Source organism: Hypanus sabinus, chromosome 12 (genome assembly GCF_030144855.1).
Source record: "Hypanus sabinus isolate sHypSab1 chromosome 12, sHypSab1.hap1, whole genome shotgun sequence".
Lineage (NCBI taxonomy): Eukaryota > Metazoa > Chordata > Chondrichthyes > Myliobatiformes > Dasyatidae > Hypanus > Hypanus sabinus.
Window position 1 is genome coordinate 77,407,529 of NC_082717.1, and position 72,089 is coordinate 77,479,617.

Below are 72,089 nucleotides of genomic sequence, written 5' to 3' on the forward strand. Positions count from 1 at the left end.
GGACTGGGTCATATCCACTAATTTTTGTAGGATTTTTCGTTCAAGGGCATTGGCGTTTCCATACCAGCCATAATGCAACCAGTCAATAAACTTTCCACCACACATCTATAGAGGTTTGTCAAAGTTTTAGATGTCATGCCAAAACTTTGCAAACTTCTAAGGAAGTGGACGTGCTGCCTTGCTTCCTTTGTAATTGCAGTTACGTGCTGGGCCCAGGAAAGGTCCTCTGAAATGATAACAGTAATGAATCTAAAGTCACTGACCCTCTGCATCTCTGTTCCCCAGTGAGAACATGGACCTCTGGTTTCCTGTTCCTGAAGTTCCTTGGTCTTGCTGACTTTGAGGTTATTGTTGTGGCACCACTCATCCAGATTTTCAATCTCCTTCCCATATGCTGATTTATCCCCACCTTTGATTCGGCCTATGACAGTGGAGTCATCAGCAGCCTTAAATATGGTATCAGAGCTCTGCTTAACCACAAAAGTCAGAAGCGTAAAACAAACCAAGCAGCGGGCTAAGCACACAGTCTTATAGTGCAATTGTGCTGATAGAGATTGTGGAGGAGATGTTGTTGCCAATCTGAACTGCCTGGGGTCTGCAAGTGAGGAAATCAAGGATCCAGTTGTACGAGGAGGTACTGAGGACAGGGTCTTGAAGCGTTTTGATTAGTTTTGAAGAAAGCACACCAAAAAAGGGTTGAACTTCAATTTCTAGGCAACTGCACCCTAACATGGGGGATTTGCATCCCTCCTACTTCACCCTTCTGAAGTCAATGAAATGAATCTCAGAGGAAGAGTACAGTGTGGTGATGAACTTTATACAGTCTCTTTGGAATGTAAAGCTGAATAGTTCAGACAAGTAGAAGCCTTGCCTTTTGAATCCATGTTTATTTTAAATTCTCTAGGTTAATTAGATTCATCCTCCATATTCAATTCCCAAACTTCACCCAGTGTTGCTGTGAAGCGTTTGGATATATGGATTTTGCACTCATATCCTGTTTCCATATTTCTAAAACTCACTGTGTTCATTGACTGACTCATGCTGGCTGACAAAGCTCATCCCTTTCTCCATTAGTTTTACAGCTTTTGTGCCCAAGGAGGCATTTTAAACTCTCTAGGACCTCCCATATTTCAAATTGAAGATAGTCAAATTTTATATCAGGAAGAATGCGGGCAAGTGGGTGTGGTTGTGTGGGATGGGTGGGGGGGGGGCAACTGATTAGGTTGATTTTCTCCTACCATAGGATTAGCTACCATGTTGATGAGTGAACTTATCCAGAAAGGTTTACGCTCAGCAGTGTACTGAAGTATTATTAAAATAAACCAGGAAACACTGTTATACCAGAGAACTACAATAAACTGTTAGTGTCAATAGAGTAGTTAATCAATGCTGTAAATCAATAAAAAAAAATTAGTTGATCTGATCTGACTTCATTTGTGGTGGATGTTGCTTGATTATTTATACTCATTTATAATTGTTTCAGATCTTCTGATAACAAAATTTTAAAACAGACTTTAACCTACAATAGTTGTAAACTGTTAAAATAATGCTTCTAAGAACTTTACATGAGCAACGACCAGAGCCTTGCCAAATGAAACCTATTCTATGAAATAATACAATGTCAGAAAACTCCAGAATTATTTGAATTGAAACCATTATGTTATGACAAAAACCCTGAACACCTCAGATCTAATTGACAAATCTTGAATAAGAAAACAAGGCAATAAATATTTAATTTACACATTGAGAAAGGTTGGAATTAGAAAAAATATGACTAATTTCTGCTGAAGGCTGATGAGTTAACTTATTTTGATGCCACTGGAAAGGGCAAGTCCAACCTCCCCAATTGCATCACAGCGAGTTTGGATCTTCAGCAAAGAAGTGACATCTCACAGCTTCAAGAAAACAAGATCAAAGGATATTTACAGTATATGAAAAGCGTTTGCTTTGCTTGGATGAAACATAATAGCGTTGATAAAACTTGCCTTGACTTCGTAAATTCTATTACACAAGACATCTATCTTGAATTTGTGGTTAATGCACAAAATAGATGTAACAAACATGCAGATCAGTTCTCAACTAATGCATTGACATGAAGTTTTTCCTTTGTGTTTATTAGCTGTTCATTTTAAGTGCTAGAAAAACATAACAGCAACATAAATTCATGATGGATAGGTTTAGAAGGGAATGGCACTAAATCTGTTACCACACCTATTTGGATTGCTGTCTTTAAAGACTAAATACAGCTAGTTGAATGCAGTCATAAATTACTGGATCTATAATTTAACTCTTCTAACCATTGCACGGAAAGAAAATAGCCTAAGCAGCAGCACATGCAGGGATTTTATACAATAGATATACAGAGATTAAACAGTGCAACGTTGCTTTTAATAAGCTAACCACAAGTCACTTAACATAGCTTGAAATATAAGTCAAAAGTCACATATACAACTTATGAGCTCTATGGCTTCAAAAACCCGCCAAATTACCATTTATATCAGACAGGTCCCTTATGAGAAGTATACAGGAAACAGGACTTGGGTAGTAGATGTTACACGCATACATGTGGTGGTGTCACGGTAGCATGGCGGTTAGAATGATTATATTACAGCATGGGGGCAATAGAGTTTAGAGTTCAATATTGCCACCATTTGTAAGGAGTTTATACATTCTTCCCATGAGTGCAAGTGTTTCCTGTGCATGCTCCGGTTTTCTCCCACAGTCCAAATACGTATGATTAGTAGGTTAATTGGTCATTTTAAGTTGTTGTGATTAGGATAGGGTTAACTGAGTGAGCTGCTGTGCAGTGCGGCTCGTTGGGCTGGAAGAGTCTCTTCCACACTGTACTACTAAATAAAATAAACATATGAAATATTCCTTGCAGCCCAGTGATGTAAGAGGAAGATCTAAAGCCTTGGCATTTCACATTCGTGTACAAGAAATCTTGTGAAGACTTAACGTGTTCACTGCTCATGCATCTGGAGGGATTGAGAAATAAAGGCAGAGGGGTTGTCCATTCTGCTCCTGGAAACCTATTCTGTCTGGGTCCTTGAGATCCTGCTCAACAGACTGCCATCACACCTCTACCATGATTATTCTAAACACTAGTGCTATATAAGGTTGTGTTCTTAACCCGCTGCACTCATGACTGTGTGGCCAGATTCTGCTTTAACCCATCTACAAGTTTGCAGATGATATCACCACAGTGGATTGTATCTCAACTAACAATGAGTCAGAGTACAGAAGGGAGATAGAGAACTTAGCAGCATGGTGTCATGACGACACCTTTTCCCACAATGTCAACAAAAGAGCCGGTCAATAACTTTTGGAAGGGAGGTGGTGAACTTGCTCCCGTCCATATCCACAGTGTTGAGGTTGATACCTTCAATTCCTCGGAGTGAACCTCACGAATAGCCTGTCCGGGTCCAACCATGTAGCCGTCACAGCTGAGAAAGATGACTAACGCCTCTACTTCCCTCTTCCATTGGGCAGAAGATACAAAAGCTTGAAAACAAATACCACCAGGCTCAAGGCAGTTTCTGCCCTGCTGTTATAAGACTACTAAATGATTTTACAATATGTTGCATTGGATTCCTGATCTCACAATCTAGCTTATTATAAGCTTACGCACAGGGCTGGGGTGGAAATGGCAAGCAGCACTCCAAAGCCTGTTCTGCTTTCCTACACATCTTCCAAACTTTGCGCTGGCTTTCACGTGTGCTCTGAGCTTGTCAAAAAAATCTAACTTGCCTTCTGTTAAAGCTTGTCCCATATTGGCATGGAATACCTGTGGTTCCACAGCAGTTCAAAATGAAATACCAACCCTGCCCTTTCAATCAGAGGGAGGGGGATTGCCAGGATTAGGAAAGAGCAAAGTAGGAAAACAAACATATGGGAACATGAAACAATGACAATAAAGTTGGATTAAATGGAAGTAAGCGTTTTCATCTGGGCATTCCTCTTAAATTCATTTGAAAACGAACCTTGTTAAATTTTAACATGGAAAAAGAATTGCTAACATTGTGTTCACATGGTTAATGTACCACATAAAGTGCATTTTCAAATTATAGGTTGTCAGCATCTGGTAGTTTGTCTTGCATATTTTAAGTCAATTCAAGGGATTAGACACACATGTGCTTTGTAAATCTAAAACAGTGAAGTGAAATAGAATAGAGAAAAAACATCACAACCACAAAACCCATTAACAAACTGAAAGCTTTTTAAATAAAGAGAATCTGATATTTATTTTGTTGCGTTTAGTTAAATTTACAATATCCTTTTGGAATAAATCTGAAATGTTCTTTCTGGAAACACACAAAGATATTTGACAAACAATTTCAAGTGAGTTGAAAGCTTTATGGTATCTTGAATAAATTTCACCTGTCTCTAGCGTAAAGTATATTTCATCTTGGTATTGTATTTAATTTTGCCTTGCGTGTCACTTTTTTGAAGTTAGGTGTCTCCTGGGATGAAATATATATTTTAAAAGTTCAATATGAAAATCTGAATTGTTCTCCAGGTATCTTACCTCTTTATGGTATGACTCTTAAATTATCCTGGAGGTATTTTCAAATTTTTGATTTTTCACTGCAATGCAGCAATAAACTTTGTGGCCTTCTAGTGATAACAAGATAAAAGGAGGATTTGCATCGATAAAGCACCTTTCAAGCATCAGGACTTTGCAGAACTCTTCTCTATAAATGAAATATTCAGTTTGTAATTACTAATTTCACGTAAAACAGTGTTTCACAGATGTAGCCTCATCCAAGGTGAATGTTGTCAATAGCCTTGTCATGAAGCATACTGCATCATCCGAGTCAGAAATCCAAAATGCTGGTCTTTTTTCCCTCTAAATTATTTGAAATGTAATAGAGTTGATAATCCATGTAAGCTATTAAAGTTAAGGGACCTGGTTGTGCCTCATCTAAACCACTCCTTGTGCTTGTACCTAGCTACATTCCATTTCTTCACCACTTTTATTGATCCGAACCTCTAGCCGTCAGGCAGCATAGTGACGCTGCAAGTAGAGTTGCTGCCTCACAGTGCCAGTGATCTAGGTTCAATCCTGATCTCAGGTGCTGTCCGTGTGCAGTTTACACGTTCTCCCTATGATCACATGAGATTCCTCTGAGTGCTCTGGCTCCGACGCGTTCTTATGTCAGGGCTTGAATATGACGTATCTTGCCTCATGTCCGAAGATTAATTTTGACTTTGTATATATATATTTTTTAATCAACATAAACTTATGCTCTTTTTATCTGCTCCAATAGCAGCTTCACTGAAGATGTATTTACATGGTAGATTAATTGGTCATTGTAATTGCACCTAGTATCCAGCCAAACATAACAAAGAGTGATAGAAGTTCGGGGGTGAGGAGGTGGGTTGAGTGAACATCGGAAGAATGCGATTAATTTCAGATTAATGTTATTGTGTATTCAGTAGGCCAAAGGACTTGTTCTTTGCTCTACCTCCCTCTAAATCTATGACTCTTTCACTTTGTTGCTACAGCTCTCTCACAGATCCTGAAGATCCTAGAAGGTGTTTTGACGGCTAGTTGATAATCAAGTACATTTACAAAGAGAATTAAATTCAATTTTTTTTACCGTTAAAAGGAAGTAAAATTCAAAATAGTAAATTTATTTCAGAATATACTTAAGTTATAGTAAATAATTCAAATAGTGAGAAAATGCAAAAATGCCATCCATTTACCCGCAATCAGTCCATTTTTGATGAGGCTGTTTGGGTGAATCCAGTTACACTACAGACACCAGCTTTCAAAGGTAAAAAGCTAATGGGGACAGATATAAGGTGTTTATATCCCTTCAGTTTAGCACAGCAGATCTCTATTCCTGGACCTATTAATGTACCTGATATCCAATGGCTGAAATAGATATCAGATGTACCACCATCTGACTTCCTGTGTGTTTCTGATTATTGATTAGCACTGCAGTTTTTACTCGAATGTTTCTCCACTTTGTAATAAATGCAACTCTGCTGATGCCTCTTTAATTCATTATGTTTTGGTTTTGCCCTAAAATTGAAAAGTTTTGGTGGGAAGTATTCCATACCTTCTCTCACCATTTTAGGGTCCAATTTAACCCAAATCCCCTTACTGCTTTGTTTGGTATTATTGCAAATGAAGATATAACTTTAAATACTCCTAACCTACAGGTTTTAGTTTTTACCTCTCTTTTAGCAAGAAGACCAATCTTGTTTAAATGGAAGAGGTCTACCCCTCCTACACATCTTCAATGGCTATGTGATATTATGTCTTATTTAAATTTAGAAAAGATCCGCTGCTCAGTCTTAAATTCAAAACAATCTTTTTATGATATTTGGGGACCTTTCCTAAATTACTTTCCCAATTTATAAAGTTTAACAGTGCACAGACTTTTATGTATATTTTTATTTTCTCCTCTTAAGTGAATATGTTTTTTTTTAATTATCCATTGTCATCCATCAGCTTTTTTCTTTGGTAGTTGGTAGGGGGTTGACTTTTTTATATAAAAAATTTCCTTTATGATGTATGACTTATCTTTAAATTTTTGATTACAGAGTGGTATACCTTTATGTGTTATGCTATAACATTTTGATCAATTTTATTACAATATATGAACGTATACAAGTTATGTTGGGATATATCTATGTGTTGCACTCTGTAAATCTTTTCTTCTGAATAAAAATATTGTAAAAAGAAAGATTAGCACTGCACAGGTATAGAAAATGAGAGCAAATATTCTCCATATATTATGGCTGGATTGTATTTCTCTTCTGAACTGCTGACTGAGAAGCAGGATTGTCTGGCCTAATACCACACTCTTTCCATTATTGCTTCTGCATGGCTGCTTCATGTTCTAACCCACTTTTGCAAAGAGTCTCTTCTAAATGCTATCCTTTGTCATTTTAATGATGATCTTAACTTTGCACCCACTCTATCATGAAATTGCAAGCAATCAATAATTAGAATGGGATTTAATTTCCACCACTGCATGTGAAGAGTTTGTACATTCTCCCAGTGGCCACTTGGACTTTTTCCGTGTGCTCCAGTTTCTTCCCACTTTCCGAAGATGTATGGGTTAAGGTTAGTAAACCCTATTCCATATAGGCTAGGTTGGTGCCAGCAGCATGGCAACACGTCGACTTCCCGCAGCATGTACAACTGACACATTTCTCTGTACGCTTTGAAGTTTCAATGTATATGTGACAAGTAAAGCTAACTTTTAACTATTTTTACCTCATAAAAAGTTCTCATAGATTTTTAACACTTCATAAGTTTTGTTCTACTGAAATGCAATACAGGTTCCACAAATTATCCTCAGAACTAATGCTCTTCACCTCTTCACTTACTTACATTTCTCCATGGCATTTATATCCTTCATAAAATAGTGTGTCCTAAACTGGCAGCATGTAGACCAAATTGATATTTATCTCAGTTTTATAGTTTTCTTTTCATTCCTGTTCCACATGGTATAGATCATGCTTCTCTGTGCTTTATAAACTTTAGAAAACTTACCCTTCTATTTCTAGGATTTCCCATAGCTAATGGCTCTAAGCTTGTCAATTATAACCCTTTTAATATTTTACTGACTTTTACTATTAAGGTTTTTGCATTTTGCTTAATATTATGGCACAGAAAGAATTTATCCCATACATGGAACTTCTCCCATCCCTTTTAACTGAAACCAAAGAACAAATGCTTCCATTTCCTTCTTCCTCCCAATCTCTCCTGAAAAGCATCTCTGTTGTTTCACTCCACTTCTACTATAATGATTGAGAATTCCAAAACCCAATCAGTCTGGTTGGGGAGGTTTCACTTTCATTAACTATTTGAAAAAGAATACTTGGAGAATCTTCTGAAGAGGGGCAATTTGGTGTGGAACCTTAACCTGGTGTGCAACCAAAACCTTTAGTTGTTCAAAAGGATAATCAGGATATAAAGCTGGTGGATTTATTAAAGATTGCAAAGTTCTGCAGGTACTGAAGTTGGGAATAAAAACAGAAAATGCTGAAAGCACTCACAGCTCTGACAGCATCTGTGGAGAGGGAAGAGATTAATGTTTTATAATTTGCAATTCCAATAAAAGGCCTCTGGTTGATGGAGACTTGACAGGGGCATGCTGTGGGATGTCTCTCCTGGTAGAGTTATGCAGAAGTCAGAAGCACAGCTTCAGAATAACATGAGATGGAATTTCTTCTCTGTGAGGGTCATACCTCTTTAAAATGTTCTACCCTGGAAACTAAACAGAGTCATTGAATATATTCAGGGTGAAAACTGACCAACAGTTGAACAGAACTTAAGTGAAACTGTGAGGGGAGAGAGCAGGGAGGTAGCTTTGAGGTCACAACTGCTTGAACAATGTTGCCATTGAACGACAGAGTAGACTAATGTGGCCAGCTTGCTCTTCTCTCTTATGCTCTGAAATATTTCTTACCATCTTGGTTCTTGTATATTTCATTGTCTGTTAATGTAATCATACTTCAGAAGTGTTGATTGTGTTGCATCGGGAGTTCATGATATTTTGTAAAAGGTTAATTATAAGAATACCAGTCCACAATACTAGTTTTGACGTTAAAGAATACTGAGGAACACTGCATGAGTTTGCATCTCCTACAATGTGTGAACAATTAATAAGTGAATTTATACAGTTGAATGTGAATATTAAATGCAAAATAAATGTAATGATTATTGAGTGTCTATGTTGCGTCATGAAAACAAGGCACTGTGTAAAGGGGGATAGTAAGTTATGACATGGGTGCAAACCATCTGAAAAGAAGCTTGGAGAAGTTAAGCTAGTGGCAAGCAAATGACAGGTGCAGTATACTATGAGAAATATGAAGTTACTGCAGAAGTTACACGAGAAAGTCTGTAGATGCTGGAAATCCAAAGCAACACACATAAAATGCTAGAGGAACTCAGCAGGTCAGGCAGCATCTACGGAAATGAATAAACAGTTGACGTTTCAGTCCAAGAACCTTCTTCAGAACTGAGAAGGATAGGGAAAATGCTCAATAAAAAGAGGTGGGGGGGGGGGGGAGGAGAAAGAGGTTTGCTGGAATGTGAAGGTGAACCCGGATGTGAAACGTGAAGGACATGCATTAGTAGGATTTCTGGGTTGAGGCAGCTGCCTATAAGAAGCAATTGAAATTGTCCCATATTTAGAGGAGTTTTCAAAATAGTTGAGCGGAGAACACTGTGAGATACCTAACTGTGAGACGGATTGACCGGGAAAGCCTATTTCCTATAGCTGGAGTCAACATACTGTGACCACGTTCATGTGATAAGTTGTTATCACTCAGAAATGAGTTGAAGATAGCTTCCATTATGTATGAGGGTCGTATCTCCTGATGATTTGGGTGCTTATTGATGAATACAGTCAGTACTAAGATTGCTACATTTTAGAACACTGAGTTAATCAGAGAATACAGGAATCAGGTGGAATGTGGACATGATCCATGATCTTGATGAACAGAGGAGCCTGCCTAAAGAGGCATTTTCAAATTTCTGCTTCTATTTGTTGTTAAATATAATCTGAGAATGTCCAAATTGCATCAAACACTGTTCCTTCTTTTACATTGTGGTGTCTGTGGCAAGTTTTTAACTCTGTGCTTGTGCAAGGATATTCAGTGTCATCTAAAAAAACAACAGATGTTTTATGCAGGTCAGAGCCATACCAAATGTAACCAAAATATTTTCCAAAGCCCTTTCCCATTATATCTAAACATCCATCACTATTAAAACTCTTGCTGATATACTGCTAGGTTGACACTTTAAATAGGGAGGTTGTCACAGCTTTCCTGCATGTCTGGGAAGGAAAAAGAAGAAAAGTACGGGAGGATCTTTACTGCTGAAATTCAATGGGTCCAACTTGGGAGAAACACTATATGTATATATTTTTAATAATACACGTTCAGTTTGATTTCATGCTACTCTGAAGGTGAAATTATTCTGCAAAAACATTATAACTAACTGTGATCAAAGGGTTCAAAGGACTTCACTGTCATTGGATAGCAAACACATCATTAGATGGAAATTGGGGGAGAGAGTTGCCTATTAATAATGGGAAAGAGGTTTGGAGAATGCTTTTTCTTGCACCCGGTATGCACCTGACCTGTGGGAACATCCCGTGGTTTTTAAATGCCGCTAAACACACTTGTACAAAGGAACACGTAAAAACATGTCAAAAACACCACAATGTAAAATACAGAGATTCTGCAGATGTTGGAAATCTAGAGTATCCCACACGAAATGCTGAAGGAATGCAGGAGGTCAGGCAGCATCTATGGAGGGCCTTCATCAGAGCTGGAATGGAAGGTGGAAGGAGCCAATATAAAAAGATGGGGAAAAGGGAAAGGAGGGTGAGCCAGTAGGTAACAGGTGATGGGCAATGTAAAAGGCAGGTTAAGCAAGTCTGATGAAACTTGTTCTTTATGCTCTCTTAAAAAAATCGGCATTGACTCTGCTTGCAGAGTAAGTGCAATGTATAATTCTGACCACCGATCTGCTTTTAGCCTTACTTTAATAAGACTTAGTTGCTCAAAAAAAGTATGTGTTCCTTGACTCTGTGCAACATTTACATTCTTTTATGTATTATACATTTAATGCATTCTCTCCATCTCAAGCTAAGGCGAAAACTGATTAGACACATTTTTTTGAATTGTAATATCTCTTAATTCCTAAAAATGAGCATTGAAATAATGACATAAATATTCTTCCAAGGGTTTAGTACTTGCTTGATTTTCACTCTACATAATTCAAGCTGCTAAAGTATCATGTTGCCTATAACTTATGCCAATAATAATTTGCAAGGTATCAGATTAAACCTTTTTAAAAAAAAATATTAATTTATTTCAGACATCAACTATTGACACCAGGACCTGAATAAAGATTAAAGTAACTGCTAATATATAGGCTGGAAGGCAAATGGACTTGGACTGAACCAAATTAATTTATTGCTAATGTAAGAAAATAACTGCACCTCAAATATGTTGGATCAAATACAATTAATTTATTGATTGGTTTAGAACTCCAACACAAAGACATTAAGGACAATGATAGAAGGAATGAACGGAAGGAATAATAGAAGAGCATGTTATTATTTAAATGGTGAAAGATTGCAGCATGCTGTTGTGCAAAGGGACTTGGGAGTACTTGTGCATGGATCACAAAAAGTTGGCTTGAAGGTACAACAGGTTATTAAGAAGGCAAACAGAATATTGGCCATTGTGAGAGGGATTGAATTCAAGGACAGGGAGGTTATGCTACAACTATACACGGTATTGGTGAGGCTGCACCTGGAGTACTGTGTGCAGTTCTGGTCTCCATACTTGAGGAAGGATATACTGGTTTTGGAGGCAGTGTAGAGGAGGTTCACCAGGTTGATTCCAGAGATGAAGGGGTTAACCTGTGAGGAGAGATTGAGGGACTATACTCTCTGGAATTCAAAAGAATGAGCAGGGATCTTATAGAAATATACAAAATTTTGAAAGGGATAGATAAGATAGAAGTAGAAAAGTCGTTTCCATTGGTAGGTGAGACTACAACTATGGGACATTGCCTCAGGATTCAGGGGAGAAGATTTAAGATGGAGATGAGGAGAAACTGTTTTTCCCAGAGCATGGTAAATCTGTGGAATTTTCTGCCCAGGGAAGTGGTTGAGGCTTCTTCACTAAATATATTTAAGATATTGTTAGATAGATTTTTACATAGTAGGGGAATTAAGAGTTATGGGGAAAAGGGGGGTAGATGGCGTTGAGTTTACTGTCAGATCAGCTTTGATCTTGTTAAATGGCAGGGCAGACTTGATGGGTCAGATGGTCAACTCCTGTTCCTATTTCTTATGTTCTTATAATAATCCAATATTAAGGTTAAACTGGAGTAAGGCAGACATGACAGAAATACTCAACAGGTCAGTCAGCATCTGTGAAAGAGGAATGGAGTTCATGTTTCAGGTCTGAGACACTTCATTGGAACTTGCAAAGAGAGAATAACAGTTGGTTTCCAGTAGCAGAAGTGGTGGGGAGGATTTAGGAGGCTAAAGGGACATCTCTGACAGAATGAAACCAATTAGTTGATGTGGTGGAAGTGAGCCAAAAATTACAGATAGATGACTGACAGAAATGGCCAATGTTGATGCAGAAAGAGTGGGGTTTCCTAAAGGTGACGAATGCAGTACTGAGTCTGGAAGGTTCCAAAGTGCCCAGATGGAAGATAAAGTGGAGCATGAAGTTTGCCTTGGAAGCTGCGGTAACAGCACTGAAGGCCACTGAGTAACAGGTTGGAATAGGACTAGGATGGTGAAGCAAAGTGCAAGACAAGACAGAAGACAGGTGGAATGCAGATGCTTCACAAAGCCATCACTAATCTATGTTTGGTTTCCCCAATGCAGGGGAGGCCATGTTGTGATCATCCAATGCAGTACACAGATCATTAAAAGTGCATCTGGATCACTTGCTCATTCTGAAAAGCTACTAAGTCCTGATATGGTTGGAAGGAAAGGAGTGCAGGTGTATGGGTGGCAGACAGGATTGAGGCGTGCCCTAAGTCAAGGAGTGGTTGATGGGGATGGTAAAGCAGAGTAGGGAGTCAGAAGAAAACAATCCCTTTAAAATGCCTTAAAATAGGATTGTGTGTTGTGGGGGGTAATGGGGTAAAATGTGCTTGATTATGGAATCTTGTTGGAATTGATGGAAATTGTAAAGGATTACAGAGGCTGGTGGGCTGGAAAGTGAGGATTTCTGATGGGAGAGGGGAGGCAAGAGGTGTGGGAGATAGATGAGAAGTGGTCAAGGCACAGCAGTGGGAAGCCACAGATCAAAGAAAAGATGCTCCTGTGTGCAACACCTCATCACAAGGGCAAAGGTGGTGGAGGCAGAGGAACAGGGAGAATGGAGTCCTCAACTGGAGACAGGGTGGGTGGAATGTTAGCCAAGTTAGCTGCAGGAGCCTGTGAGCTTGTAATGGTTGTTTGTGGGGAGCCTATCTCCTGAAATGGTGACACAGAGATAAAAAAAAAGGGAGGGAGGAGTCAGGGTCAGACTGTGTTCACATGAGGGCAGTGTAGAAATTGACAGCAAAAATAATGAGATTTTCAAGTTCTACGGTATGTGAGAGGAAAACAGTACCAGAAAAAGTAGTTGAGGACTGAGACAAATAGTATTCCACTTAGCACACAAAAATAGCGGCTCTTAACATTCAACGCTAGTTGAGGAAGAAAAATATCCGTTAAAGAGATGCCATGGCGGTGCACATCAGGAGGACAACATAGAGGTGTGAGGTTTTCTTAGTATAGTCGTCCGTGACATTTTCCTTATTAATCAAACTGCTGATCTCTCCAAACAGAGGTGAGACTCTCATCCACAGAAAGTCTGTGCTCAGTTTGCAGGACTTGGAACAAGAAATATAAAGAGAAGCAATATGAATGCTCTAGTGCCCCACCTCATAGATTTCACTCCAACCATAATAGAGTTATTAACTGCTCCTTCAAGTGGAATTTAGAAAACAATGTGTTGCACATAAAGGAGGTTCCATTTCTTCCTGCAAAGACAATGAACTTAAATGACTGGAAACTAGATCTATCTGTCCCATTTTTTTACCCGTAAATTGTGCATGAGACCCATTGTGTGTATCTTGGATGACATTGGCAGTCTTTTTCTGGGTTGATCAATGACCATCAGGAAATTGGCCTTGTCACTTCGGAATGCAATTCGATATCACAATTGTCCACCATTGGTCAGTCAGCTAATGATACCATCTGGCAAATGATGCCAATTTCTGCACTTACTGACTGAAATGGCTGTTAAAGCTACAACTCATTACCTCCTTATACAATTCACAGTAAAACAGCTCCTGAACCTGGTCCGCAAGTAGACATGACCTATACTGTACAGTTCCTGCTGATACATGAACGTTTTGTGTTCTGGCTAAGTTTTCAACCATCAGGATATTTCTGAGTCCCATAACTTATAGAAGTCTTTCTACCTATTGCAGAGCAGAAAGAGATGTAATGTCTGCTAGCATGAGCAACCTGCACCTGATGGAGCCACTTAGAGTCTATGCAAGCTGTGCAGATCTATGTCAACCATCACTGTGGCGATTTGGGAGGGTAGGAATGGAGTAATGGTGGCATATATTTTTCCTCCTCTTTACTTTCCCTCGTTTTTCCTGCAGTTGTTGCCACATGGAATCATTTCCTCAAAGCTCCAAGTTCAAGTTTAGTTATCATTCAACCATTTGTGTGTCACTCTCTCACCGTGGCTTGTGACAAACTGGGCCCATTAGCTATCTCTGGCTGACAGCCACGTGACGCAGTATTGCACGGGTAACGGTGAGAAGGCCACCTCCTGTAAGCAACACACTTCTAGGGTTGGTGTGCTTCAGGTTCAGCCAGTCAGGGAAGTTGGAATGTTCCAATGAGGGAAAGAAAATTGCGGTGAAGTCTGTGTAAATGCTGCCAGATACAAAATTATCATTCACCCATAAATAATAGACCTTACCCCAGCATCAAATTAAAGTGAAAGTGTATTTACAGATATTTGGACCTTAACAAAAAGGGAGAGAAGGACCCTGTACAGTTAAACCAGTCTAAGTGTGCACATGCATGTTGGAGCTCATTACTGGAGTAATTGGGTGCTTCGCTCTGATTACTCACACGCTGAACCAGTGTTCTGCATGACAGACACCAGCCACAGTTCGAGATTCCCTCGAACACCATTTTGAACGAACTGGCAAACTCAGGAGTATTGGTACTTCTTGCTGGAATCATTCTTCTGCACAAAGCACTTCTTACAATGGGTCTCTCCTTCGAGCAGCATTCTGCGAGTATCCTTCCTTGGGCACCACTCCACAAACTCCTGCCAACAAAGATCCAAAATCAGAACCTGTCCCTTGGAAATCTGATCCCCCTCTTGGATGCTCCGTGGCATGCTCCCCGATCGGCTGACACCACATTCCTAGGCTGTGCAGACAATCCTTATCTCGGCTGAAGCCAAAATACTGGTCTCTGAAGCTTAACTAACAGAACACACAGTGTTTGCAGAAAAACTGCTGAAATGAAAATACCTTACAGCATAGCAGTAGAAATACAATTAAACAAATTCTTAACCAAAGCATGACATGTGAATTTAGACAAACAAAACAGAGTTCCTTCAGGACCAAGGTGCAAAACACATTACCAACAGCACATGACACACTGCACAAATAGCATACTTGGCTATGATAGCAGAAAAAGTGCAGAATCATAATGAAAAAAAAAAAATATATATATATAAGTATAGCCCAAGTTCCTGAGTGGTATGGCCTGCAGGTTGTTGGGAAGTCGTCCTGGTTCAGCTTGTTCCTCCACCAAATGAACACTGGAGGGCAGCACAAATGGGAGAGGCCTGCCCCCCAACCAGTATGGATTCCAGTGGACACATTGAAGCTTCTGCTCTCTCCCACACTACCTCCAGCGTCTCCTCCCCTGGGTGGCTGCAACACACGACTCTTATGGCATGAGGACCTAGTCACTATCACAACCAAGCTAACACAGCTTCCCCACTTTTGGTCTCACCAATGAAGCAGTGAACTGAGCTTGCAGTATTCCTCACTACAATGAGCAGCAGGGTGTTAGGATAAAGATGCCCAAGGCAGCCACTCGGCGCATCAACGGTATGCAGCAATTCCGGGAGAAAAACACAACTATTGTATGCATTAAGTCCTATTCAGCAAATTGCTGATGGGATAGTCCCACAGTACTTAATGTCCTTACTGTCTTGTGATTATAAAAAAAAGATGTAAAGGATGAATAATTATCACTTCGATTAGACCTGGAGTTGGCACTATGTTTAACACTACACCATCTTACCAGATTTACTACCTCTCTACCTAACCACCTACTCTTCCCCTTCCTTGAAGTGGTGATGATACAGCAACTCCCATCTTTATAGGATTCTCATTGAAAAACATATTTAAACCTGGATTTTACCACTTCCTTGTGTTTTGTTCTTTATTTGTAGGACAACTGATTGGATTGTAGGATTCCAGTAAACACTTCTGCACAAAAGCATTATATTTGAAAATATATTTTTAACTATTCCTTTTCTGAGAAAGTGAAGTTCTACCATTGTCTCTGTATTAGGATCCAATCAATTGACAAACAGTTCTATTGAAAGGATATTAGAATATAAGATAGAGGAGCATACTCCACCATTTGACCAGCCTTTGGGGCAACTCTCCAAATTTTGACAAGGTCCGAGATGGTAATTAGGAGGACCTTACTATGCATGTTAAGGTGCATTCTGGCCTCTAGATTCAGTTTGCTTTGTATGAATATCACTTACTGTACATAAGCTGTTTTTAAATATAATTTCCTGCACAAATAATTTGGATTTCAATTTGAAGCACACAATAGAAATACATCAGGATTTTAAAGGTTTGAAGGTTCCAAGAACCTACATAACAATTCTGGTATCTACAGCCCAAAAGAAAGAAGTCTACATCTTCTGTGATGAGCTGTGTAGCTATTGCTGCTCTTGTATACCTGAAGGTCACAGATGCTGCTGGAAGTGGGACTCATCCTGGGCAAGGCAGATCTTGTCCTAAACCAGTTTGCACCATCCCAAGGCTTGAACCTAGTGCTGCTGTTCCAGCAGTCAATGTGGCAAAGATGATAACCAAAGAGCTATCAAATTCTTTACCAACCGCAAGGCTGTATTTGGTTGTATATTTAAAGAAACAATGAAATTCTATGTTTATGCACATAATAGAATTAAATGTATAAGGTAATCAACTCAGAAAAAAACAAATTATGTTCCTACTGATCTCATCCTGGCTGATTATTGCACAAGAGGGCTCCAAGCTAAACATCACAAATTTTTCCTCATGTTTAATTGGTCCAGTAATTCTTGCTGATCCCCACCAGGAACATGATCAAGGCCAGTACTTCTGAAGACAGAATAGTTAAGGACACAGTAGTAAGACTGTTTTCAAAACCAGACTCTGTGACTATCTTTCACTGTAAAAACCTTGCTCTTCTACTTGACTGGGTGGAACCCCTGTTGAGGATTTCACCAACTGCATGGACTGCAGCAATGGAGCATTTCCTTTGTACACTGGCGTGGGTGTTAATCTTGAGCACGTAGGGCTTGAGCCTTTAACTTTTTGATTTATGGACAAAATGCAACAATGAATTGACACCTGCATTTTTTCTCATCCTGTAATTTCCTCTCAGTTTCTTGCAGGAGAGATAGGTACAAATCAGTAGACAGTGCAGTCTGCCCCCACTTGATCTAAACCATTGTGTGTCAACCAAAACAATGGGCAACAGAACTCATTCCTCCATGCCATATTACTCCAGCCAGCCTGCACTTAATTGCTGGTGAAGATCAGCTGACTGTTCTTTCATTTTCCCCTCGTTTCTTCATTCAGGTCCATTGGTTCCAGCTTTTTGGTCATTTCTCCAAATCAAGTGGGTTTCACTGTTGACAATGAAATAATTTTACTTGCCCCACCAGTGCTAATACACAACCATAAACAAAGATATAAAACGTGGTGACTGCACACAATGCTGAAAAATATTTTTTGCGCATTGCTTCGATTCCAGCATATGCAGATTTTCTCATGTTTGTGCTAAGAAACATAACCATGTTGCCACCTCACTGTGATGCAACAAATCATAGATCCTTAGCACGAAATATGTTGATGCAACCAAAAGCACCCACTCATGCTAACGCAATAACAAGCATTTTTTTTAAACCAACAAGCCAAGCGAAGAAGTATTTTAATGTTATGGCCTAATTATTGAAAACAATTGTTGGTTAGGGTGTGTTGAATGTACATAGGAAATCAAGCTTTCACTGAATTGTTTTTAACTCCATCCAACCAAAGATCTAAAATTTATAAATTTTGCCAGTAAATCCACAGCGATTCACTCTTTGTGTTCTGGAAGTGTTCTCTTCAGATGGCCAAATACTTTATTTTAGAATTGATAAGTAGAGTGCTAATGAATCATAGTTAATGGGAGAGCAATTGCTAACTTTAAGCATGGGATCATGAAAATAGCAGAAAACTGAATTTAACTTGACTAGAAAACCCTTTTAAAAAACCCACCATATAATGCACATCCTGATGGATTAAGCTGGCAACCCGTAAGTATCCACAATATACCAGTTATAGGAAAGATGTGGAAACTTTAGGGAGGGAGCAGGGAGTTCTACCAGAATTCTGCCTGGATCAGAGAGCATGTCAAATTAAAAAGCTTGACTGAGCTAGAGCTTTTCTGTTTGAAGTGAAGGAGGCTGAGAGGTGACCTGATAGATGTGTATCAAATGGTGGAGGCATAGACAGCCGGACGATATTTCAGGGTGGAAATGCCTACTACAAGGCGGCATAATTTGAAGGAGGAAAGTTTAGCTGGGGTGGGGGGGTTGGTGGTGGGGATGTCAGAGGTAGGTTGTTTACCAGCAGGTGTGTGAAACATTTGGATAGGGTTGGTGGTGGAGGCAGACATATTAAGGAGATGTAAGAGCTTCAAGGATGAGAGAAAAATGGAGGGCTAAGTGGGAAGGAAAGTTTGTTCTTGGAGTATGTAAGTTCAGGACAACGTCATGTGCCGTAAGTTCAGGACACCGTCATGTGCAGTACTGTTCTATGTTCAGATAAGGAACACAGATTGTGAAGGCCTATGAATGTTGACAACAGCTATCTTGTGAATGATATGGAACTGATGGGAGTTACAGAGAATTCAAATGACCTCCCCCCTAGTCTTTGCTCTCTACAGGGATTGCCCCACTGTGATTCCCTTGTCCTTTCATTCTTCCCCACTAATCTCCCTCCTGGTACGTATCCCTGCAAGTGACAGAAGTGCAACACCTGCCATTCACCTCCCCCCTCACCTCCATGCTGGGCCCCAAACTGTCCTTCCAGGTGAGGCAACACTTCACCTGTGAATCTGTTGGGGTTGTCTATTATATCTAGTGATCCTGAGATAGCCTCCTCTACATTGGTGAGACCCGATGTATATTGGGGGACTACTTTGTTGAGAACCTCCATTCCATCTGAAAAAAAAAACAGAATTTCCCTCTTCCCTTTTCTTCTGTTCCCCATTCTGGCCTTTGACCTGTTCTTACCTGATTATCACTGACCCCTGGTGCCTCTCCTTCCCTTTCTCCCATGGTCCATTCTCCTCTCATATCAGATTCCTTCTTCTCCAGACCATGATTTTGTCCCACCCATCTGGCATCTCCTGTCACCTTCTAGCTTGTCTTCCTTTCCCTCCCCTTGCCTTTTCTGGTATCTTCCCCCTTTCTTTCCAGAGCTGATGAAGGTTCTTGACCCACAACACTGACTTTTTTTTTCATTTCTATGGATGCTGCCTGATCTGCTGAGCCCCTCTAGCATTTTGTGGGTGTTGCTCTGGAATTCCAGAATCTCTCGACTTTATAACTCAGATATCCTGTCTGATCTTCAGTTTAATCCAAGAGATAAGAATAATAAATAAATATTTTCATGCAATCAAAATGTAGATATTTTAAATTACTACTACTAAATAACACTTCAGATCAATATCATTGACAATGCTATAGATAATGCCAATATTCTACTGCACCCAATTTATTTCAGAGTTTGCAGGCAATGCAGAAATGTTAGTGGAATTGAGCTAGAGGGTAGCTCTTTCGGGCGTGGAGATTGAGCTCCTAGTTTTTCCCCATAGCCTGCAAACACATAAATTGGATGAATGCCATCTTTTCCTGTTGTATCAGTCTGCATTTCCATGATTCAGAACCAATGGGAAACTGTTCCAGCTGTTCCAGATCCATGGTCACACAGTCTTCAGTCTGAGCTACAGTGTGCAGGCGATCTGTACTCGGCCACAGATCAAACTCCAAGCCACCGTTGATTCATTTACTCAACTTCTGAAGGACCAAAGTGCTTACCAAATTGTCCGACTGTCTGACATGATGAAATCCTGGAAAACGTGGACCATTTTCTCAGGGACTACCTTTCAGCAAAATGAAAATCACTGCTGTTTTTAATACACCAACGTAATCTTTAGTTGACTGGGGATACAGGTGTCTGCAGCTTAAAGCCTTAGAGTCAGTCCAAAACCCTGTTAACCATGCTCTCCAATATACTTCAGAGACCATTACTTCCTGCAGTAGGCAGCTCAAGGCTCTAGAAGGGGAATACCAAAGCTGAAAACTTAAAATCATCCAAATTCACTGGAACATCAGCAAACCAACATCAGTGTCCTTTCCTAGATAAGATCCCCAGCACTGAGACTTCAATTACACTCAGCTAGTTCCATTGTGCAGGTCAAAGCTATCCTATGTCTGACAATGGATTCAGCAAACAGAGAGAGTGAACTCTGTCACAGGAGTAGATAAGTAGAGGAATAGACTCAATAGGCTTGTTGAAAAATTACCACACTCTAATTTAATCCTAGGACTATAAATTCTAAGAGAAGGAGTATTTGGAGTAGTATTAGGAACCTTATCCATGCAATGATGTGACACAGAGACCCTGCATAAGTGGCAGAAAGAGTGCATCACCTCGCCAACTACCCTTCCACACATCATCTCAGGCCCCTTAGAGGAAGTGTCAGCAGTTCCTATGTCCACCACCTCAGTACGTACAAAGCCAGAGAGGAAATATCCAAGATACTGAGAAGGAAGAAATCGTCAGCATCGAAAGAGAAAAGATTGAAGCAAAGGTTTTCCTTATACAGGGGGATCTTCAGTGTCTTTTATAAAGGAGTGAACAAGCATTTCTTTACTGAGCATGGCAAAATTGCAAGTGCTTTCTCTATATCCTTATCTACAAAATTGCAAAAACAGAGAAAAAAAATCCCTGTCATTTAGGGCATTTTGTTTTCTCAGTGACAATTGTTGTGGACTATGGAAATCTGCTGTCATTGATTCATTCATGGGTATGTACTTAGAAGGAAACATCCGATGGAAGGGCATGCGGGCCATCGCTTTTACAGTGAGATAGCTCACATATTCTGAGAATCGTGTGGCTGATTTTAAACACAAGATTTATATATTGACCATACGTTGTCCTACATTGACCATATTTTCTGGAGGAAATGCCCCACTTTGAAAGGGGGAAGTTGATCTAATTTCTGTTTCCTTCTGTTTGCTGTGAGATATGTACACTCTGTGCCACATCACAAGCTGATCTAGTATTGTCAATAAATACTCTGATAAAATATCTGCCGTGCATTGCGCAATTACCATACATCACTTGAAAACAGCCAGCAGTGTGGTATATTATGATTAAAAATCAATGCCAAAGTTTTCTGTTGAGTGTCGGGCTGAGCAGTCAAAGGACATCAAACTGGCCAAGCTGCGTCTGTGGAAACCCCTCCTCCAGCCCTTTATCTCTTTCACCAATCAACTTCCCAGCTCTTTACTTCACATCCTCCCCCTCTCCTGGTTTCACCTGTCATTTGCCACCTTACACTTCTTCCTGCCTTCCCTCCAACTTCCTCCTCCAACTTCTTCCCTTCCTTTTCAGTCCCCAAGAAGGGTCTCGGCCCAAACCATCAACTGTTTACTCTCTTCCATAGATGCTGCCTGGCCTGCTGAGTTCCTCCAGGCTGGATCAACATTGTTATGTTTTGTAACTCCAGAAATGAATCAAATTGAAAGCAACAGGAGCAGAGGGTACCTGTGTACTTGGTTTGTTTTCTATACTGAGGTGCGCACATATGACAAAGTGGCATAACGACGGATGCCATTCACGTACTTCTTACACCAAACTCATAATGAATGATGTAAACAAATGGAGAATGCTTAACCAAATAATATATTTACAATATTACTCAAATTTCATACACTACAAACAACAGATTAATAATCCTTCACCAGAACCACTACAAACATTATTCTTCAGTCCAGTTATTCATTGCAGACTGCCAGGCACCCTCTAGTTCTAACAAAGTGTCACCTGCTCAGTGTTTCCCATGATTTCTCTTTTACACATTTCTCAGTTATTTGTCTTACGCGGCATATTTAAAAAAAATTCTTGTAAGTTTTACTTCATCGTGCTTGTTTGTCTTATAGTCTCTTCTAGGTCAGGGGTTCAAACCCTTCCACAGAATATCTGCTAGTGACTGCCTGCCCTTGTATGAATGTTAAAGATTGCAGAACAGCATTAAAAGGAAAGCAGCAAGCTCATCTGACCTCACCTATATCCATCCTCCAGAAACACTCCCAGAGCATACAATACTGTTCTGGGGGCCTTTTATGACCCAATTGTTTACATAACAGACTGCATTTCAAAGTCAATATTTTACTTGGGATTTGCGTTCTGGCTTTCTAAGGAAAAGGTGGGTGCTACACAAATGGAAGTTTTATTTTTGGTTTATTAATGTACCTGCTAATGATAAACTGATGAATTATGCATGATGCTAAGTGATAACAATCAAACCGCTTCTCCTTGTCAAGCCATGATATCTCACCTTATCCATTGCTTGTCATCTTGTTTGCACCTTAACAGGATAGAGATTTTGGAAGCAAAATGCAAGTCATATGTTTGAGGCTCTAATGACCTATGAACAGAAAATCATTGAAACAGAACGTAACTGCATATGTCCATTGCTCTGAAAATAATGCCTCAGTGACCATGAAGCCCACAGTACAAGTTATGTCTGGAGGAATAACACACTAATGGTCCATAGGAAGGGGCGTTCTCCAGATGCCAGTGTATGGTAACATCTGGAGGCTACAGCTTGAAAAGGTAGCACTTCGTGGGCAATAGAGGAGGAGCACGATTAGGGCAGTGTACCAAAACAAACCAGCTGTGGATGGTCAGACAGCTGCTGTTGGAATTAGAGCAGTATAGACAAAGAGACATCAGGGATGATCATTCTGATGGCAATGATTAACACATCAGCCACATGCTCAGTGCACAGGATAGACAGGATAGATGTACTTAGATGTTCAGAAGGCCTTTGGCAAGGTGCCATACATGAGGCTGTTTAACAAGCTTCGAGCCTACGGTATTACAGGAAAGATTCTAGCATGGATAAAGCAGTGGCGGATTGGCAAGAAGCAAAGAGTGTGAATAAAAGGAGTCTTTTCTGGTTGGCTGCCAGTGACTAGTGATTTTCGACAGGGATCTGTACCAGGACTGATTTTTTTTTTACTTTATATGTCAGTGCTTTGGATGATTTGTTTGATGGCTTTGTTGGGAAATTTGCAGACAACATGAAGATAGCTGGAGGGGCAAGTAGTTCCGAGGAAGTAGAGAGGCTACAGAAGGGCTTAGGCAGATTAGGAGAATGGGCAAAGAAGAGTCAGATGGAATACAGTGTCAGAAAGTGCATGGTCATGCACTTTGGCAGAAAAAAATTAAGGGTTTGACTATTTTCTAAATGGAGAGAAAATACAAAAAAAAACCTGAGGCGCAAAGGAACTTGTGAGTCCTTGTGCAGGGTTTCCTAAAGGTTAATTTGTAGGTCGAGTCTGTAGTGAGGAAGGCAAATGCAAAGTCAGCATTCTTTTCAAGAGGATTAGAATATAAATCAAGGATGTAATGTTAAGACTTTATAAAGTACTGGTGAAGCCTCACTTGGAGTATTGTGAGCAGTTTCCGGCCCCTTTTCGTAGAAAGGATGTGCTGACACTGGAGAGAGTGCAAAGGAGGTTCACGAAAATGATTCCAGGATTGAATAGCTTGTCATATGAAGACATTTGATGGCTCTGGGCCTGTATTCACTAGAATTCAGAAGAATGAGGGGTGACCTCATGAAAACCTATTGAATGGTGAAAGGCCTTGATCGAGTGGATGTGGAGAGGATGTTACCTATGGTGGGAGAGTCTAAGACCAGAGGACACAGCCTCAGAATAGAGGAGTGTCCTTTCGGAATGGAGATGAGGAGGAATTTCTTTAGTCAGAGAGTGGTGAATCTGTGGAATTCTTTACTATAGGCAGCTGTGGAGGCCAAGTCTTTATGTATATTTAAGACACAGGTTGATAGATTATTGATTGGTCAGGGCATGAAGGGATACAGAGAGAAGGCAGGAGAGTGGGGCTGAGAGGAAAATTGGATCAGCTATGATAAAATGGTGGAGCAGACTCGATGGAACAAATGGCCTACTTCTGCTCCTATAACTTACTGTCTTATAGGCAACACTTCTACTGATACTGTCAATCTATGCGGAACAGAATGGGCCTTGCCAGTCCTATGCTGGGTCCCTGCAGTAGGTGGTATGTTTCCATACTGATAGAGGCAGATTCTCATGACCTCTCTGCCAGAAGGTATCTCTGGACGCGGCTTCTTTGGGTGGCACAACGACAGGTGCAGGCTGCCCAGGACACATGACCTCCTTGGCCATCTGTGATCTTGTGCTATTTCAACCATGAAGTGCTCCATTTGGCCACTGTAAACAGAGCCCCCATCATTAATTTTAGGTCAGACTGCCAACTGGCAGGGGATTCTGTACTTCGCAATTACATGCCTTGGCATTCCCTGAGCTGCGATGAAAGTTTGTATTGTAAGAGTCCTTTTACATATTCACCCTCCCACCCTCATTTTTTATGCTCTTCCTGTTCTGCTGAACACTTATAAATGCTTCAATTATAGCCTGTTTTGTGGTAACTTTGAAGACAATATTTGGTTATTTTTATTTCTATATAAATATTCCCTATGTGTTCTGATGCCAAGGAAAACAAACTTAAACCAGCACCCAAAAGCTACTGAGTAAACTGTAAAATAGTATTTAGAATTCAGACAAAAAAAAAAGTCCTGTCACTTTGCTCAAGGATGAGCCAATTCTGATACTTGGCTCTTTAGCCCTCTGCTCTCTCATGCTGACCATGTAGCACCCATCTACACTCCTATTTTCACCTTAGCTCCCCATCAATACCACACAAACCACCTCTCCCAATTCTTCCACCAGCCACTTACACTTGGAACTGTAACAGTGGTGGTACCAAGAAGCAGTAGGCAGAACCACTGCCTCCAATTTCTATGAACTCAGGTTCAACCCACAGCCTTCAGTGTGGTCTAGGTGGAGTTTGGACCCTCTCTCTCTGTGAGTGTGTGTTTCTTCCAGGTACTCTGGTTTCTTCCTACATCCCAAAGACATGCAATCTCATTGGTTAATTAGTTGACTAATGTAAATTGTCCCTGGATACAGCTAATACTAGTGTGGAGAGAATGAAATAGTATTTGTCTAGGATTAGTGTAGGTGAGTGCTTACTTGTTGGCATGAATTTGGTGAGCTGAAGGGCCTATTCCTGACTGCATGGCCGTGTGACTCAAATCAACCACCATGCATCACGTCCTTGTCGCGTGGAAGAAGCAACTGGAAGAAAACTACACTGACCACACCAGAGGTCAGGATCAAACCTATGACCCTGGAGCTGTGGGACAGCATCAGTAAGCACTACAGCACAGTGCTGCCCAGAAAAAAAGCATTCTGTGCCTGATGGAATGGAGTAGCAGTGCTGAGAAATTACAAGACTCAGGGTCAATTCTTGCCTCTAATCCATTGGCAGCCATTTTGGCAACAGCTTTGTGCAGCTGCCATCAGGTTCCTGAACCAGAGGGGATAACTTCACTCAACTTCACTCGCCCCATCACTGAACTGTTCCCACATTGGGTGTTGTTCATGGACTCTTCATCTCATGTTCTTGATATTTATAGTTAATTAATTTATTATTATTGTTGTTTCCATTTTTTTTTCTTTTTATATTTGCACAGTTTGTGGTCTTTTGCCACTCTATTGCTGAGGTCTTTCATTGATTCTATTATGGTTATTGGATTTGTTGAGTATGCCCACAATAAAGTAAATCTTAGGGTCGTATGCATATGGTGACATATTTACTTCAATGCTGGCCTTCCAGTCTCCTGTCACTGTAATATTCCATCGTACTTCCATTCTGAACCTTCAGTCTTTAGTTTTCCATGCTGCTCCAATGATGTCCAATGTAATGTCAAGGAAAAGCATTTCATTTTCTGTTGAGGTTTGTTGGGATTACATATTCAATTTAACAATTCTAGGAAACCATACTATTCATGGCTATGGCTGCAAGTTATTTTTCAATTTGTTTATTTTGTTTTGTTTACTGTTGTCAACCACTGTTTTTGCTTAAGCAGTTGTTACTTTGTCAACTGTGTTCTTATTTTCAGGCTCCTGAATTGAATTGACATCCTTACATCCTTCACATACATGAGGAGTAAAAATATTCATGTTACGTCTCCATCTAAATGGGCATTCATAATAATTTATAATAAATAGAAGAGTCAATGTAATATAGAGTACACTCAAGTCAGCGTGAGTTAATCAGTCTGATGACCATGTGGAAGAAGTTGTCTCAGAGCCTGTTGGTCCTGGCTTTTAAACTGTGGTACTGCTTCCAAGATGGTAGCAGCTGGAATAGGTTGTGGTAGGGTCGCCAATGATCTTACGGGCCCTTTTTACACAGCTGTCCTTGTAAATGTCCTGAATCATGGGAAGTTCACAACTACAGATGTGCTGGGCTGTCCGCACCACTCTCTGCAGAGTCTTGCGATTGAGGGAAGTACAGTTCCCATACCAGGCAGTGATGCAGCCAGTCAGGATGATCTCAATTGTGCCCCTGTAGAAACTTATTAGGATTTGGGGGCCCATACCAAACTTCCTCGACCGTCTGAGGTGAAAGAAGTGTTGTTGTGTCTTTTTCGCCACACAGCTGGTGTGTACAGACTATGTGAGGTCCTCAGTGATGTGGATGCGGAGGAACTTGAAGCTGTTTACCCCCTCAAGCCCAGATCCATTGATGTCAATAGGGGTTAACCTGTCTCCATTCCGCCTGCAGTCCCCAACCCAGCTCCTTTGTTTTTGCAACATTGAGAGAGAGGTTGTTTTCTTGACACGACTATGTCAGAGAGATGACTTCTTCCCTGTAGGCCACCTCGTTATTGTTTGAGATAAGGCCAATCAATGTAGTGTCATCATCAAATTTAATTAGCAGATTGGAGCTGTGGGTGGCGACACAGTCATGGGTTTACAGGAAGTAAAGGAGGGAACTCAGTACGCAGCACTGAGGGGTTCCTGTATTGAGAGTCAGAGGGTTGGAGGTGAGAAAGCCCACTCTTACAACTTGACGGCGATCTGACAGGAAGTCCAGGATCCAGCTGCACAAGGCAGGGTCAAGACCGAGGTCTCTGAGCTTCTTGTCAAACCTGGATGGAACTATGGTGTTGAATGCTGAACTGTAGTCCAAGGACAGCATTCTCACATAAGCATCCTTCTTCTCCAGATGTGTAAGGATGGTTTGTAGGGCAGTGGCTATTGTGTCATCTGTCGATCAGTTGTGTCAGTTGGCAAATTGTAGTGGATCCAGTTTAGGTGGTAGCATGCTGCAGATGTAATCCCTGACCAGCCTTTCAAAGCATTTGCTTATTATTGAGGTGAGTGTGACTGGATGCCAGTCGTTCAGGCATGTTACCTTGGTCTTTTCTGGTACAGGGACAAGGGTGGCTAATTTGAAGGTGGGGACTCTGCACTGGGAGAGGGAGAGATTAAAAATGTCAGTAAACACACCTGCCAGTTGAACTGCGCACATCCTGAGTACTCGCTCTGGGATACCGAGCAGTCCTGCGACCTTGCAACTGTCCACTGGTTGGAAACATCTGCGTACCTCAGCTTCAGAGATGACCAGGTTACAGGTGGTAGCAGTGGAGGCTCAGAGTTAGCGACATCAAACTGAGCATAAAATCAATTGTGCTCATCTGACAGAGAGGCCGCGATGTTGCTGGCACCACAATGTTCGGTTTTGAAGACCGTGATGGTGTGCAGCCCTTGCCACAATTCAGGTGTGCTACTTGTTGTGGATCTTGATTCAATCTTCTCCCTATAGTAGTGTTTCGCAGCCTTGATAACTTTGCGCAGATCATAGCTGCTTTTCTTGAGCTCTTGCTCATTGCCGGCAATGTAAGCTCTATGCTGTGTGGTAAGTGCTGCTCGCACGGAACTATTAATCCAGGGTTTCTGGCTCAGCAAGACCCTGACGGACTTCTGGGGGACATCATCATCAATGCACTTCTGGATGAAGCACTTAACTCCATCAGTGAACTCGGAGACATCTGCACCATGGAAGACATTTCAATCCACATCATCGAAGCATGGGGGCCAACTGGTCGGACCAACAGCGGACAGCTTTAACTATGGCCGCCTTTTGTTTCAGCCTCTGTTTGTAGGTCGGAAAGAAGCAGGATCAAAGAACGATCTGATTTTCCAAAAGTTGGGCGGAGGAGAGCCTCGGAAGCGTCACGAATGGGAGTGTAACAGATATCCCAGATGCCACCAGGAGCATGAAAAACAACAGACCACTGGTCCTGGCCAGTGTCAGCAGAGATTCTCAAGGAAGGAAGACCACATACAGTTGTTGTAAGTCTGGCGAAAGGACTATCTCCCCTCTTAGAGCTCAGAGGTCCGATAGTGATCATATTCAAGGGAGACAAAGCAGATAGTGTCATTTTCCCTCCTATCAATAACAAGCAAAGTGCTTGCGCATATCCTTGTTAACAGATTCCTTCCACTGTCTGAAAAAGTACTCACCAAATCATGAAGTTGTTTCTACCATTTAGAGGGACTGCATACATGACGTTCACAACATGTCAATTACAGGAAAAGTGCCGTGAACAAAGGTAACTCTGGTACATGTTTGACAAAGACTTTTGGTACAGTAGACCACCAAGCTCTCTGGCGTTTATTATCAAGACATGGCTATCCTGACAAGCACTCAGGAATACTGAGGCCACTGCATGTTGGAATGTCATACTCAGGAATCATGGTGCTGAATTAGAACCCCCACTGTGAAGACATAACGCTATCACTGCACCTACCCTATTTGCCATCTTTTTTGATCCATCCTTTACCTCTTTGGCCAAGACCAGCTGTGGGGAATCCCGATTGCGTATAGAATGGACAACAGCTCTTACAACCTCAACTGGTTCAAGGCCAAGAACAAGGTCAGCACTACCACGATCATGCAGATGATAAATCTATCGCAGGACACTCTGAACAAGACCTCCAATGTATCCTGAATGCCTTTGCCAAGGCATATGGATCTTGTTCTGAATATAAAAAAGGGATAGTTCCCAAATCTGATACTAGCCATTTATCCAGCCCACCATAAAAGTTGATGATATAGACCCTGAACATGTAGACCCACTTTCCCTATGTTGGCTGCATTCACTCCTCAAAAGCAGACATCGATTTAAAGATCAACCACTACCTGAGTAGTACTAGTAGAGCCAATGCAAGATTAAGGAAAAGAGTTTTTGAAGACCGTGATGTACAGGTCCAAACAGTGTTAGTGGTCTACAGAGCAGTCATCTTTCTTACATTACTGTATGGAGCTGAATCATGGACCACCTGCAGCAGGCACCTGAAGGCCCTGGAACATTACCACCAAAGATCCTTATGAAAGAATTTGAGGATCAACTGGAATGACAGATGCACTAACACTAACATACTGAAGGAGGCCAACATGAACAGTATCTCCACTGTGAGAAAGCAACACCTACTCCGATGGGTAGATTATGTCATTCTGATGCATAATTCGTGATTCCCCAAATAGATCCTTCACTCTCAGATGGAAGGAGGCCAGCAAGCCCCTGGTGGACAAAGGCGGTGCTTCAAAGAAAACACCACAATCAGCCTCAATATTACATCTAAAAACTGGGAAGTCATTGCCACACAGTAAGTGCAGCTGGAGGCAATCTGTTCAGGAGGGAGCTGTGCGACTTTAGAGTGACCACTGCTGTGCCGCGGAGAAAAAGCAAACGCTGCAGAAGGAGAGAATGAAACAAAAGACCCAACCACTAATCACTTACTCGTGTCCACACTGCTCCAGAACATGTGGGTCCCAGATCAGCCTCTGCAGCTACCTACAGACCCACCAGTGGAGAATACCTCAAAGAGAACTTCTGACTCAACTCGAGTGACCACACTATCACTTCTTCGGTCTGCATCATGTTGGAGACATTTTCTTTATCCATTTCTCTTGCTGCACCTTAACCTCTTTGGTCTCTCACTTTTCCACTTCTGGTGTTATTGACCTGAAATGTTGACAATGTTTTTCTTCCCACTGTTGTGGTTTGATCTGCTGGACACTTCCACCTTCTCTCTGCTTTTACGAGTTTCTAGGATCGGCAGTTTGTTGCGCTTGAGGCATTCCCAGCTCAATAACAATGCAGGAAGAGACCAATCAGCCCATCACTTCAAGGAGAATCACCTCATGAGTCCTATTTTCCCTCTCCTTTTTTCCCTTCCTCCCTGTAAACTATTCTGTCTCACTCATGTTCATCAATTCCCCTTTGATTCTTTTTGCCATTAACCCACATCAGGGGCAATTTACAGGCATCAGTTAGCCTACCAGCATATCTTTAGGACGTGCGAGGAAATAGGAGGCTCCGGGAGGAAGCCTGCATGGTACAGAACGTGTAAACTTCACTTAGGTAGCACTTGTAGTCAGGGTTGAAATTCAGTCGCAGCAGACGAGCTACTTCTGCCTGACCTGCTGTTCTCTATTTGTGTTTTAAGATTCCCATCATCTACAGTGCCTTTAAAAAGTACTCACCCCATCCTTGGAAGTTTTCATTGTTTTACAACATTGAATCACAGTGGATTTAATTTGGCTTTTTTTTGACACTGATCAACAGAAAAAGACTCTTTTGTGTCAAAGTGAAAACAAATCTCGACAAAGTGATCTAAATTAATTACAAATATAACACACAAAATAATTGATTGTACAAGTACTCATCCACTTCAGGTGAGTAATTAGTAGCTGTACCTTTGGCAGCAATTACAGCCTTGAGTCTGTGTGAAAGGTGTCTATCAGCTTTGCACATCTGGGCCCTGTAATTTTTTTCCCCTCATTCTTCTTTACAAAACTGCTCAAGCTCTACTAGATTGCATGAGGACTGTGAGTGAACAACCCTTTTGAAGTCCAGCCGCAAATTCTCAGTTGGATTGGGGTCTGGAATCTGACTTGTCCACTCCAGGACATTAACTTTGTTTCTAAGCCGTTCACCTATAGCTTTAGCTTTATGCTTGGGGTTATTGTCTTGCTGGGAAAACAAATCTTCATGCTGTGGGGATGCTTCACTGCAGCACGCCCTGGAAGGCTTCTGAAGGTAGAGGGTAAAATGAATGCAGCAAAATACAGGGAGATCCCTGAGGAAAACCTGATGCAGTTTGTAGTGAAGCATTCCTACAGCGTGATGCAGCCACCACCACGCTTCACTGTAGGGATGTTGTGTTTTTGATGATGCACAGGGTTTGGCTTACACCAAACATAACATTTGATCTGATGGCCAAAAAGCTTAGCTTTGGTTTTAACAGACTGTAGAACCTTCTTCCAGCTGACTTCAAAGTCTCCCACATGCCTTCTGGTAAACTCTTGCTGAGATTTCGTGTGAGATTTTTCCCCCCACGGTAGCTTTCTCTTTGCCACTCTCCCATAAAGCTGTGACTGGTGAAGCACCTGGGCAATAGTTATCTCTCCCATCAGTCAACAGTCTCTCCCATCTCAGCCACTGAAGCTTATAACTTCTCCAGAGACATCATGAATCTCTCGGTGGCCTCCCTCACTAGTCCCGTTCTTGCACGTTCACTCAGATTTTGAGGACAGCCTGCACTAGGCAGATTTACAGCTGTGCCATATTCTTTCCATTTCTTCATGATTGACTTAACTGAACTCCAAGGGATATTCAATGACTTTGAAATTTTCTTGTATACATCTCCTGACTTGTGCTTTTCAATAACCTTTTTGCAGAGACACGTGGAGTGTTCGTTTGTCTCCATGGTGTAGTTTTTGCCAGGATACTGACTCACCAGCAGTTGGACCTTCCGGATACAGGTGTATTTTTACTACATTCAATTGATACACCTTGCCTGCAGACAGGCGATCTTCATTTAACTAATTATGTGACTTCTAAAACCAACTGGCTGCACCAGCAATGTTTTGATGTGTCATATTAAGGGGGGTGTATACTTAAGCAATCAATTATTTTGTGTTTTATATTTGTAATTAATTTAGATCACTTTGTCGAGAACTGTTTTCACTTTGACATGCATATCTTTTCTTGTTGATCAGTGTCAAAAAGCAAAATTAAATCCACTGTGACTCAATGTTGTAAGACAATAAAACATAAAATCTTCCAAGGAGGTGAATAATTTTTATAGGCACTGTATATTTTTATGTCAGCCAAAGAACTAGGCACGTGATTAATCTCAATGGCCTAGCCAACAGAATAGACTGTGTACTCACTGACTTTGTAACTCAAAGATCTGGTTTTAATATTTTCAGTACTTTTGATTATGAGGTACTTTTTGTTTTTTTTTAATTCATTTTTCCATTTTCAGATACTTTAGCTTATCGAAAATAAGCTTAAAACTTTCGTTTCCAACAACAAACAATAGTAATAATAACAAAACACATGGACATTTAAAGTTAAATTAATTTTTTAACATTTACTGTTGTTTGCCAGGATTCACTGAACAGCACTTCTCCAAATAAGTAGATCAGTAGTCAACATGGAGATTGTAGAGGTCACGTGTGGCATTCCTAAGGCAAAATGGGAATGCCACGTAGTTGACATTTTTATTTCTGGCATGAGTTTAACTGGTCACATCACTGAAACAGGCTTTTCGGCTTACTATTCACTTGCATTACTTCTACATTAATCTGATGTTTTTTTAACCCTCCCCACATTCTCAATAGCTTCCCCTCAGAGTCAAATCTATCACTAATCTACACATTTGGAACAATTTGCAGTGGCCAATTAATCTACCAACCCACATGTCTGTGGAATGTGGAAGAAAACCAGGGTGCTTGGAGGAAAACTTACACAGTCACAAGGGGAACTTGCAAGCTCTGCACAGACAAGCTGCAGATCAGGAAAGAACCTCGCTGTTTTGCCCTGTGAGCAGAGACTTTACTGGCTGTGCACCCTGCTACCTTAAGATATAAAGAAATACAAAAGAAAAAAAATCAGAGTATGTTTTTGTGGGAGCATAAGAGCCATAGACTTGAGAAAAGTACAGCACAGAAGCAGGCTCTTCAGCCCATCTAGTTAGTTGCTAGAACATTTAAACTACCTACTGCCATCTACCTGTACCAGACCAGAACTGAAATATTTCTGCTTCATTTTCTCCAAGGTTTAAATAATTCTCATTTTATGTTTGCTTCAGTTCTGGGATATTTTAATGATAGTCAGTTAAGTTGAAATGTTCATTATTAAAACAGGTGCACAAGTGAACATTAGCTTTCAGCCTTCAAGTGCAACGAAATGGAAAAGATAATATTAAAAATTGCAAGTTAGTTCAGGATGAGCTTTAATTGTTTCTTTGGCAAATTAGCCATTTTCCTTGTAAATTACCAGCACTGCTTTTCAGCACATTTTCATTTGTGCTTTGACGTAGCCAGCTTTCTTCATCACTGTGAAGCACTAACCAAAATATTACACAGATCAGTGGGATAGGTAAGTAGTTTATGGGAAGATTTGAAAGCCTCATATTGGCAATTTTATGGAAAAGTAAATATAATTGTAAATTGTGCATGACTGACATATAATGCCAGCAAGGAGTTCAGCAAAGTGTAAAGAAAAAAAAACAACTTATCCAATTGGAGATGTTTATCTACCCCGGAATGTGTGGCAACACTTACAGGCTGTCACCAGCACATTCTAGGGTATATTGGTTGTTAACACAAATGACATTTCACTATATGTTTCAATGTACATGTTATAAATAAATCTAAATCAAATGAATTTGAATCTGAATCTTTCTCTTTTTGTTGATTAAAATTGAAAAAAGAATAAACCCAGTGTAATATACGAGGTGTTAAATTGCCTGAAAATGACTGTGGTGTGAAAATGAAAATGTTCGCTGAAAGAAGGAAACCTTTTCGGCATTTTGGCTGGATGTGGACACGAGAGAATTCAGATGCCAGAATATGGAGCCAAAAGCAAGTTGCTGGAGGAACACGATGAGTCAAGCAGCATCTGTGGAGGTAGTAGTGGAGTCGATGTTTCGGGCCATGGCCTTGCATCAGCTGACTGCTGCCAAAACCCTTCCTGTAGCTGGTGAGCGTGAGGTTGGAGTAAGAAGTGGGGCTGGTGAACTGTACCATTGTAACTAGAAGGGGAGTGCCGCTCAGGGGAGGGAGGTACTCATTCTGGATGAATAAATGTTGGAGCAATGCCACTTATTTTGAGAACTAGGAAGGGCATGTCTGCCGTCCATCCCTGGTTGTTTTATTTTCTTGGCCCTGGGGTTACCATTGCACCCCAACCCCCATTCAGTCTGACCACAGCATCTGCATGGACCCCTTCGACAGCTGTGACAAAATGATTCCTGAGCTCCCACTGCCGAATCACTGAATCACAGAGCTCTTGCAGGAGATGGCGTCGACTGAAAGTTCAACAAAAGTTTAATGCACTACCCCACCTTTCAAGCTTTAAGGCCACCAGCAAGCTTCTTCTGGTATGCAGAACACAACCAATGATACTGTTATCATTCTATTAATTTTCAGGCTGAGTGTTTCCTGTCATGCACTTCACTGATGAGATTAAAGTGATACCTGAGCCCTTCTCTTGAAAACATTTTGGACCACTTCCTATTAATCTCATCTTTCTTTCTATGTCTCTCCATCTAGCTATGTTCATCCATTCATCATATCACCAATCTATCGATTGATTGATCAGTGGGTCCATATCTATCCATGTTTCAATGAACTGTCTATAATTTTTAGTCATACACACACAAAATGCTGGAGGAACTCAGCGAATCAGGCAGCATCTAGGAAAAGTATATGAACGGTCAACATTTCAGGCCGAGACCCTTCATCAAAACTGGAAAGGAAGGGGCAGAAGAGAAAATAAGGAGATAGGGCAAAGAGGAGTACAAGGCAGCAGGTGATGGGTGAGACTAGGTGAGGGAGAAGGTGGGTGGGTGGGAGAGACGGGATGAAGTAAGAAGCTGGAAAGTGATAGGTAGAAGAGGTAGGAGACTAAAGAAGAAAGAATCTAACAGGAGAGAACAGCTGACCATGGAAGGAAGAGAATGGGAACCAGAGGGAGGTGGTGAACAGGTGAGCAGAAGAGAAGGGGTGAGAGGGTAACCAGACTGGGGAATGGGGGAAAAAGAGACAGAGGAGGGGAGAGCAATTACCAGAAGTCGGAGAAATCAGTGCTCACGCCATCAGGTTGGAGACTATCCAGAATGATATTAAGTGTTGCTCCTCCAACCTGACTTTGGCCTCGTTTTGGCAGGAGAGGGGGCCGTGGACCAATTGACCGAGTGGGAAAGGAAATTTGAATTAAGTGGGTAGCCTCTGGGAGATCCTGTCTTTTTGCAGCAAACAGAGCAAAGGTTCTCAATGAAGCAGTCGCACAATCTCTGTCAGGTCTCAATGATGTAGAGGACGCTGTACCGCAAGCACCAGATATACCCTCCACCACCACTGAAGACCCTAAACAGTCCCTCCAGGTGAGATGACTCTTCACCTGCAAGTCTGTCAAGATCATATATTGTACGTGTTGCTCAGGATTTCCAGTGACTTGTGTCTATAATTTGTATTCTATTTGACCACCTATTATCTCTATAATAATATTTTTAATTTCATAAATGTTTCTACATCTCTCAGTCTTGAGTTATAAACTTTTCCAAATATATATTGAGCTTACTTTCAGCCCTAGTAAGAGAAGTAGATTATATTCATTATTATTAAACATCTGATTTGAACTTGAGCGAGATTCAAGAATATCTGACAACACCTTGAAATGTATATGATTGCGGAATACCCTGGAGCGATCCAGATTCTCAGATAATTCAGTTTCACTGGGGCAGATAAACCCACAAAGCATTCAAAAAATTGCACTTTCTCAATATCCGAATTGAATCTAGGCAAGACTGGAAATGTCTTAAAGGTATCTGGGATGCAAATATTATTAACCTTCCCTTAATTATTTTATACTTCCGGACTCCTCCTTCCCCTGGAGCACTGTCTACATTGGGATATTTCTCATGAATCAGAAAGAGTTACAATTTAAATGGCAGACATAAAAAAAACCCTGTTAATTCAACATGACAATCTCATGGTGACAAACTAAAACGGAAGGAAAGCCACAAGCAATTTTTGATTATTAGCCACAAATTTAATTTGAATAGTTGTAGGTGTAAATTCTGAATTGCCAGTCAGTGAATAGTTTCAACCAGACAGTAGACATCCATTCATTTGAATTCTGAAAATGTGCAGCAAGCAGAAATTGATGAATATTTGGAAAAACAGGCAGACAGCTCTGGTTCAGGTTTTGAGCATAATGGCTGTGGTCCATTCTCCATATCAGGTAGTAAGTTAAGTCACCTCAATCCAGCTGGCTCCTTGCCTGCTTTCAGTCCATGCTGGGTTGAGTGTCAAGCTAGCAACTCGGCCTCATATAAATGACAAATGCTAAAGAAACAGCCAAGTTGCAGCCTGATGCATCAAACAAGGTGCGGGAAGGAACTTGACATTAAACATTAAGGCAGTAAATGCATCAGGGTTAAATTGAAGGCGCATTATTCTGATTCCTGGTTTCTAGTTGGTTTCCAGTCCCACTGTCTCCAGCAGAACAAAGCCTGGTGCTTTAATCATCCAAACGTCAGGCAATTCCCTGCTCTATAACCACTGGGGCCTGACACCCGCTGCTACGATTTGGGCCAGTGCTTAAATTAATACTGGGACTTTCCTCACTCTTGGGGATGCCACACCTCTGCCTTGACTTGGCTTCAACCCCTCCTCTACCTTCCCTTGCCTGGACCATGCCTTCCCCTTGCCTCTACCTCTGCCCCGCTCATCTCTACTTTCCTCGACCATTTCTCACCCGCGCCTCTGCCACTACTCACCTCTCCATTGTTAGCGTTGATTGCTGTCAATAAAGTATTATTAATAAGGTATTTAGTAGCTTTCTTTGCTTTGCCTTTGCTGCCAGTAAGTAGTCGCCGGGCATCACCAGTGCCATCTTAAACTGAAATGGAGAAGTATTGGAGTTTAAGCTTTATTCCAACGACAAAAGCATGCATGTCTCCTTAAAATATATTGGGCAATATTAAATGGACATTTCCAGCTATAATCTCCCTATTGCTCAGATTTCCAGCTCCCTGCGTAACAAGGTCTCAGAAACTTGAAATATGTCAGATGACAAATGTTACATTAGGCATCACTCCTAACAGTAAATACTGGAAAGGGTATGGTTGAACAAGGAACCATCCATTGAGGAATTATCCAGTGTTAATTTAAGTTTCTGCGGTATCAAGGATACAAGTGAATAATACACAGAAGTGGCGAAGGTGAGGACATAGTCGTTATTACTCGTGATACTGAGATCAAGAGTCAAATGTATCTTGCCACAGTTACAGAGGCTTGAGTAATTTTAAAAACGCTGGTTAGGCCACATCTGAAGTACTGCATTCAATTCTGGTCACCCCATTGTAGGAAGGATGCAGTGGCCTTGGAGAGAGTACAGGGAAGCTTATTGGTATGCTGCCCATATTATTGTGTGCTTTAGGGAGAGGTTGGACAAATTAGGATTATTTTCTCTGGAGTAGTGGAGGCCGAGGACAGACCTGATTGAAATGTATAAGAGTGTTAGTGGATTACATGGAGTAGGCAGCCAGTGACTTTTCACAGGGATGAAATGTTTAATAGTAGAGGGCATGCATTTAGGGAAAAGGGAGTAAGTTCAAAGAAGAAGCTTTATTAGACAGAGAGTGGTGGGTGTGCTGCCAGGGATGGTAGTGGAGGCTCTTTGATAGGCACATGACATCTGTAGAGAATGGAGGATCATGGACCTTGTGTCAGCAGAAGGGGTAATTTAGTTGGTCATTTAATTGCTGGTTTAATTAGTTCAGCATGACAAGATGGCTTGAAGGGCCTGTTCCTCTGTCGTACTGTTCGATGTTCTCATGTGGAATGTGAAACTCACCTTTACAAGCGACTGTCATTTTGCAGCATTTGATTCAGCAGGGAGAGAGAATTCAACCAGAGATGCAAGGAAGGGAGTTCAACGAGTGATCCAAAAGTTATGGTATCCATCTTTCTGGCATTCATCTGGAGGAAACATTTACTCTGCATTGTCATTCACAACTCCCTCATTTTTTTTTTTACCTCCAGTGAGTCGAGGCCCAGACCATTAAATGCTCCTCATATATTAACCCTTTCATTTCTAGGGTAATTCCCATGAACTTCCTCTGGACTCTCACCAGTGCCAGCACATTCTTTCTTAGATATAGGGCCCAAATCTCCTCACAATGCTCCGTGTGGTCTGGCCAATGTCTTTATAAAACCTCAGTATTTCTTCCTTGATGGGACACACCTCAACCCCCTATGCTCTGGGGGAAAAAATCTTACTTAGTCTCCGCTTATAACTCAAACCCTGCAGTCTAGAGATCACTCTTGTGGACCTTAATTGGATCGTTTCTAGCTGAATGATCTCCTTCCTATAGTTGGTGATCAGGCCACCATACAATGACTGCAGTACATGCGCCTTGTTTTATGGTTTCTAGAAACCCACCCTCAATGGGAATTGCTGTGTACTGCTGATACTTAATACCGTGCAGTACTGAATAGAAATGAAGTACATTCACTTCCTCCTCATTATCATCCACTTAAATTCCATTGTCTACCCTAAAGACTTCCTCATTTATGATGAAATTTTGTTGCACTGGGAAATTGGCATCGGTGTCATACAGCGTTCCATGACTCTCTGTGTTTGGCTTGGCCACGTCACCACCAATGTTTTAGGGAGCTGGAGGACTTACTGCCATTTCACTACACCGCTTAATGAAAGTACCTGCCTGTCTGCAAAATAATGCCGATGCCCATTTGTTTGCCCTCCGCTCCAATAAAATATATATAGACCAGGCGGAGGTCTGACATGGTGGATCTCAACCCAAAACGTTGACTGCTTCTTCTTTTCCATAGGTGCTGCCTGGCCTGTTGAGTTCCTCCAGCATTTTGTGTATGTTGGAGCTCTGCCTCTCTTTCCAAACAGGGGTAAGTTGGTGCTGAAGGAGGAAACATTAAGATTGGGGACGCATGGCATATTACTTCTAAAGGCAACAAAATGTACAACAACTTGTTGGACAAATACATGCAAAATGTCTTCTTCAAATTAGAGGCCAACAAAGATTTGACAGGAGTTGAAACAATAAGAATTATGTAGCACCATTCACAAAATGCCCTGAAACATTGTTGGAATACATATGCATGATAATCTTAAATTAACACAAAATGATAATGATCAATTAATCATGATATTGCTTGAGGATTAAATGATGACTTCCCTAACATTGCCCTGAGATTACTTGAATTTATCTAAGAGGGTAGATGGGACTTTGGTTTAATGACATTTTTAATATTCTGAAAATGGTATTATTGCCCTGTAGCACACGCTTAATATTGCACTGCAAGCTCAACCTGGGTTTTAGAGCTTAAGTTGTCTTAAGACTTCTGGAAGGGTGTTACAGACTTGCATTGTTTTCATTACTTACATTCATTGTGATTACCACAATAATTTAAGTGATTTGAGTAGGAGCTATGACAGTGGCAGCAGGCTAGCTAAATGGGAAGACAAGTTACAACATTATTCAATTAGCAAAGCAGAATGATCTAAATTCAAACCTAAATCAACTTAGCACAGACTGAGCAAGACACTGCAAAGTACTGATATAATGGTTGAGGTATTCCACACCTTTTGATGATCCCTTTTTCTCCCTGATTAGTTACATGAGCCAAACATGCAAAATGCCAGTACTGTCTTCAGTTCTTCTGAAACTACCTGAGCAAGTGAATTAAGGTAGGTACACTTCACTTAAAAAAAAAGTGAAGTTAGTATCATGCAAATCATTTCCATGGAAGAATAAAAGAAAAGGTTTCACAATCCTTTTTCTCCAGAAGTCTAATATGGGGTTTCTATTATTTTTCTTGGTGCTGTAATATGCATGTTGGCTGAGAAAAATATAAATTCCTCTTTCCTCCAAGTATATTGCATAATACATGTTTTCTCCTCCACAGATTAGATAAAAATAACCTGCTCCCCTTATGGTGATTCAGTGTCTGATATTTTTCTTTACTGAAGGAATACCTAACGTTTCATTATATGGGATTCATGACCTTTTTCTTTTACTGGAGTGTAATGAAGGAGTTTGCTTTCCAAACAATCTAGTGGGCTGCTGCTACACTTTCCCAGATAATCTTGCAATGCATGCATTTCCCTTTCCCAGCGCACCTTCCTATTCATGTGTCCTGTCATGCAAAAGCAAGTTTGGTGCTAAATGATCCAAGAGGTTCAATGGCTCACATCGGAAGATGCTGGTGATTGCTGCCCACAGAACGTCCCCCACCCCACTGTAATGCCAGTGTGCAATTCTGCTTGGAAATCATTTCAGTGAGTAGCAGGATATAAGGAGATGAGGCAATAAGTTCTTCATGCCTACTCATCACTCATGATGAATGTTTAACCATTAGCCAAATTCTACTTTCCTATTTCATTCCCAAAATGTTTGATTCCCCCATGTAGTCCAATAATCTATTATCTACTTAACGACACAGCTTTATAGGGGTAGAGAGTTCCAAAGACATAGGACCTTTGAGAGAAGACATTTTCCTTCATTCCAGTCTTAAATGTATCATGAGACTAAACTCCCTAATCATAGATAAAGGTTGTTCCCGCATTATGGCAGGCTGTGCTCCCCGAAAGTGGTCCATATTGTGATTTTCTGTTATTTGTGAATGTGTCAAGAAATGTGCGTTGAAATAAAATATGTTTATTTATTTACTTTTCCTCATTAAAATTCATATGAGCTTATTTTTATTTAGTTTTGCAGTTTTTGGTAGTGAGTTGCAAATTCTGGAAGACAAATTTCTGTAACTTAAGCTGCTCTAACACAGGACTTTCTTACCATAGGAAACATATTCACAGTATCTACTGCTCCTCGGGGATGTGTGATTAGCCCACTACTCTGTTGTCTCCAGAACCATGACTGTGTGGCTAGGCACAGCTCAAAATAAATTTGCTGATGATACAATTATTGTTGGCAGAATTTCAAATGGAGAGGGTGTGCTAAAGAACAAAGAACAATGAACAAAGAACAGTACAACACAGTACAGGCCATTCGGCCCACAATGTTGTGCCAACACTTAAACCCTGCCTCCCATATAACCCTCCTCCTTAAATTCTTCCATATACCTGTCTAGTAGTCTCTTAAATTTCACTAGTGTATCTGCCTCCTCCACTGACTCAGGCAGTGCATTCCAAGCACCAATCACTCTCTGAGTAAAAAACCTTACTCTAGTATCCCCCTTGAACTTTTCTCCCCTTACCTTAAAGCCATGTCCTCTTGTATTGAGCAGTGATGCCCTGGGGAAGAGGAGCTGGCTGTCCACTCTATCTATTCCTCTTAATATCTTGTATATCTCTATCATGTCTCCTCTCATCCTCCTTCTCTCCAAAGAGTAAAGCCCTAGATCCTTTAATCTCTGATCATAATGCATACTCTCTAAACCAGGTAGCATCCTGATAAATCTCCTCTGTACCTTTTCCAATGCTTCCACATCCTTCCTATAGTGAGGTGACCAGAACTGGACACAGTACTCCAAGCGTGGTCTAACCAGAGTGTAATAGAGCTGCATCATTACCCCGTGACTCTTAAACTCTATCCATCGACTTATGAAAGCTAACACTCCATAAGCTTTCTTAATGACCCTATCTACCTGTGAGGCAACTTTCAGGGATCTGTGGACATGTACCCCCAGAAGCCTCTGCTCCTCCACACTCCCAAGTATCCTGCCATTTACTTTGTACTCTGCCTTGGAGTTAGTCCTTCCAAAGTGTACCACCTCACACTTCTCTGGGTTGAACTCCATCTGCCACTTCTCAGCCCACTTCTGCATCCTATCAATGTCTCTCTGCAATCTTCAACAATCCTCAACACTATCCACAACACCACCAACCTTTGTGTCATCTGCAAACTTGCCAACCCACCCTTCTACCCCCACATCCAGGTCATTAATAAAAATCACTAAAAGTAGAGGTCCCAGAACCAATCCTTGTGGGACACCACTAGTCACAACCCTCCAATCTGAATGTACTCCCTCCACCATGACCCTCTGCCTTCTGCAGGCAAGCCAATTCTGAATCCACCTGGCCAAAATTCCCTGGATCCCATGCCTTCTGACTTTCTGAATAAGTCTACCTTGTGGAACCTTGTCAAATGCCTTATTAAAATCCATGCAGATCACATCCACTGCACTACCCTCATCTATATGCATGGTCATGTCTGAAAAGTGAGATATATCAGCCAGTTGAGTGGTGTTGCAGCAACGTCAGTAAGATCAAAGAACTGATTGTGGACTTCAGAAAGGGTAGGATCAGGGAACACACACCAGTCTTCATAAAATGATCAGACATGGGAAGAGTGAGAAACTTCAAGTTCCTGAGTCTCAAAATCTCAGATGATCTATCTATCCTGGATCCAACATATCAAAGCAGCTAGAAGGAAGGCACAACAGTGGCTATATTTCATTAGGAGTTTGAGGAAATTGGTATGCCTCCAAAGACACTCACAAATTTCTAGAGATGTACCATGGAGAGCATTCTAACTGGCTACATCACCATCTACGTTTGGTGGGGGGGGCGTGGTGCGCAGGTTCAAAATAAGCTGCAGAGAGCTGTAAGCTTAGTCAGCTCCATCATGGGCACCAGTCTCTGTAGTTATCCAGGACATCTTCAAGGAGCGGCTCCTCAAAGCATGGCATCCTTTATTAAAGACCCCCATCACACAGGTCATGCCTTGTTCTCATTGCTCATCAGCAAGCCTGAAGGCACACACTTCTTCCCCTCTGCTATCCAGTTTCTGAATGGACATTGAACCCATGAACGCTACCACACACACACACACACACACACACACATACTGTAATTCAAGTATTTTTTTCTATTATTATGCATTGCATTGTACTGCTGCCACAAAGACAACAAATTTCATGACATATGCTGATAATATTAAACCCGATTCTAATTCTGTGTCAAGCACCTTGGGATCTAAATATATTTAAAATCACCTCTCATTTTGAGTGAGTTTGGAGGAGGAGGAACCCCAGATATTTCCACTGTCTCTCGTTTACAAGGAACATTAAGATTAAGTTTAAATCCTTGCTTGTCAGGACCCTTTCCACATAACCATCCATTTCCTGTGAGAGCTGGTTTGAGAGTGCGATCACAAATGGGCCTCTCAACCAAAATTTCTTATTGCATCATTGAACTAGTCTGCCAATTTGATCAAAGACATGGGTTCCTTATCGTGAGTGTTCTGCAAGCCTCTTTGAAAGAGCAAGATTAACTTAAGAATATGTCAGGAAAGCAATGGGATCAGTGAAGGTGTGACCATCCTCATTTTAACGCGCTGCAGCCCCATTTTGGTAGGGATGAGAGATGTCCTCAACAGACTCTTGCTAATTTAGAATGGATTGGTCAGTGCTCTGCAGGAATGGTGTTGCATCTTCAATTTTATGAGCATCCCATTGATATAACTTTTAAATCACAAGGGGGAGAAATTCGTCAGAGATAACATTTTTTTTTGGAAATGTGATACCCAATGCAGTACAATCCACAAACAACATTCTTCATTGAGGCAGACACGTGAACCATTATCCAAAACACAAACTATTACCTTTAGAATGTAAGTACAAATTATTACCTTCAGAATGTGAACTAGTGCTTTGGAAGCTGAAAGGTCTGAAGGTAGATAAGTTAGCTGGCCCAGATGGATTGCACCTCACTCTTCAGAAGGAGCTAACTGAGGAGATTGTGGAGGTAATAGTAGTGATTTTTCAAGAATGACTAGATTCTGGAGGACTAGAAAATCACAAATAACACTCCACTCTTAAAGAGGGTGGGAGGCAAAAGACAATTAATGACAAAAGGAAATTATAGGCTAGTTAGCCTGACCTCACTGATTGGCAAGATGTTAGAAGCCATTTTTAAGGATGAGGCTTTGGGTTATTTGGATGTACATGAAGAAACGGACCAAAGTCAGCATGGTTTCCTTAAGGGGAAACCTTGCCTGACAAATCTGGTGGAATTCTTTAAGGAAATAACAGACAGGACAAACAAAGGAGAGTCAATGGATATTATTTACTTGGTTTCTCAGAAGGCCTTTGATAAGGTGTGCACGTGAACCTGCAAAACAAGATAAACAAACGATGGTATTACAGGAAAGATATTAACATGGCCAGAATATAGATTGACTGGCAGGAGGCAAAGAGTGGAAATAAAAGAGGCATTTTTTGGCTGGCTGCTGGTGGTGAGTGGTGTTCTGCAGGGGTTGCTGGTGGGTCCACATCTTTTCACGTTATATGTTAATATTCTACCTAGGAGAATTAATGGTTTTGGTAGTTTGCAGATATAAAGATCGGTATAGGGGCAGATAGGACTAAAGCAGAAAGTCTGCAGAAGAACTTGGACAGATCAGGAGAATGGAGAAAGGAGTGAGAAATGGAAGTACATGATATTACACTGATGTATAAGGAAAAGGCAAAGACTATCTTATAAATGAGAAGTGAATTCAGAAATCAGAGGTGCAATGAGACTTGGATGTCCTAGTGTAGAATTCCCTGAAGGTTAACTTGAAGGTTGAGGCGATAGTAAGGAAGACAATTGCTTCGTTAACGTTCATTTCAAGAATACTGGAAGATAAAAGCAAGAATGGAACGCTGAGACTTTGTAAGACTTTTATCAGACCACATATGGAGTATTGTGAGCAGTTTCTGGCCTTATATCTAATAAAGGATGTACTGGCATTAGAGAGTGTCCAGATAATGATTTTAAGAATTAAAGTTTTTGGTTCTGAGCAGATTTTGACGGCTCTGGGCCTGTACTCACTATACTTTAGAAAAATGAAAGGGGTCTCGCATTGAAACCTATTGAATATTGAACACCCTAGATAGACTGGATGTGGAGAATATGTTCCCAGCAGTGAGACAGTCTAGGACCAGAAGGCACAACCTCAAAATACAAAGATGTCCCTTTAGAACAGAGATGAGGAGGAAATTTTAGCCAGAGTATGGTGACTCAGTGGAGTTCATTACTACAGTTGGCTATGTAGGCCAAGATATTGGGTATACTTAAAGCGGTGTTTGATAGGTCCTTGATTAGTCAGGATGTCAAAGGTTACGGAGAGAAGGTAGGAGATTGATGTTGAGAGGTAAAATAAATCAGCACTGATCGAATGTTAGATAGATTTGATGGGTTGATTGACCTAATGCTGCTCCTGTGTCCTGCGATCTTATGGTCTTAGAAAAGAGGTTAGAGACACCAAAGACTGCAGATGCTGGAATCTGGAAGGACATGCAAGATGCTGGAGGAACTCAGCAGGTCAGGCAGCATCTGTTGGGGGTGATGGACAGTCAGTGTTTCAGGCTGAGGCACTTCATCTAGCTTAATCCAGATGAAAGTCCTTGACCCAAAACTTCACCTCTCAAGCTTCCTTCATAGTTTGCTCCTTGTTCATTGAGTTTCTCTAGAATCATGTGTGTTACTTGAACCTCCAGGTAGCCATGAAACAAAGAGAAGAACGGCATCACGATCCTCAACCTCCAAATCCCCGCTTTCCGCACAAAAACTACAAACAAAAACAGAACAGGCACATCGACCCCTGAATCTGCCTCCCCCGCACACACAATTAAACGAGAAAGATCAGGTGAAAAACATAGACCATAAAAAACTATAAGACTGAAAAAAAGTCCATAGTCCAAGTCCACATCCAAAACACAGAAAACCTGGGTAACATTCTCCAGGCACAGCAGCAGGCTCTCCCCTCTCCAACAGCAGAGTGATTCCACCAATGACCAATGGGCAGTCTCCCCTCTCCGGTAGCCGAGTGATCCCACCAGCAATCAAAAGGCAGTCTTCCCTCTCTGGTAGCCATGTGATCCCACCAGTGATAATAGACAATAGACAATAGGTGCAGGAGTAGGTCATTCGGCCCTTCGTGCCAGCACCAGCATTCAATGTGATCATGGCTGATTATCCACAATCAGTATCGCGTTCCTGCCTTCTCCTCATATCCCTTGACTCCACTATCTTTAAGAGCTCTGTCTAACTCTTTCTTGAAAGCATCCAGAGAATTGGCCTCCACTGCCTTCTGAGGCAGAGCATTCCATAGATCCATAACTCTCTGGGTGAAATAGTTTTTCCTGAACTCCATTCTAAATGGCCTACCCCTTATTATTAGACTGTGGCCTCTGGTTCTGGATTCCCCCAACATCGGGAACATGTTTCCTGCCTCTAGTGTGTCCAATCCCTTAATAATCAAATGGGAGGCAGCTGGCACTCTCCTTCCACGTTTCAATCTCCCTCATTGCTTTAATCGGTGAACAATGGAAGCTTTAATCAAAGAAATGGAGTCGAAAATCAGCTCACACCCTGTCCTGCAGCCTTCTCACCAAGAGGTTCACACACCCTGCCTCTGTTTCTTGGAATCCTCTTGGAGACTGCTGAGTGCTGAAGCAGCAAAACCACCTCCAAACTGCAGATCACAGGCTACAACAATTCCAGAATCACATTCAAGACAAAAAAAAACAAATGCATAAGACATAAAAGAAGTGAAATATATGGTTTCTTGGTCTATACAGAATATGTCGACCATGGTAATGTTTCGCACAGGCCCTATTTTGGCCGGAAGGAGGGAATTGATTATGAAAGATGATTTTGCAAAGATGATTTGTGAAAAGCACAGGGTCTTTTTTGAGGAAGTAGTTAGATGAAGCAGATTCTGACAGAAATTTGATGTATTCCTCAGTAAATCAAAGTAATTTTCTAAATATTGACAATGTTAAAGTGATTCCATAAATCTTCACTCAAAATTGATATGGCCTCACAAAAGTTCAGGAAAAAAAATCTTTACTTCATTGGTAACAAAGTATTTACATAACGGTATCAGTCTTGGGACAGTGAACAGCATTTCACATTTAATTAATTATCTCTTGGAGTTAAATCACACTCATTGGCACTTCATATGCAGACGAAAACCTGCAAACAGCAGGTGAGGTCAATGATGGTTTAAACTGATAGTTGTGGTGTCGGTTGAGGGTGGAACATTGACTGAGATACAAGGACTCCATTTAGAGTAATTTATGGGGTTTTATATTTTCACTGAACAGGCAATCAGAACTACAGCTTAACATCTAAACCAGTACGCTGTACAATGCAACCTCTCATTATGTGCTGCTGTTCCGGAATGAGACTGAAATCCACAGACTTATGATTCAGAAGCAAGAATGTGGGGGCAAATTGACCTAAGAAGTGAAGCAATTGCACTTTAATTGCCCTGTGGGCAGCCAAGAGTCCTCAAGTTAGGTTGGGCAGAGCTGTGGTACAGCACAAAGCACTCTGATAAAGGAGAGAGAATAAAGCCTGTAGTATATAGACACCAGTACAACACTTGATCTCAGACTTTGATCCAGAAGCTAGCTTGGAAGGGGATGGGCTGTTAAAACTGCTGCGGACTCCTGCCTCCTACGTGGTCAAGTTCCGTGGTTGCCCAAGGAGGGGAAAGTGAAAAGCAAATGGAAGTAAACCAATCTCCGCTATTTATGGCAGAAGACCCCGGGCAGGGGAGATGGATATGGAGAAGGAGACAGAAGAACAAGAGAGAGGGAAAATCAAGGCCAAGTCTGACCAAACAGGAGAGCAAAAGATTCCTTATGTAGACTGTCTCAGTTCTAAAGGGAAGCGTAAAGGAAGTCCCATCTTTAGCACTTACCCTAGCCTCTCACCTTGGGTCTGCTGTTGCAAATATTACATGGCCTGCTCCTTGAACTTGCCGACAAACTTCAGTCATGGTCCTGACAATGTCACCAGGCCAGGATTCTTGAGTAAATCCATGAGATTGCCTTTCGGTGGTCTGAAATGTACAGTCTGTGTTGAATTTTAAATGATGTGCGGTGGAGAGGTTTCTCAGTCCTGAATTTCCCTGCTCCAGCTTCTTCCACCCCATCAGATCTTGTACAGCACCCGTCGCCAACCTCAGCGCACCCCATCACCCGTCACAGCGAAATAAATGTTTTTGAAGTAAAGTCACTGTAGTAATGTAGGAAACATTGTGGCCAATCTGTGCACAGCATGCCAGACAATCGTATCTATCTATCTACTTTTACACCACACGCTGCATCCGCAAGGCAAACAGCATTATGAAGGACCCCATACACCCCTCATACAAACTCTTCTTCCTCCTGCCATCTGGGGAAAGGCACCGGAGCATTCGGGCTCTCACGACCAGACTATGTAACAGTTTCTTTCCCCCAATCTATCAGACTCCTCAAGACCCAGAGACTGGACTGACACCAACCTACTGCCCTCTACCGTGCCTATTGTCTTGTCTATTATTTAATGTAATGCCTGCACTGTTTTGTGCACTTTATGCAGTCCTGGGTAGGTCTGTAGTCTAGTGTAGTTTCTTTTTCTGTGTTGTTTTCACGTAGTTCAGTGTAGTTTTTGTACTGTTTCATGTAGCACCATGGTCCTGAAAAACATCTCGTTTTTACTGTGTACTGTACTAGCACTTATGGTCGAAATGACAATAAAAAGTGACTTGACTTGACTTGATTTAATTTTATGTCTCTGCACTCAACTGCCACCTCAAAACAACAAATTTCACATCCTGAAAGACAATGATAATAAACATGATTTTGATAATGATTCGGATTCTAAGCCTACCTCTATTGGTGCTAGACAAGGAAGTATTAATGGCTAGGAATGAGTCAATAACCCCTCTATTATACTTTGAACAGTGCTATGACCCACTAAAGTGGGTAGATGGTGACATAATTGCATCTAGGAAACAGCACCTCTGACACTACAGTACTTCCTCAAACCAATGCTCCTCAAATTTCTCCAGTGAGAACTCAGCACATATAAAAGATGAATGTGTAACATTAGAATAGTTAGATACATGAACCAAAAGAAGGAGAAAGGTAACCAATCCATCAAAGCCGCTTCCCCATTTCCTTGGTGTGCAAACACCAGGGCGTTGCCTCGAATGGAGATCTGTAATTATAAGGAGAGGCAGGATAGGCAGCAATGTATGAGTTTGAGGTGTGGCCTTACAGAGCTTTATAGGATGGTGAAGGGCATAGACAGGAAAGGTAGTTAGACTCTTTTGCCCAGGTCAGGGGAGTCCAAAACCAAAGGCCACAGGTTGGAGGTGAGAGTGGAGACATTTAAAAGAGACCTGAGGGATAGGTTTTTCACACAGAAAGTTGAGGTTTACTAGAGTAAGCTGCCTGAAGAGATTGTAGAGGCAGATGTAAGACATTCAGACTGGTACATAGATAAGAAAAGTGTAGAAAGACATAGGCTTAAACTAAGCAAATGGGATTCACATAAACAGGTTTCGTGGTTGGCATGGATGCTATGGACAATAAGGGTCTGTTTCTATGGTTCTAAGTTTGTCTCTAGTTGTCTCAATGTCTAAACAATTGATAACAGGGGAAAAGGCAGAATATGAGAATAAATTAGCAACATATGCACTCAGTGGCCCCTTCATGAGGCACACCTGTGTAATTGCTTGTTAATGCAAAAATCTAATCAGTCGATCATGTGGCAGCAGCTCAATGCATGCAGACATGCTCTGCATAGTGGATATTGGCCCACTGGAAAATTATGCTGGAGAGGTGGTAATGCAGACAAAGAGATGGCGGATGAATTTACTAAGTATTTTCAATCAGTCTTCAACTGTGGGATACACTAAAGAATGCCAAAATGCAAAGGTGTCGGGGGATGGAAGTGAATGTCGTTGTTATTACTAAGAAGAGATTATGGAAGCATTAGTAATGATCTTTTAAGAATCACGAGATTCTGGAATGGATCCTGAGGACTGGAAAGTTGCAAATGTCACTCCATTCTTTAAGAAGAGAGGGAGACATAAGAAACTGAGCGCAGTGGTTGGAAAGATGTAGGGAGTCATTATTAAGGATGAAATTTCTGGGTGCTTGGAGGCACATGACAAAATAGGCCAAAGTCAGCATTCTTATCTAAAGGGGAAATCTTGTCTAACAAATTTTCTTGAAATTCTTTGAGGAATTAACAGGCAGGATGGACAAAGGGGAGTCAGTGGATGTTGTTTATTTGGATTTTCAGAAGGCCTTTGAAAAGAGGCCACACATGAGGCTGCTTAACGAAATCAGAGCCCATGGTAATACAGGAAAGGTACTAGCATGGATGGAACATTGGCTGGCTGGCAGGAGGCAAAGAGTAAAGGGGGCCTATTCTGGTTGGTTCCCGTGACTATTGGTGTGCCACAGGGGTCGGTGTTGGGACCGCTTCTTTTCACATTGTAGTTCAATGATCTGGATGAAGGAGTTGATGACTTTGTGGCTAAGATTGTGGATATATGAAGATAGGTGGAGAGCCAGGCAGTTTTGAGGAAGCAGGGTTTCTGTAGAAGAACTTAAACAGATGTGGGGAACTGGCATAGAAGTGGCAGATGGAATATATTATAGAAAAGTGCAGGAGCTAACTTGAAATGTCTGATGCCACTTTTCTTCATGAACAGTCAGACTTCTTCTGACATGTATTGTGGTCCGTTGTCACTCACAGTTTGTTCTGGTAAGCTGTTTCTGGCGAAGATAGTCCTCAGAGCAAAGACAGCCTTTGCTGAGGTGGTTGACTTCATCGGTGTAACCTCCAGCCACTTCGAATGAGCATCCACAGCAATCAGAAACATGGAGTCTAAGAGTGGCCCAGCAAAGTCAATATGTACTCTTTGTCATGGTGATGACAGCACTCCCACAGGGGTAATGGTGCCTGTGGGGTTATTTTGACTGAGGTAGTGGTGGAACTTGTTTACTCCCTATACTAGACTAAGGGCCTCTCGGTCGATCTGTGCGTAATTGCATTCTGCGCTTGTCAGTGATCTTGAAGCAAACACAACTGGCTGTTCAGATCCATCCTTCATAATGTGTGACCAAACGGCTCTAATGCCATAAGGGGACACAATGCATGCTAGTCTAAAGGGCAGGGATGTGTCATAATGGGTGAGCAGTTTATCAGATGTTATTAGCCTCTTTGTTTCATTGAATGCTTTTTTCCCCACATCTTTCTGACTATTCCCACTTTGACCCTGTCTGTAACAGGGCATTCAATGGATGCAGCACCGTAGCAATGTTTGGGAGAAACCGGTGGTAGTAGTTTACCAGGCCCAAGTATGACCTGAGTTGTGATACATTTTCCAGTTGGGTGCCTGTAGTGACTTATGTAACCCATGCTTGCCAATGATTTGGCCACAATATGAGATTTCATTCTTGAAAAACTCATATTTCTCTCTCTTTGCACATAGACCATACTCACTCAACCTGGTAAGCTCTTTACCAAGGTTCTGGAGGCCTTCTTCATTATTTTTGCCTGTCACGATGATGTCATCAAGGTAACATTGTGTTCCTGGGTTATCTAGGAGCAATTTGTCCATTGCTTATTGCCAAGTTGCTGGAGCTGATGTGACACCAAAGACGAGGCGATTATACTGGAACAGTCCCTTGAGAGTGTTGATTGTGAGGAACTTTGTGGTTGACTCCTCAATCTCCATTTGCAGACAGGTTTGTGACAAGTGAATCTCTGAAAGCCTCTCCTGGCCTGCCAAAGGTGCAAAAATGGCAGGGTATACTGCATAGTACACAGCACTGGTTTGATGCTCACTTTGAAATCACCACGTATGCGAATGGTGCCGGCCTTTCCTTTCTTGATCACCGGGACAATGGGCATGGCCCAATCACTCCACCCGACTTTGGAGACAATTTCAGATGCCTCCCAGCTCTGCAGTTCAGCATCACTTTAGGGTGTAGTGCTTAAGGCACTAGATGTGCTTTATGGAATCTTGGTGTTGCTGTTTCATCCAGTTCATTTCTGGCCTTCCTGCCTTTGAGTTTACCAATCCTGTTCTCAAGCACCTTCTCATTAGCATTAAGCAACCTTCCAGCCTCTGATTAGTGCTACTATTTGGGCTGATGTCACACTGATAGCTTTGATTGAGTGCCAGTCTAGTTGGATTTTTCTCAACCATTCACTTCTGAAAGGCACTGGCCCTCCAATTTTCAATACATAAAATTCTAACTATTGTGTTTAGCCTCTATACATCATACTTACTTTCAGTTTGCCTTTGGGAGACACTTTTTCACCTGTGTAAGTCTTTTGCATCACAGGGGCCTTCTCTAATGTTATATTAGAAAGCAGACTGTAGTTCTGCTGAGTCAGCCTCTGGAATTATGGACAAGTTGACCCAGTATCCAACTCCATATGAGGAGCATCGGACCTGCATTCACTGAAAGTTAGAAGAATGCAGGGGGATCTCATTGAAACCTACCAAATGTTGAAAGAATTAGATAGGGTGTATATGGAGAGGATGTTTTCTATGGTGGGGGTATCCAGGACTAAGGGGCACAGCTTCAAAATTGAGGGGCGGCCCTTTAGAACAGAGGTAAGTAGGATTTTTTTTAGCCAGAGATGTGGAATGCTCTGTAACAGACTGCAGTGGAGGCCAAGTCCATGCATATATTTAAGGTGGAAGTTAATCATTTCCTGATTGGTCAGGGCATCAAAGGATATGGTGAGAAAGCAGGAGTATGGGGTTGAGTGGGATCTGGGATCTGACATGTTGGAATGGCGGAGCAGACTTGATGGGCTGAATGGCCTAATTCTGTTCCTATGTCTTATGGTCTTATCATGGGAGGATTTGCCACTTTGACAACATCTTTGGCTTTTTGCACTATTCAGGGACATTTTGTGCATTTCACATTCTAACTTCTTTTCTGTAGTTATGCTGCATTCTTTGTTGCAGTCTCCAACAATATTGCAATGGACAATGCCCCTTCTAAGGTTAGGACTCTTTCAGATAATAGCCTCTTTTAAGCACTTTGACTATGCATGCCACATGCAAGCCTGACCCTTAATGCATACAGCAGTCCATCTCTAAAGTAATAGTACAGGGAAATCTTGAGTAGTTCTGCAATGTATTCAGAAAGGCTTTCATCTTTTGATTGGTTTCTTTTGTAAAATCTAAATCTACGAGTCCTTGTTCATCAGTCACTGAAGGTGAATGAGCAAGTGCAGCAGGCAGTGAAGAAGGCTAATGGAATATTGGCCTTTATTACAAAGGGAATTGAGTACAAGAGCAAGGAAATCCTCTTGCATTTGTACAGGGCCCTGGTGAGACCACACCTGGAGTATTGTGTACAGTTTTGGTCTCCAGGGTTAAGGAAGGACATCCAGTCTGTAGAGGAAGTGCAGCGTAGATTCACGAGGTTAATTCCTGGGATGTCCAGACTGTCTTACGCAGAGAGGTTAGAGAGACTGGGCTTGTACACGCTGGAATTAAGGAGATTGAGAGGGGATCTGATTGCAACATATAAGATTATTAAGGGATTGGACAAGATAGAGGCAGGAAATATGTTCCAGATGCTGGGAGAGTCCAGTACCAGAAGGCATGGTTTGAGAATAAGGGGTAGGTCATTTAGGACAGAGTTAAGGAAAAACTTCTTCTCCCAGAGAGTTGTGGGGGTCTGGAATGCACTGCCTTGGAAGGCAGTAGAGGCCAATTCTCTGGATGCTTTCAAGAAGGAGCTAGATAGGTATCTTATGGATAGGGGAATCAAGGGATATGGGGTCAAGACAGAAACTGGATATTGATAGTAGATGATCAGCCATGATCTCAAAATGGCGGTGCAGGCTCGAAGGGCCGAAAATCTCTCAGCTATTACCAGTGGTTTATGGCTCCAGTGATTTTGTAAAATTGTAACAATTTCATTGAATATCTTGCTTATTGGCTTTGCAGGGGTTACTAGGTTCTGTAAGAGACTCTATGTTCTTGGGTCCATTAAGCTAAGATGTGTAGGGACTTTCTTTTGCTCTCTTGCGTTGTTTACGTTACAATACAGTTCAACTCTCGCAATATACGATTCGCGGTCTTCATTAGCACTATCAAGTTTGTCAACATCCCTGACTGAAGCCATCGCCACGTTATTTTCACTTTAAATTCAACACCTCTTTCACTATTACTGTGCACTGTTATTAACGTCTTTGTTAACATCTGTGCAGCCTCCTCATGCTGTTTAACTCTCACTGTTTCATCCCGTAACTGTGGTGCAGTTGGTGATATTCTCTAACATTCAGGTTCACACTCATTGCCAATTTGTTGTGTCTATGCACAAGTACCGATGTATTAGATAAAAGCACTCACACGGGAGATGGCTTTTAACTGGTGTATTCACATTGCAATGAGAGGGAGAGAACAATGCATATGTATAGACAACAGATCAATATGTAGTGCTAAGGGGGAGTATGTCATTGCTCTAAAAGAAATGAATTCTTATATTACCCGGACCAAGTATCAGAACAAAATGTGATCTAACTGACTTTGACCATGGAATGGTTGTTGGTGCCAGATGGGGTGGTTTGAGTATCTCAGAAACTGCTGATCTCCTGGGATTTTCACGCACAACAGTCTCTTGAGTTTACAGAGAATGATGTGAGAAGGGAAAAAAAAATGGCCAGTACTGCAGTTCTTTGGGCAAAAATGCCATGTTAGTGGGAGAAGTCAGTGGAGAATGGTCAGACTGGTTCAAACTGAAAGGAAGGTGACAGTAACTCAGATAGCCATGCATTACAACAGTGGTGTGCAGAAGAGCATCTCTGAATGCACAGCACTTTGAAACCTGATGTGGATGGATCACAACAGCAGAAGACCAAGAACAGTTACTCAGTGGCCAGTTTATGAGGTGCAGGAGGTACCTAATAAACTGTCTACTGAGTGTATATAAAAGATTGCAAGAGCTTCTACAAAAATAGAAGCATAAATGAAGGTGGAAGTTTTATAGGTGATGAAAAGATGAGAAGTATAAAACACCCCAAAGATTAGCATCATCTACATGGCAAAGTCAGGAGCGTGGTGGATTAATCTTCAACTGTCTGAAAGAAAAATGCTCAAGAAGCTCATTAACAAAAAGAAAACGCAGCCCATGTGGTTAGTACACCATCCAGCACTCCCAGCATTCAATCCCTACAGTGCATCTGTAGAGCGTACCATCCACAAAATGCACTGTAGTTACTCAGCTCAGCCACTCTGACAGCATCCCACAAACGACTATCGTCAAGAAGAACCAGGGCAGCAAGCACATGAGAATACCACCACTTGCTGAATCCCTCCAAATCAAGCACCAACCTAAATTGGGATTATTTGGCTTTGTACTGATTTTGCTGGCCTAAATCATGGAACCCCTGTCCAATGGCTCTCTGGGTTTTCCCCTCACATAAGCAGTATTGCTTGAAGAAGGTTTCTTCACCAGACAGCTTCTCAAGGGCAGTGAGGGATAGGCAGTATACACAGGCCTTGTCTGTGAAGCTCATGTTCTAAAAATGAATACATAATAAGGCCGCTCTGGGATGGAGCATGGAAAGCCGGTCGCACAGATTCAACCCTGGCCTCTGGTGCTATCTGTGTGGAGTTTGCATGTTCTCCCTTTGACTGCATGGGTTTCTTCTGGACGCTCAGGGATGGAGCATGGAGAGCCGGTCGCACAGATTCAACCCTGGCCTCTGGTGCTATCTGTGTGGAGTTTGCATGTTCTCCCTTTGACTGCATGGGTTTCTTCTGGACGCTCTGGTTCTCTCCTACAACCCAAATGGTTCTGGTTCAGCGAATCAACTGGCTGCAGCAGATTTCTCCCAGTGTGTAGGTGAGTGGTAGAATCTGATGAAAGATTATGAGAATAAAGAAGAGTAAAAAGAAGGATTAATGTATGGATGAATGTAAATGTATATGTAATTATGTAAATATAGTAAGCGTTCGGCACGGACTAGAAGGGCCAATTTGGCCTGTTTCCGTGCTGTAGTTGCTATATGGTTATATGGTAGTGATACAATGAGGACTTAGTGGGCTAAAGGACCTGTGTCCATATTCTATGACTCTGTGACTCTAGTAAAAGAAATTCTGAAGGTCAAGTTGTTAAGGTGTCTTTCTAGCAAAAAAAGAGGCTCTTTAATATAAACAAAAATTGTAGTCCTAGGAAAAAAATGTTTTCATTTCAGTTGGTTTTGTGAATAAATTCTGGAGGACAAATATGTAAAATATCACTTTCAAATTGTGAAGCTGGGATCCTCAAACTTGAAAAGGTGTCTAGGTAAGGGAAAAGGATCAATTGCAAGCAAAACGTGTTTGTGAAGGAGACTGAAGACATTCACCTTTGCCTTCCTAAAGATTGTCTGGAAGAAATTGCAATTCATCAAGAGCGGTGAAGCCATGTGATGTGACAAAAGCAGTGGAGAGAATTAGAAAGCTTGTGGATGGATGCCCATGAGCTGGTTACACATGTACATTAGCCCTATATCTGCGGGTGGTGGCAACACTTAGGCATACAGTACTGTGCAAAAGTCTTAGGCACATGTACACTGTATAGCTTGGGTGCCTAAGACTTTAGCACAGTACTGTATTTGTCAATGTGGAGCAGAAAGCATATTTGTAAATCTAGCGGGAACAAAGGATGTTGGGAATGGTGACTGCAATGCATAAAATTACTACAGAACTGTGCAAAAGTCTTTGGCACCTTAGTTGTAGGTATGTGCTAAAGATATTTGCGCAGTACTGCATGAAATAACAAACCATTGCTCCTTAGTGAGGTGGAGGGTCAGGTGGAATGCTGTGAGTAAGTGTGTGCAATTAGGAAGAGTCTTTCCTAGCATTAATTCAGCTCTGATTGGCCAGTTAGAGCGAAACAAACTGAGGCAATTTCCATGAACTGGACAATGAAGGAGAAATTCTGAAGAAGGGTGGTATGAAATTGAAATGAATGAGTGTTTTAGTTTAGGGCATTCAGTACCACAAGAACTGCAAAAGGCTGAGAGCACAGTATCAATTACACTTTGAAGGCAATCCTGTGCATGTAATACGTTAAGCACATTTTACTGCGCAGTTAAAATACTTAAGAGACTTTATAGTCACTAACAGCTATATTGAAATTTACATACAGTATAATTCCTGTCTTCCAAGCACCAGCTCACCACAGCCTCAGTGTGTGAGAAATGACATGAGACGACACAGTTACTCACCAGGTGTGGCTCTGACAATGCCTCCCAAGCCCATAATCCTTGCCATCGAGAAGGGCAAGGGCAGCAGGCACATGGGAACACCGGCGAACGCAGGTCACCCTCCAAGCTGGCTCGCCAACTGGACTTGGAACTTCATTGTCATCCTTTCACTGTCACTGGGTTTAGGTCCCACCTAATGACATTGTGGGTGTATGCCAGAAGAGGCTGTAGTGTTCTAAGAGAGCCGTTCAGCACTGCCTCCTCAAGGGAAACTAAGGATGGGTAATTAAATGCTGGTTCCTTGACGGTGCTCGTAGATCCTGAAAAATGAATTGATAAGAAACAAAATTGATTGGATTAGTCTTTCTTAGAGCCTTTCTATTGTTTTTATACTACATTAATGATATTATCATACTGAACTAATGCTGTGGAATGCTTTATCAGCAAAATCCAATTTGTATATTACTGAATACTATTGAAATGCTCATACTTGTAAATGAGGTGACTTCTTCTATCCATCAGCTTAATCTTCAGAAACCATTCATTGCGCCCAACAGGTACTTGCATGTGATTTGTGATAGTTCATTTTAATGGGATATAATTTTTATTGGAAGGAAGCTGCAGTACAAATCTGTACCTAAAGTGCAACATTTTGAGACTTCAGTGCTGCCACCTACTGCTGCAAAAGGCCAGGCCAACAGTTTTGACATGTGTTCTCCATTTACTCCGAAATGTTATCATAGCGTAGTATATGTGATTGGCCTAGCTTTGTCAGGAGAGTGTTTAATGAAGAAGCACTTGTTCAAAACATACTTTGTTAAAATGGATGCTAATTCATTTGCTTTTACAGCATTTCAGCAAACATGCATTCTTTTGCAATTCGTATTTTTTGTTCACTGGGATGGTTTAGTTGCAATCAAAGTTAATGGACCAATTGAAGTTCTTCAGACGTTATATTCCAACACTTAGTTACAAACTCAAAAGTTGGTTTTACAAGAGAAAGTCATCTGCCAAGTTAAATTATAAATATTAATTTGGAAGAACCTGAGATTGAAGGAAATAAATGAATTTATTTTTTCAAGTCATTCACTTTTGCATAGTCAACATTAAGATTAGTCAGTGTAGTTCTGCAAATAGTTCAGGGGCTGAATATTCTCCTCTGCATAGGATTAGGCCATGCATAGTTGGAATGCTCCAAGTTTAATTTCCAGTCCGTATTTTATCAGTCACTCTTACTTGACTGCTGAAACATTAACAAGGCCTCGATTGGTTTTGGGGCTGAGAGAAAGGATACATCAGGCAATTCTTCATCTTCTGCCCTAGGTGCTGGTGTATGAGCACTAAGAGAGAACAGAACGAAGGAAAACAAAGCATGAAAGTAGTGTCCTTGATAATCTTAAATATTCATTAGCTATAAAACCAATGAAATTCCTTTTTCTGTATCATGGGAAATTCCACATGGACTTCACCAAAGATACTCTGTCCCCACTTTCCCAACACATATCAAAAGACATGGATGAAATTAATTTTAAAGAGGACGATGTTATTTCTTCACACTCAGAGATGTGCTAAGCAACTTTTCTCAGAGTAGTAAACTTATCGAGCTTACTTTCATGACTTAAAGACCTTTAGGATGATGCTGTTGAAGCACCCCAGCACCTTCACCCAAACAGTGTTGTCCAGATCAGTCCTTTATCCTCCTGGCTTAGCTGTAGTGTGAAAACGGGAGTTCTCTATCCATTCCTTACATCAGATGAAGGTTAATGGTGGAGCTTGGAGACATTTCAACAGTTTGTTCCCACAGGACTGCCCCACCTCACCGAGAATAATTAACAGCAGAATAAAATAGAAGCAGCTGGACTAAAATTTAAGTATCAATATCTTTATGATATTGAGCCATCTAAGAAGAAAATCAGTCCACATGAGGATAAGAATATGCCTTGACATTCCTTGTGATCCTTCCGTGTTATCTTTTAGCCCAAGGGAGGTCTGTTCAGGAGTCTGAAAGCAGTAGGATAGAAGCTGCCCCGAGAGGGGCTAAGAGAGAATGACCCAGACGGGCAGGTCCCTTGATTATGAAGGGCAGACAGAGTCAATAAAGAGGAAGTTGGTTTGCATGATCCACTGGGTTGTGTTCACAACTCCCTGCAATTCCTTAAAGTCTTGAGCAGACTACCTCAGCCCTATCTACAATCAAACAGCTGCCTAAGTTTCTTCAGTAAGGACCACTGTCCAGGCCAGGTGCAAGAGGACTGTCAATGAAACTAAAGGAAAAGTTCTTCCTTACGTTTGAAAGGAGGGGGGAGATGAGGGGCTGAGAATTATGTCAGGGGAGAGGAGCTAATTCACAACTTTCACAAAGGAGTCAAAAACCCATTAACATTCTGAGAAATATTATCAGGCTGGAAACAGCTATTCCAAAGAAAATTAATCCAATGTTTTAGAGTCTTAGCACAAACAGGAATTCGAGCCATCTAGTCTGTGCCAGCCTGTTCTTTTGGAGTGTACCATTTATCTGAACCTGGACTATAGCCTTCCTTATCCATGACCCTATCCAAACCTCTCTTAAATGATACAATTGAAACCACATCTGTTCTACACTTGTACCACCTCCCGAGTGAAGTTCCCTGCAGATTCCCATTAAGTATTTTAACTTCCACCTTAAATCTACAGCACGACCTCCAGTTACAGTGTCACCCCACCTGAGAGAAAAAATAAGCATAAAATATTTCTTTGTACAAAGTTCTTTGTGGAAGAAGAAATGTTGAGGTTTTGGCTGAGAAACATCCAGCACTGTGCACCTGACTGCTCCTCACCCAATAGCCTCATCACAATTTAATGAACTGCCACATTTATTCTTTCCTCCCTTTTTAAAGCCTCCTAATGAGATCCAGAAGCAATTAGACAGTTATTTCAGAGCTCAGCGAGTGCACAGTGCCAATACACCTGTGACTGATGTTATCCATGCCCCAAACATAGAGACGTGGCTGAACAAGTGGATCGGTTATTAAAACAAAAAAAAATTAAGAGAGTAATCAACCTCTGCCAACTGTAAGATCAATAGAGACAAAGCTAGAAGTGCTTTGTTATGTTTTGAAATACGATACTGAGGGGAGACTGTGGAAATTCAACATCGTAATATGTGTGAGAGACTGAATCCATCATTTTTAGTACATCTGTCGAGTTAAAACACAAATGCAAAGACCTACTGTGTGGATTAAATTAATAACTTCTGTATTTGAAGTTCCATCCTCAATTGGTATGTAGGTAAGGGCACTGCCCAGTATGATATTGCTATCTGATGCCCAAATTATGCACCGAGAGAACTAATGTCAGAGAACAGAGTAGCAGAGTTGCTATTATTGCATTAAGTTTTCACTAGGGTCTTACAAAAATCTGTTGTTGTGATGTTATTTGAAGCATGAACATTGGCAAAGACGCTGGGCATCTATCACCCTTGCGTGTTTGAAATAGTCCATCGGGATCTTTCAGATCCAACTGAGTCAACAGACTCATCCAAAACATGAGTGACAGTGGGGCACTCCTTTAGTCCAACCTGGATTTTGGTGCTCTGATCTATAAAGTGGATTGGGAGAATAGAACCTGGCTCATTGGTACAGCAACTGCCAATTTTGAGACTCGAGAGACTGCAGAGGCTGGATGCTGGAGCAATGAACAATCGGCTGGAGGAACTCAGTGGGTTCAGCAGCATCTGCAGAAGGCAGGTAAGTGTAACATTTTGCGCCAAACCGTTGCATCAGTCCTGAAATGTTGACAAATCCTTTCCTCCCGCAAAGGCTGCTCGAACCGCTGAACTGATTGTGTGTTGCAAAGCTTCAATCTAATTGTACACATGCAGAATAGCCACTTGATTAAGATACCAGAGGGTGGGTGTATATATCTCAGGAAAGTCTCAAGGCCTTTAGGAGAGTAGAAAAATTGATGAGAAAAAAAATGTTTGAGTATTCATCAAATAATGAACACCTGGGAGTGATTACAAGGCAGTAATCTAATTGAAGGGTTCAGATGATGTCATAAACAACCGGAGCAAAGTTTGAGTAGCTTGTCTCTGTCATCTGAACCCCTGACATTAGATAAGATTACAGCCTCATAATTACTCTGTGGTATTTGTTATTTTTCATTATACCGTAAAATTTGGTGTATAGGTTGCACTTTCACACAGGTTTTCTGACCTACAGAAAAGTTAGTTGTCCTGATATATCATTTTGGATGTTTATAGGAGTATGATGATTGGCTTTTAGGTTACTAGGAGTTGGCCATAGCTATCGCAACTAATTCTGAAAGCATGCGATAATGCTCTCATTCAGACAATTATAATTATTAGGCCATTAACTGATTAACTTCAGGAAACATTAAAAATAACAAAAATGTCTGCTAAAATTTAACTGAGCATATCATTGATTGTCAATAATAAGTGCAGAAAGAATTACTTATTGCAAATATTCTGAACATAATTGGAGAATTGACCCAGTTCATGCTGACTGAGGCTATTGAAACTTTGAAAGACACTGGTGACCACCAGACTAAAGTCGGTCTTGAATGCAGGTCCAATCACCTATGGGAAAACAGTTGTTAAGAAAACACAATGCCAAATATGGAAAAGAGATTGCAGCCCTAAATAATCCTAGGCTTAATTTCCTGGATACACTGAGTTGAACACTTACAAGCACTATAGCAGATCTTGTTTTAAAAATTAGCAATAGTAAATTTTAAGCAAATTAGCTTAAAAGAACTACAAGAGTACCAAGCTGCAAGTTGAGGAGAAAGGTTTTACACAGTTTATGTAATTACTATAGTGGTAAAAGTATTGGAAGCAGATGAAAAAGGAAGTACAGTAGCTACCTACTGAATATTGAAAGGCCAAGAGAGAATGGACATGGAGAGGGTTTTTCTTATAGTGGGAAAGTCTAGGTCTGGCAAGCACAGTCTCAAAGTAGAAGGGTGTCCCTTTAGAATGGTAATGAGATGGAACTTCTTCAGGCAGGGAGTTGTAAACCTGTGTAATTCATTGCCACAGATGGCTCTGGAGGCCAAGTAATTTGGTATATTTAAAGCAGAAGATGATAGGTTGTTGATTAGTATGGGGTTCAAAGGTTATGGGAAGAAGGCAGGAGAATGGGGATTGAGAGGGAAAATAACTCAGCTATGATTGAATGGTGCAGCAGATCAATGGGCCTAATGGCCTTATATCTATTTGCAAAGCAAATATTTTCAAGGCATATGGGAAAAGAGCAGAGTAATTGGATTAGTCGGCACTTTCCATGGAGGTAGTACGCCCACCTCATGCAGTACCAGAGAATAGAAGGGTGAAAACAGGGCTGGGCAGTTTCCATAGCAGATGGCATCTCAAAGTCAATGCTTCCTTCTAGTAACATCCAAATTAAGTGGACTTATTGTTATTTCACTATCAAAACCATTTCAAAGATTCAAAAGATTCAAAGTACATTTATTATCAAAGTATGTATACAGAATACAATTCTGAGATTTGTTCTCCCACAGGCAACCGTGGCAGGCAAAGAAACCTGCTCAAGAGAACATTGAATACCCAGCCCACGAAAAAAGAATTGTGCAGACGGGAAAAAGCAAGTGAACAGCACATCGAACATCAAATGTCAAACCAGGAGTCCAATAGTATTCGGTTTGGAGCAATTAAACAGATTAGTTTCTCAGTGTGCATGTAAATGACTGTTGCCCAGGATTGCTGGGTAAGTATAAGGAAACAACGCTATATGGCAGAGCAATAAGTTTTATTGGACAATTTCAAGGCTGTTTTTCACTGCTACTCTTTCTGTTACACTTGATGGAGGAATAAATGCAGGGAGAAATGGAAGAGAAAAAATTGATGGTTGTATGAACTGGCACGGAAGAGGAGTTGCAGGCAGTATAGATCATCTGGGATGATATTGGATGGCAGGGCAGGATTGAGAGGAATTAGTGACTTACATCTATTCTTGTAGTGTTCTTGTGGTTTCTTTCATCACGGTGTTGTCTGTTCAGCAATTTGAGTCACAAGTTGAAGTTTCATCTATGTTCCTCCCACCCCCGCCCCTCAACCAATGTCGCTGGTTTTTAATGTGCATGCTCCAGTCTGTAAGGGGCTCACCCAACCAAAATGATGAGCAAAGAAACTGTACTGAAAGAATTTAACATCCCGCTCTCCCTTCAGAATATGTTTGCATTGAGGTACACATACTTTATTTTTGCAAGGGAAGCACATAGGCCAGATCCAGTACACAATGGCACAAGCATGATAATTAAGTAGTCAAATTATATCATTCTTTATGAAAACCTATACAAATATTGGCTGGATTTAGAGTTTTGGGTGTTGCACTGTTCACTGAGAAACTAGGAAGCATTTGACTTCTGGGAATAATAAAGATTAAGAGAAAAATAATTAAAAATCATACACGAATGGAAGTTATCAGGAGAGACTACAGGAAAAATTTAGAATTTTCACCCTGGGCAAGATGCAACTAAAAAGTGCTCATAAAAAATCATAATATGTTCACCCATAGAATAAGGAAATCAAGATAGATTAAAATCAGAGAATCCTTTTGAAGGGTCTCAGCCCATAATGTCAACTGCTTATTCATCTCCATAGATGCTGCCTGACCTGCTGAGTTCCTCCAACATTTTGTGTGTGTTACTCTGGATTTTCAGCATCTGCAGAATCTCTTGTGTATAGGATTAAAATTGTAAGTTCTGTATGACAACACAAGTTGAAATAAATGAAGGAAGCTTGACTATTGACACCAGGATTTTCTTCTTTATGAAACGTGTCGTTAATATATGGGCCTAATCTCAGAATCAGTAAAGAAACATTCAGGTGCTTCAGTCAGCAATGAAATGATTTTTCAGCACAATGAAGTAACACAAGTTTAATAGTCCTTATCACCCATAACTTACTTGTAATCTCTCCGGTTGTACTGCCTACACTGTTCTAATATTTTTATTGCGTTCATATTGTTGTCGTTTTTATTGCTTGTCATATTTTATTCCATCTGCTTTACTTCTAATTTTAAGGTCCAAATCCAGTTGTATTTGAAGAATTCAATACCTTACACAGGCATCTCAAAAATATATTAACACATTCTCAGAATAACACAATCTGTACAGTACATGTTAGACGTGTTGACATTATAAGATGTTTCGGACCAATTCTCTCATCTATGAATTCAAAGCTGTAACTGCAGTCACAGCGGGTAACTTCAACATTTTTGTTGCTTGCAGCAAGTATCTGAGTTGGTCTTTCATCCGAGTTCTATGATTTACTAATAAAACAAATACCACAAAAATACCTCCATGAATAAAACACTTAATCCCTGCTTTGAAGAACGCAGCAGGGAATATTGACCCCTGTCAGTTCTTTTCATGGAATGAAACCACATTTACAATGTTATTCCCCCTTTCCAACATCTCTAATGCTCTCATATTCTTCGGACAACCAATAATTTGCAATTGCGTGAATCAAAGCACATCAGCAAATCAATATCACATTTGATTACACCGTAGTGGGTGTTAATCAGTACAAGGAGAAAAGTTTTCAGCAAGTGAATGAAGGCTGAAGAAGTTGACGTGTTTCCTTTTTAAACCTCAGCACCATGTGTATCCTGTACAAAAACAAATTGCACCACATGAGCTCAGTGCTGTCACCCAGAACTCAAAATCCAAAGGGTTGTAAACTGCTTGAATTATGCTGTCATGGCTTATGATGTCAGTGAAACTCATTGACAGTCTATGACATTCTTGCCAGCGCTCTGAGAAACCTAGTATTGTACACTTAATTCCAGAAACGGTTACAGAATATAGTCAATGTTGTAATGCCTTAACTACAATTTGTTGTGCTATTTCTTGCAACTGTTGACTTAACACCTTATTAAAATCCTTTTGCTGCACACCAGACTGAGATCACTCTCGGACATTAATAAGATGATGCAGTATTAGCCCTTGGTCTTGCCAAGTCTACCAGTGCTCTCTGGCTTCGCTGATATGTCTGTTTGGCTTAATCTTTTGACCACCCTTCTCCTGGTTATTTTCTATTAATATAAAGATTTCTATTTATTTTCCACTAATCCAAAATTTGTTATGGAAGGTAAATAACATTCAGGGTGACTGTTACTTATTTCCCATTTATTCACCTTTGCAGTATCACTTCAACTGGCCCAGCACATAGATGCAATTATTAGGAAAGTGTGCAAGCACCTTTACTTTCTTAGGAGTTATGGAGGTTTGGCTTGTCATTGAACACTGTTTAACAAACTTCAAAGGATGTTCTGTTGGAAGTACCCTGACTGGCTGCTTCATGGCCTGGTACAGCAATCTGAATACTGAGGAACGTAAGAAACTGCTGAGTGATGGACTCTGCCCAATACATCAGAGGCACATCCCTTCTGATGGCAGTATCTACAAAAGACGCAGCCTCAAGGAGGCGATATCTAACATCAAAGATCCCCGCCATCTAGACCATTACCATCGGGAAGGAAGCACAGACACCTAAAGTCCCACACTAGAACATCTACATCCCTTCAACCATTCAGTTCTTGAACCAGCTGGCAAAACCTTAGTCACTATATTTTAGCAACACTTGACCATTTTGTACCAGATAATTGTGCTCTTATAAGAATTGCATGTATTTTTGTTTAATTTATGTTTTGCTTATGAATGCTGATTATCTGATGATATTCGTCCGTGATGGTGCTGCATGTAAGTTTTTCATTGGACCTGTCCATATGCGTACTTGTGCATATGACAATAAACTCAAATTTGATTTTCAAAGAAGTGCCACAGTGTCAGAGGTACAGCACTTTGGGCGAAATGGTAAATTGTGGTCTTATCTGCTCTATTAGATGGATATAAAAGAAGGGAGTTAAACAAGTCCAGATTTAAACCTGAACCAACATCACTATAAGTAGTCTATTTTGTCATATGTCATGGTGCTCTTTGTTTAATGTTGCACAAGTTACACAATTTCAGATTTCAGACTTTAATTGGAGTAAGGCACATCTGGCTTTTTTCTCTTTATGCCTCACATCTCATTCCCTCAGTTGGAAACCACTGTTTTTTAAATAATACTTTTTATAAGATTTGTACTTTTTAACAAACTCATGTATTTTTCACTCAATGGCCGAAAGCAGTATAGCAGCTAAACTAACGGTTTATCACATTTATCATTTTTCATTGGCTACGTATTAGCAAACTACCCACATATTATAACTGTTTTAATTATGTAGCCTATTAATTAATACATACCTATCTAAGGAATTTCTTGTACCTTACCCATAAAAGCAATAGATTTTTCAGAAGAGCCATTTTTATTCCTTTGTCTTACTCCTCTCAGCATGAATTCCCCTCTTTGCATCGTTTCTAAGCTCTTTATTTAGTTTGCTTCATATTTGTATGATTATTTGTACTCTGAAATAAACTGAAATCTTGGAATTTAAACTACTTAAGGCCTTTTCTCCTTGGAGCGATGGAGGATGAGAGGTGGCCTGATAGAAGTGTATAAGATGATGAGAGGCATTGATCATGTGGATAATCAGAGGCTTTTTCCCAGGGCTGAATGGTTGCCACAAGAGGACACAGGTTTAAGGTGCTGGAAAGTAGGTACAAAGGAGATGTCAGGGGTAAGTTTTTTTACTCAGAGAGTGGTGAATGCGTGGAATGGGTTGCTGGCAACAGTGGTGGAGGCGGATGCGGTAGGGTCTTTTAAGAGACTTTTAGATAGGTACATGGAGCTTAGTAAAATAGAGGACTATTTCTAAGGGCTAATTTCTAAGGTAAGGACATGTTCGGTACAACTTTGTGAGCTGAAGGGCCTGCATTGTGCTGTAGGTTTTCTATGTTTCTATGTTTTTTACTTGCCATTTTGACTCCCGGAAGAGCCTAAGGATCAGAAAATAAACAGAGATTCAACACCTCTTCAAACCCATATCTGGGAAGGTCTTCAACCATTTACATGATTTGCATCAGTGAATTTCTTTCAATACTGGTTGCCCAGGTTTCTTACTGTTTATGTAATAATACTCGCCATGAAATTCACTTTTTTTTCAAATTTGTGCATGCTTCATTCATATTCCTTGCTGGCTGAATTATTTACAGTAGTAGACAACTTACTTGGATGAGCATTATAGAAATGATATTTTGTTAACAATGATACTCTTTTTGTGACAGTTAAATTTGAGAAAAGAGATTGTACAAATTAGGGTCATATTCCCTGGAACTTAGACATTGAAGGGGTGATTTCATCAAGGTTTTCAAGATATTAAAGAGGAACCAATAGAGTAAATAGAGAGAGCTATTTCCGCTGGTTAAGGAGTCTAGGACTAGAGGGCATGGTCTAAAAATTAAAGCCAGGCCTCTCCCAAGTGATGAGAAGAAACAATTCTGCATCTTGAGGGTGAAGGAAACTTAGAGATTGAAAAAAGGAGCAGGCAATGGTAAAGCATACATAAGTTTTAAATCTGATACAGAGAGATTTTTGCAAATCAAAGGTAAATAAGGCATGCCTATGAAAATCAACAATAAATATGAGTAAAGATTTAAAGGGCAAAATTACCTAGTTGTATTCTAGAAGCTTCTTTTCCTTAATCTTAAAAAAAATAAATGAAGCAAAACCAGATTCTTCATAATCAATGTTTAGAAGGATTTAAATACTGCTTTTGTGCATTCCTTTTACTCTTACACTGTACTCTACTGGAGATGGGACAAGCAGCTCCACGTAGATCCTGCCAGATTCACAGCAATCGTAACTCCACAGTTTAATTCAGGATCACAGATGTCGGTGGAAGCAGACCCTTTGGCCTTTCAGGTCAAATCACAAAATATCAGAATGAATCTGTGTCATCAAAAGCCTAATCTAGTCGCCAACCCCTATCCCACCACACAGACTCCAACACCTCCAAACTATACACTAACACATCCCAAACTAATGCACAAACCACCAAAGGACAGACAACTCATACATTGCTAATCTTCAAATATGTCCAATATACCTTCATTTGAAAAATAGGGACAAACCTTCACCTACACAATAAAATAATGGAATATTTCTCTTTCCAGGACACATAATCAGTCAGGTTTTTATAATGATCAGAGATGTGTTCTGTCTTCACTGATCCCTGAGTAATAAATACCCAAAGAAGACATCGCAACATAGCACATAGATTATGACAGAAAGACATTATCCAGCTGATTTGAAACAATAGAAGCCAGATTTTCAAACAGTAGCAGTACATCTTCTATTAATCTAAATGTACACTTGAACTCCAGATACACAGGTAAACTTCAATTGCTTAACTAAGGAACTTATCAAGACAGGAATATACTTCTTATGTTTATGTCATCAAGGCTACACAACCTTGAGATGTAGGAATGATATAAAGGTTTACAAATTGTTCCTTGCTATATTTTGGAATTAATGAGGTATTCTGTGTCACGGCTTCAGTACTTCTTGCATTTCCTTACAATGAGCCAAATATTTCTTGGTGTGAGGTCAATGTTGTAAGGTAGGAACTAAAGCAGCCAACTTGTGATCTTGCAGATGGCAATGAGGAGATCGTCCAAGTTTCGTTGTGTGCTGCGTCTGTGAGGCTAAGTCGGGTGGTGCCGTGGAAGTCCATAGCGGGGGTATTCCCTTCTGCTGCTGGCGTGGGATGGCGTATCTGTCAGGACCCTGGGGACTTGTGGAAACTGTGTGGTGATTTCTTTTGAACTTATAGTCCTTTAACATCTTTGGACTATTTTTACTGTGCCCATATTCTGTTCTTTATCAATGATGCTATTATTTGCACTGTTGTAAATATGTGGTTTTGTGCCGGTCTTGTAGCTTTAGTTTTTGGTCTTGTTTGTCTGGTGGGTTTGGAGCTCCTTTCCAGGGAACGCACTAAGACGGTAGCGCGATATTAATACGCAGCAGTCTCTCTGGACTCTGGATTGGGGATCGCCAAACGTTACGTGGATTTTCTAGTGTAGTCTGTTTTGTCATATGCTTTTGTGATATCATTCTGGGGGAACGTTGTCTCGTTTTTTAACTGCATTGCATTTGTGGTTTCTAAATGACAATAAACTGAACCTGAAGTGATCATTTCTATCCATGTTACCTGAGTGATGACTATTTACCAGGACAGCAACAAGAATTCCCTTGGCTGTTCTCCAAGGTATTTCGGGGTAATTTTAACATTGATCTGCAAGATCTAAAGGGGTTTATTTATCATCTCATTTTAGCAATAGTACCTTTACAGTGTAGCATTCCCTTGGTGCTGCACAGACAATGTCAGTCTCTGAAATAGCATACCAGCTCACGTTAAAGCGCTGACGAGGCATAAATACCACTCTGACAGTCTATGTATGTTCCTCAGTAGAAATTTAAATGTTATTTTTTTTTCTCACCAACTCACCAACCAATTAATTGCAGCAATTTCCCGACGCTCTTTTTACTTACAGTCTGTGCGGTGCATTTGTAGAAAATAACCATTGAAGGGCAGTGTCAATTTACTTAGAAGGCACCATTGAAATTAAACTGGCTACTCAGACTCTGCCTCAGTAATGAAGTACACTAAGTCATTGTTGTGGCCAGCTCTTTAATATAGCAAATGAGACAATTTAGCCAGGAACTATTTTTTTTGCCAGTTTTAATGCATCCTTCTCCACCCACATCTGTTACTTTGACACTTTCCCCCTGCTTGCTGTCCAGGACTAACTTTTGCTTATTACCCTGCTGCATAACCACATTTCTCAAAAATCATATTCAAAAGTAAACATGGATATTAAATGATGGTATTATTTTCTTTCTCATGTGGGAATGTACATCTTTCAAAATTATTTTGTTAAAAAGAAATTGGGCTCATGAAGCATTATGGTGAACAAATCCTCTTTCTTTCTCAGATAAAGATTTTGGATAGCTCCCTGTAGAACATTGTACTGAGCGGGAGTAATGAATCCACGATTGAATTGGAACAGTATACACTTTTGCCATTGCAGGAACAATATTTTTAATTAATCCTTTCTATTAAGATTATATGTCTACACTCAATGGTCAATTTATTAGGTACACCTTTACACCTGTTCATTAATGCAAATATTTAATCAGCCAATCGTGTGGCAGCAACTCAATGCATAAAAGCATGAAGACAGGGTTAAGATGTTCAATTGTTGTTCAGACCAAGCATCAGAATGAAGAAAAAATGTGAGCTAAGTGACTTTGATCGTGGAATGATTGTTGGTGCCAGAGGGGGTAGTTTGAGTATTTCAGAAACTGCCTGGTATTTTCACACACAACAATCTTTAAAGTTTACAGAGACTGGTGTGAAAAAAAAATCCAGTGAGCGAGAGTTCTGTGGGTGAAACTGGCTTGTTAATGAGAGAGGTCAGAAGAGAATAGCCAGACTGGTTCAAGCTGACAGGAAGGTGACAGTAACTCAAATAACCACATGCTACAACAGTAGTTTGTAGAAGAGCATCTATGAACAGACAACACATCAATCCTTAAAATGAAGGGGCAGCGGAAGGCCACAAATATACAGAAATACACAGTGTTTATGCAGACAAGAGCAATATTTTGGTTTTGTTCTTGAAAATGTATTAATTAGGAGGACTGTTCTATAGTAATAATATCATTGAGGAATGTTTTGCTCTTCCAGTTCCTTCAAAGGGTCTCAGCATGAAATGCCGACTGTACCTTCTTCCTTACATGCTGCCTGGGCTGCTGAGCTCCTCCAGCATTTTGTGTGTGTTGCTTTAATTTCCAGCATCTGTAGATTCTCTCTTATTTGCTCTTCCAGTTCTGTTCTTCATACATTTTTATGGTATTGTTTACTGTTAACCTGATATTTCTAATACCCAGCCAGGATGACATCTGTTGGGGGCTATCAATATACAGCATTTCTGGGTTTAACAAAATACTGGGCTGATAATATCATACTTACGAGCAAGAAAAACTGCAAATTCTTTGTTTATCTCTAAGTTATTTGACAGTTCTGTTCAATGCAAACTCCTCTCTTGCTGTAAATGTATTTACGTTCTTATCCTTAGTGACATATTTTATAAATTGACTGAAATGGAAGCATAGCCTAAGGTATCACATCTACAAAATTGCGACAAAAAAACTGGAAAAAAATTCTTAAGGTAAAATATTCTCTTTCTAATAATTCCTCATGGCAATTTGACACATATTGATATAAATATCAGAGATGTGATATATGTTAGAGGAAAAAGGTGAAAATATTTAAATGTAAAATGCTTCTTCAGAAGTTCATAGCCTAGGGGAATATACAGTAGTAGGGAGAATGCCTGATGATAACACTTTGGTTCGGAAAGTCAGATTTCAGTTCCAGTCTCGACTGCCTTTCCCGGAGGGGGAAGGGGAGGAAGGGTTTAACAGTATGAACTGGGCTGCTTGAGAGTAGAAGGATAATTGGCCAGGGAGGAGCCCCTTCCTGCAGCCCTGTGACTGGCAGGCTGACTAAAGAACATCACTGATGCTATCTCTGGAAATGTCTGCAGGCCAAACTGTTTCGCCCTTTCAACAAAGAACTGTAGTGTGGAAATAATGGAAAAGGTTAATAAAGAGGAGAAAAATAAGAGCATTTAAAAACTTCAGAAAAAATAATTGCAGACTGATCTCTGCTGTATTTGAGGTAAGAAGGTGAAGTAGCCAAATAAATAACTAAAAATTTGGTTAACATTTCAATCAATCATTCACATTGTTTAGGATGTAGAGTACTGTATGTTTAGCATACTTAGAACCTTGCAAAAGTGGAAGGGACTGACATAACATGACAAAACTTTGCTGAGAGTCTCATCCTCCATTATGACTGGAATGAGGATTGCACATTTGCCAACTGCATTAGGGAGTTCCAAATCCTCTATTAGTCCGATGCGAGCACGAGCAGCAGAAGAACACAGAGTTAAACCAAGCTAGGTTAACAACTTTTAAAGTGTGCTCAGTAGCTAAGAAAACAAACAGCTGCAAAGCAAACG

General features: G+C 40.8%; 1 long non-coding RNA gene across 1 annotated transcript; it reads right to left on the bottom strand.

Annotated features, from left to right (window-relative positions):
* Positions 1-14,092: 14,092 nt before the first annotated feature.
* Positions 14,093-57,256, bottom strand: LOC132403033 (uncharacterized). The gene is made up of 3 exons (XR_009515166.1): positions 57,114-57,256; positions 36,868-55,758; positions 14,093-14,850 (listed from the first exon to the last, which is right to left on the bottom strand). It is a non-coding gene; the product is annotated as an uncharacterized LOC132403033 (long non-coding RNA).
* Positions 57,257-72,089: the final 14,833 nt, after the last annotated feature.